The 72,089-nt window shown below is 48.0% G+C and overlaps 1 protein-coding gene across 3 annotated transcripts; it reads left to right on the forward strand.

Moving 5' to 3' along the window:
• Window positions 1–2,792: 2,792 nt before the first annotated feature.
• LOC136620939 (uncharacterized) lies at window positions 2,793–11,695 on the forward strand. 3 transcript variants are annotated; one of them, XM_066596039.1, is made up of 3 exons: window positions 2,793–3,270; window positions 8,381–8,504; window positions 9,730–11,695. In XM_066596039.1, the coding sequence occupies exons 2-3, from the start codon at window positions 8,436–8,438 to the stop codon at window positions 11,638–11,640; spliced, it is 1,980 nt and encodes a 659-aa protein (XP_066452136.1). In that variant the 5' UTR covers window positions 2,793–3,270; window positions 8,381–8,435; the 3' UTR covers window positions 11,641–11,695. The 3 variants fall into 3 exon arrangements, with proteins under 3 accessions (XP_066452136.1, XP_066452138.1, XP_066452137.1); XM_066596041.1 differs by lacking the exon at window positions 8,381–8,504; XM_066596040.1 differs by lacking the exon at window positions 2,793–3,270 and having other exon boundaries at window positions 7,936–8,504.
• Window positions 11,696–72,089: the final 60,394 nt, after the last annotated feature.

Consider the following 72,089-nt stretch of genomic DNA (forward strand, 5'->3'; position numbering starts at 1 on the left):
CACACAGGAGATCTCTAATAAATCTCTAAACCGCTATAAGCTACATACTGTCCCTGCTTTTCTTCACCACAACTTTAATAGATCCAGACATCTCATTTGGACAATTAGTATGTTTTTCCGAAGCTTTGTTAGCTGTGTGCTAATTTGGTACAGTATTGTGATGGCACCTATACGTTTGCAAGAAAATAAATAAAAGCTATTAGTGTATCCAAAAATGCCAAATAAAAAATAAAAATTCAAAAATTTTATGTAATCTGTTATCCGGCCTATAAGATGACATTTTAACACAGCAAATTATTGTCCAAATTCGACGTACGTGTACACACACGCGTACGTACATAAACGCATGTACGTACATACATAAACGCATGTACGTACATACATAAACGCATGTACATGCACGTACGTACATACATAAACGCATGTACGTACATACATGTACATACGTACATACATAAACGCATGTACGTACATACATGTACATACGTACATACATAAACGCATGTACGTACATACATGTACATACGTACATACATAAACGCATGTACGTACATACATGTACATACGTACATACATGTACATACGTACATACATACACGCACGTACATACACGCACGTACATACATACATACATACACGCACGCACGTACGTACATACATACATACACGCACGTACGTACATACATACACGCACGTACGTACATACATACACGCACGCACGTACGTACATACATACATGCACGCACGTACGTACATACATACATACACGCACGTACGTACATACATACATACACGCACGTACTTACATACATACACGCACGTACATACATACACGCACGCACATACATACACGCACGCACGTACATACATACATACATGCACGCACGCACGTACATACACGCACGCACGTACATACACACATGCACGTACATACACACACGCAGCTGATGACGAGTGCGCACCGCTGCCACTTCAGTCTATGCCAGACGCAGCACCGTACATTTCCGGCTGTACACGCCTACATAGGATTGCATTTCAATACGCAATCCTATGCAGAAGGCCGTGGTTTGTCTACGCGAAATCACGCGCAGAAAACAAACCGCGCCATGCTCTAATTCTGTGCGAGGTTCGCAGAGCCCAGGACATAAACGTCACTCGCTGGCTGCCGGCTCTGCGCATGCGCCGTCTGCTGGCACATGAGTCAGAGCTGCGGGAGCGGGCGAGTTCCGCACTGCTCTCTGCAGGCGCTCAGGTCGGGTCCCGTTGCGAGCAGCTGGATGCGACACGGCCGTCTGCAGGCGGCCTTAGGCCTCATGTCCACTAGAAAAATACAATCCGCGTAGAATCAGGCGTCACGCGCTCGATTGCCCATGCGCGCTGAGGCGTCATGCGGGACTCCGAAACCGGAAGTATTGGGGTCTCTTGGGGCCGCCGTGACGGGCTCCGCCCCGGAATTCCATGGCAGAGCCCGTCACAGCCATGTGCAGCCGGCTTTACAGCGTGGGTAATCAGGAGTCTGAAAACATAAATAAGGTAAAACAAAAAAACTAATTCAAATCACGTTTTATTATTTATTAAAAATGTGGATTTTACACCAAGTGTCATTCCCTGATAAACCAAAGGCCGCTGTGTTTGGGTATCTTTTCTGTTTACTCAATCGGTGTAAAATATTGCGCAGTTTTTCAGGATCCTCCGTCATAATTCTTTGAAAGAAAAAGCTTATGAAAAAAAAAAAAAGGTGAGTCACAGGCAAAAAGCAGTCCAATAGCCCTAAACAATATTGTTAAAGGGGTGTTCGAGGCTATCGCTCTTCATGACTGCGAAAGCTTCTTCCCAGGAGCGTGGGCGCAATACACTCGGCGGCACGAAGCGCAATTGTGCCTCGAGGAGAGCGATCCCTTGGCCGGCTTTACCGATACCACGCTACACAGCAGATGAAAGATATGTTTTTTTTTCAGACAGCATTCGCTAGTTGTTACCAAGTACGTCAGGCGCAAACAGAGCTGTAAGTCATGGATGAGAATAACGGAGGAAAAGATTCCTGAAAGTCGCCCAAAGAAAATATGGCGGAGCGAGAAAACCAAACTAAAACGACGCAGACAGTTCTCAGCGAGGCACAGGATTTACTGAATGTAAAACTATTCGTCTGCAATACACCCCCCCCCCCCCATATGAAATAGAGGAAAATGCACTGAAAAGTTGAATATCTATATATCTCTCTATAGGGGCCACAACAGCCATGATTATACAAGAGGCTTCTGTACCGCAATGCCTCATCAGTTACAGTGGTGATCATAGGTAATGGCAAGCAGGGACACCTGTTGTCATGGCAACCAATCGGCCCGCCACGATTACAAGGGCCAGACGACATAACATAGGGAGCACGCTTCCTCGGGGAATCCTCTACTTGCTTACATCTCAACAGAATGTAGGAGTTTAATAGTAGGGATCGCTATCCTTATGTACCCCGCTGTAGCAGTGGGAAGCCCGCTATCGGATGGTGTGAGCTCAGCTTCTGATCCCACGCCATCCACATGATGTACGGCCTATAATGGAGGGAACACCCGTTGGATTTCAGTGCACAACTAAATAAATTCCAGGCCCCATTGCCCACTTGTGCGGAAAAAAAAATTGACTTTCTAAAAATAATCCCCCTCTACAACCCCCCTCCCCCCTGCCATCCCCAATTTTTAGCATTCCCTAAATCTTAGCTAAAAGTAATAATGTAAACTGCGTTTTATGTCCGACGGCGGGGTAATTACAGAGGCTGGTTGAGATGGTGTGACACGTATGGGATACGATTGAACTGGATGATTGTGTCAGAAGCAGGGACATTAAGGTAATCAAATAACTAGTTGCCGTATGAGTTAACCAGAACTTCAATGAACTAATGACCCGTCTGAATATTCTGCTAACATTTGTTCAAAAGCAGAATATTTTCGACATATATGGTAAGAACAGCAAGAATGACTCATAATATAACACAGATGTCGATAACTTCATGGACAAAATATTCAATATATTTTGTTGCCAATCATCTACTACGCATGTCTAGAACCTGAATAGCCATATTAGAATGACGTATATACCCATAACTGCGCAGAAGCAGATATGCCACGTAATGTAAGAACAGCATAAATAAGGGTGATCTTCAGGGAAGGGTTGGGACTCGTTTTGTTGTGGTCGATAGACGTATCGGCGTACTAACCGGATCCTCTTGACAATCGTACCTGGAGATCCCCCGATTGCGGAGTGATGCTACAATATCCGGTGACGTATTGATGCTTATCTTTGTTACCCATGTGATCTCAATGCCTATATGTTAATTAACTATTTTACTTACATATACTAAAGAGTAAATAAACCTGTGTTTTATATTTGTCTTACTTTGAAAACTGTCTCAGACGGTATGCTTGGTAGGTATGCCAATGAGGTTAAAGAATAGCCAAAACTTGAGCGGGTAAGACATAAATTGGCGTAGTCTGGCAGGATATATATATATATATATATATATATATATATATATATATATATATTGTTGTCTTTGGTAAGGTTATATTACTGTATAATTTGGTATTGTGACAGTGCTTCTCAGTGCACGGGGGGCTGCTGTCACCATATTAGATTTTTGGCCCATTGCCAAGGGGTTCAAATGGTTATAACTTTACTTTGATAAGTGATAGAGTAATAATAGTAAATACACATTGATAGTTGCAGTAAGTGGTCCCTGTTGAACCCATTGGCATACTGCCAAAATTTTATAAGTTCTGTAACTTTGAGACAGGACTTGGGAGATTGGTGCCAGTTTGCACGGTTGTGTCTAGCAATAAGCGGGACCTTTGTGCAAAATTTCACCAATTGGCACGTTGCCAAAATTTTCGGAGTTCTGTAACTTTGAGACAGGACTCGGGAAATCGGTGCCAGTTTGCAGGGTGGTGCCTCGCCGTAAGGGGGACCTCTGTGCAAAGTTTCACCAGATTGGCACGTTGCCAAAATTTTGTAAAGGGGAACTCTGTGCAGAGTTTCACCAAATTGGCACGTTGCCAAAACTTTCGGAGTTCTGTAACTTTGAGACAGGACTCGGGAAATCGGTGCCAGTTTGCAGGGTGGTGCCTCGCCGTAAGGGGGACCTCTGTGCAAAGTTTCACCAGATTGGCACGTTGCCAAAATTTTGTAAAGGGGAACTCTGTGCAGAGTTTCTCCAAATTGGCACGTTGCCAAAACTTTCGGAGTTCTGTAACTTTGAGACAGGACTTGGGAAATTGGTGCCAGTTTGCCGGGTGGTGCCTCGCCGTAAGGGGGACCTCTGTGCAAAGTTTCACCAATTGGCAAGTTGCCAAAATTTTGTGAGTTCTGTAAGGGGGAACTCTGCGCAAAAAGTTTCACCAATTGGCATTTTGCCAATAAGACAACAATATGTTTAGAAAAAGAACCAAGAAAGATAAAACTAAAATCGTTCAGAAAATAGACATCCCCGGCTGGTCCGAGGGTCCCTATGATATATTAGCTCAGGAGTTGATGCATAGTGGGCTTGCAGAATCATGGGATAGTAAGCTAAAAGATTCAGAGCCCCTCGATGTCGTTAAGGTACTCGAGGAGACCCCTGCCAAGGCAGGTGACGCAGTTCAGTTGGGTAGGAGAAATTGGGTATTGGCCTCAGCCTATAGGAATATCCATAAGAAGAAGTCCCAACTAATAAGAAAACTTAATCAGACGGAACAAAAGTTAGCAGAATCTGAAGGAAAGAGAGTGGTGTTGGAATGTAACCAAAGGCTGATAAAGGAAAAAATAGAACATTACCAGAATATTGCAGAAAAGGCTGTTGTAAAAGTTGCTCAGAATAAATATAAGGGGCGTAAAGGTAAAGTTGATAAGCGAAAGGTATCGAAAGCTATAGCTTCTGCTTCTGTGAACTGGGACCCAGATAAGTGGGATGGAGACTTATGGGATTCCTCATCTTCTTCGGGGGAGGAGGACTGGCATAAGGGGGATTGGGAAGACCCACCCAATCCAATAATTGATCCACCTGCTTTAAAACGTGCCCAGCCCATTAGCAGAAGGAAGGAAACTACTGAATATGGACCCGATACCCAGCCTATCGTAGGTCATGATGGGCAAAGGTTGCCCAGGTATGACGATCAGGGAAACTATATGTACGATGCCGATGGGAGACTGTTGGTGCAAGAAGAATTGGTGCCACATAGGCGCACCAGGCTTACCCTAGAGGATTTTTCTCAGTCAGAAGTTGATGATATACTGAGTAGATTTAGGCAAAGGCCTGGGGAATCTGACATACCATGGTTGGTCCGTCTATTTGAGCACGGGGCGACTGGGGTAATGTTGGATCCAAAAGATGCAATGAGATTTGTTACTCTAACTAGAGATCCAGTAATCAGTAGAAATTTTAGAGAATATTTTCCTAATCATCAAGGAGAAAGTGCTATTTCCCTGTTTAATATAGTAACCAATGGGTTTCTTAATAAATTCCCAACAGAGGCAGACATTCCAATCAATGACAAACCTTGGTACACTATCAGGGATGGCATTGAAAGGTTGAAGGAGGAAGCTATGAGGGTCTCATTAATTATCATCGAGCATATGGAAGATTATTTGGAGACTCGGCTGACAGCAGGAGTTAGAAATCGTTTAATTAAGACTGCACCTCCGGCTTATAAAGCCGTGATGATGACCCTACTTCTATCCATGACTAATGAGCCAATGTCTGCGGTCGTGGCTAGAATGCGGGAATTGCAAGATATGGGAAACTGGGATAGAGAGGAAAAGCGAACAGATCGTGATAGGTCTAGGAATCCTAGTTCCCAGGGGACTGGTGATTCAGGAGTGCCAAGGGTATCTCGTAGAGATATGTTTCAGGCTCTCCTGAAAGCTGGAGTCTCCAAGGACGCCATTGATGGAAAAGATACAGGTGATTTGTGGCGTCTTTATAAACAGAAGGTATTATCCAACAAAAAGGTGGATAAAAGGGAAGATTCAGTGGCCCCAAAAGCTTCTAAAAAGAGAGAGAAGCAGGTCACTAATTTAGAACCTAAGAAATTAGAATGGGAGGACTTTCAAAAGATCTATCCATGGAAGGAGATGGCTGCAATGGTAGCTACCCAAGTGCAGGACCATATGAAGCCATCTGCTCCGCTCCTGGAGGAATCAGATTCTGATTCCGCATAGGTAGCAAGCCAAGCCCCTGTTTGGGTTAGGCGGGATGACAGACCCTATGTCCCGCTAGCCATACATTGGAAAGGGGGTAATGTCCAAAGGGTCCCAGCTTTAGTAGATACAGGGGCGGAGGCTACTCTGATTTATGGAAATCCCAAAAAGTTTAAAGGTCCAAAAGTTAATATTTCAGGATTGGGAGGAAAAGTTACTGAGGGAGTACAGACACAGGTAACTTTGAAACTGGGCAATTTGCCCTTACGTAAATACACGGTGTTAGTAGTACCTATTCCGGAATATATCATTGGCATAGATATTCTGAAAGGATTGACACTACACCTTGAAGATGGTAAGTTTGCCTTTGGCGTAAGGAAAATAGGGATAAAAGCTTGTCCAGTTACGGTGGGAAAGGTCAAAATGCCACCCGTACACATCCCTCCTGCAGGAAAACTGGTTGCTATGAAGCAATACAGAATTCCTGGAGGTCACAAGGAAATAGGAGAAACCATTAAGGATTTGGTCGATGCTGGGGTTGTGAGGCCTGCAACCACAGCATGGAACAATCCGGTATGGCCTGTGAAGAAGAGTGATGGGTCTTGGAGGATGACTGTCGATTACAGGGAATTGAATAAACAAACACCTCCCTTGACGGCAGCTGTCCCAGACACCATTACAATTGTGGAGCAGATCCAAAGTCACAGTGGACAATGGTACGCTGTGATTGATATCGCACAAGCGTTCTTCACAATTCCAATAGAAGAAAAGGCACAAGATCAGTTTGCCTTTACGTGGCAAGGACGTCAATATACGTTCACTCGATTGCCACAAGGTTGGATACATAGTCCAACCATCTGTCACCGGACGGTGGCAGAACATTTGGATGAGTTTGATTTACCATCAGAAATGCAGTTTTCACATTATATCGATGATATAATGATTCAGGGACCGGATGAACAATCTGTAAAGAAACAATTGGACAGACTGTTACATCATTTGCGGGAAAAAGGATGGGAAATAAATGATAGCAAGGTGCAGGGCCCCTCTCAGACGGTGAAATTCTTAGGAATTCAATGGAATAAGGGCCATAGGGAGATTCTCCCTAAGGCAAGGCAGAAAATCTTAAATTTTCCCACTCCGAAAGACAAGAAGGAAACACAATCCTACATAGGATTGTTTGGATTCTGGAGACAACACATTCCGCATCTGGGGCAGCTTCTTGCTCCTCTTTACAAGGTGACTCGCAAGAAGTACGAGTTCACGTGGGGAGAAGAGCAACAGGTTGCATTTGAGGCAGTAAAAGAAGCCATACAACAGGCTGTAGATTTATGGCCTTTACAAGATGGTGAGATAGAACTTCATGTATCAGTTCAGCATATGTATGCAAACTGGTCATTGTGGCAGAAGCAAGGGGGCAAAAGAGTGCCACTAGGCTTCTGGAATCGGAAATTACCAGATGCAGGAGAAAAATACACTCCACTGGAGCAACAGCTGTTGGCATGTTATTGGGCCCTGGTGGATACTGAACAATTGACGACAGGACACATAGTCCTTCTAAGGCCACAAATACCCATCATGAGTTGGGTATTATCTAATTCAAAGTCCAATCGGATAGGACATGCCCAGGAGCAGAGTATCATTAAGTGGAAATGGTACATCTCGGAAAGAGCGAAAAAAGGTGAAGGGGGGATAGCTGCCCTGCATGAAAAGATAGCTGATATCCCTCCAGATGGTCAGGTTACACCAGTAGCGCAAATGGAGGAATCCCCAGTAAAGTGGGGAATACCTTACTCTGAGTTGACAGACTCCCAAAAAGAGCATGCTTGGTTCACGGATGGTTCGGCCAAGTATATCAGTGGAAGACGTAGATGGAAAAGTGTAGCCTTTAATCCAAAATTAGACAAGACGTTGGTCATGGAAGGAGAAGGTAAGAGTAGTCAATATGCAGAACTTTGTGCAGTATTCTTAGCTCTGAAGCAGGAACAAGGGCAAGAATGTCATTTGTATACGGACTCATGGTCAGTTGCCAATGGTTTGGCCACTTGGATCATGGGATGGAAGAAGAACGACTGGAACATTCATGGTAAGGAATTGTGGGGGAAGGAGCTTTGGCAAGATATAGAGGAATTCATTAGGAGTACCAAAAGTACTGTGTTTCATGTTGATGCTCATGTCCCTCTTGACTCATTGGAACGTTTATTTAATTCTCAAGCAGATGCGGCAGCATCGATTTCTGTTGCCGTACAAGAACCTGACAAGGAAAAGGAAGCATGGCTTCAAGGTACAGCTGTTTGGGCTCACCAAAAAAGTGGACACTTGGGAGAGAAGGCCACTTACAGGTGGGCACAAGAAAGAGGTATCCCATTGACAGTGGACATGATCAAACAAGTAATCGCGCAATGTCCAGTATGTCAACATGTGCAAAAACGAGAAGTGCCTCATACAGTAATGGGACACATAGGGAGAGGCCAGTTGCCAGCGCAGATTTGGCAGATGGATTTTGTAGGGCCCCTCCCTGAGAGCAGAGGATGTAAGTATATTTGTACAGCAGTAGATACATTCTCAGGTCTGATGGTGGGATTCCCGTGTAAAACAGCAACACAATGGAGTACTTTACGTACTCTGGAAGTTATTACCCAGTATTATGGGACTCCCCTGCAGATCCAGACAGACAATGGTTCACATTTTACCGGAAATCAGGTAAAAGAGTATGCCAGTAAAAACAACATAGAATGGGTATATCATATGCCCTACTATCCACAGGCCGCGGGCTTGGTGGAACGAATGAATGGGTTATTAAAATCTACCCTGAAGAAGCTCACTGAGACCGACAAATATGGTCAATGGAGAGATAATCTGACTGCTGCTTTACTGATTATCAACAACAGGCCCATCACTGATTCTATGACACCCTTAATGCGCATGCTAACACCCAATCTCAGTATAGATGTAGCTAAGGTAGAGACAATCTTATACTGGAAAATTAATCCAGATGCGCAGGCACCTTATAGAGCCACTCCTGCCGCTGCAGGGTTGGATCTATACGCTCTTGATACGGTGGTGATAGCCCCGGGAAAGGTGAGTACTATTCCCACAGGGATAGGATGCAAGATCCCGGAGAATCACTTCGGGCAGATAGCCACTAGATCAAGTTTTGCTCTGAGAAGTGCAGTAGTCCTAGGGGGAGTCATAGATGCAGATTATCAGGGGGAAATTAAAGTAATCATGATAAATTTAGGAACAGATCCTCTGATAATAGGGAAAAAGGAGCGCATGGCACAGCTGCTATTAATACCAGTGTATCTGACACAAGTGGAAGAAGGGACGGCTCCCACTGAACTTACAGTAAGAGGAGATAAAGGCTTTGGCTCAACTAATGTTACTAATGTAGGGGCCAAAATATGGGTTCAGAATCACCAAGGACCGCCCTCCCCGGCAGAGGTTATTGCTGTGGGGAAAGATCGAACTTTGCTTATTATGCGACCCGGAGTAGAGAAATGGGAATATGTCCCACAAGAAAAGTGCTATTTGCGGGAATAATGCTTGTTTCCTTGCCTTCTCTAGAATCACATAATCATTTTTGGAATCCTTGGCGTCATGTGTTCGGTGTTCGCAGTAGGTGATGCGTGGACGCCAGGGATCCGCGTCAATGACACCGGAAGGAATGATTATTCGTGGGGCTGGAGGAATTCAACCCGAACCAGGAAGCAAGACAACTTCACTTGTGAAGCCAACCAGAAATGTTATATCGTGAATATTACCTTTGATGGGACTATCTGGAGTGGAAATCCATTATCGCATATAAGTTCGACCTACCGTCCTTCATATGCACTGCATAAGGCAACGGGACAAATAAACATTACGTCACTTGTGAAAGTGTCCTGCTGTCAGAGACCAAAAGAGTTGCCATATCTCAATTACTCCCTGGTGATACAATATGTTCAGAATTGTACAAATACGGGAGTGCAGTTTTCATTTCCCTTAAATGAGACAGAAGTAATTACGTGTGGGAATGCAACGGAGATCGAGAATCGGGCCATGTGGGGCCAGTTCCTGGTATTCGTGAACATTAATGCTTCTAAAATAGATCCTGGACATATAAAAAGGGTTCCATCCACCTGTCGCCTGGTGGGACGAGATGCTCAAAAGACTGTTATACAAGCCTCCGTGCAGTTTCCACCCTCAAGGACTTGTCCTACCAAGCGTTCCCGTCGAGCTTGGTATGATACCTTACTCGGAGGCTACGGAGCGCTTTCTGGGACTATTAATGGTTTTGATATAGAGACTTTAGCTAATCGAATGCATAACGCGGGAAGTGGTATTAAAGATGTGCTCACATTGCAGGCTAACTGGATGCCCACTATATGGCAGCCCTTTAGTATGCAAACGGATGTGGACACAATAATGCTTGATTTGCAAGATGCATCTAATAGGTTTTCATATGAAATAAATTCTAACATATCTAACTATGTTAATTGGTCAATATGTACCTTGCAGACCATTTATCAGCAACAACAAAAGAACACACTTCAAACTATGCTCATGACTGGCAATGAGCAAGTGTGGAGGACCGTGCTCAATCAGACTATAACTGAGACTGATTGGATACAGTTGGAGGCGCAGAAAATGGTTTGCAATGATATATTATGTAAAGGGACCATATTCATATACAATGTTACTAAAAAGAATGTGATGTGTAAGTTTGTAGTTCTCCCCTTACTTATAGGTGTTCCAGAAGATATGCATTTCTGGGTACCTAGATTTAACGGGATTTACATTGATGACCAAAATAGAACTCATGATTTATCATTGTGTGATGATACATTAGAAGGGACCATATGCAAGGTCCAATCGGCTGTTTATGAACCATGCTTATTACAAAATACGATCAATGTATGTGAATGGACTGTGCTGCCACTCACTTTTAAGATGATGGTTGAAATAGCCCCACAGGAGGTATGTTTGGCAAGTAATCATCCTGTTGTACCTGGGATGGTTGTCCCATTTTCAGGATGCTTGCGAAACGTATCTGCACTTGTTTGGGAAAATGAGACCTTTGTGTTATTACCTGAACAAGACAAGACAGTGGCTGTCAATTGGCAACCACTGCCTTTAAATGTGTCAAATTGGGATCTAAATTTGACCAAATTCAAAAAGTTGTTAGAAGACACAGAAGAAGTACAGCAACATATTAAATTGCTTAATAGATCTTTGGCAACGCATATTGTAAGTACTACTGTAATAGCTGGCAAAATTGTAAAGATGGGATCGGCTATTGCTGACGCCACGTCACACCATTGGTATGACATCTTTATGGGTTATTCATCATCTGCACAAACCACTCTTAATTGGCTAATACATCCTGTTTTGGTATTGGCCATAGTTGTAATACTTTTATCGCTATGGAATTGTTTCATGGCATATAAGGTATTCTGTAGAAAACCAAAAGTTTTAATGGTATCATACGGCAAATAGTGAATGATTAAGGACCGATTGTGACACGTATGGGATACGATTGAACTGGATGATTGTGTCAGAAGCAGGGACATTAAGGTAATCAAATAACTAGTTGCCGTATGAGTTAACCAGAACTTCAATGAACTAATGACCCGTCTGAATATTCTGCTAACATTTGTTCAAAAGCAGAATATTTTCGACATATATGGTAAGAACAGCAAGAATGACTCATAATATAACACAGATGTCGATAACTTCATGGACAAAATATTCAATATATTTTGTTGCCAATCATCTACTACGCATGTCTAGAACCTGAATAGCCATATTAGAATGACGTATATACCCATAACTGCGCAGAAGCAGATATGCCACGTAATGTAAGAACAGCATAAATAAGGGTGATCTTCAGGGAGGGGTTGGGACTCGTTTTGTTGTGGTCGATAGACGTATCGGCGTACTAACCGGATCCTCTTGACAATCGTACCTGGAGATCCCCCGATTGCGGAGTGATGCTACAATATCCGGTGACGTATTGATGCTTATCTTTGTTACCCATGTGATCTCAATGCCTATATGTTAATTAACTATTTTACTTACATATACTAAAGAGTAAATAAACCTGTGTTTTATATTTGTCTTACTTTGAAAACTGTCTCAGACGGTATGCTTGGTAGGTATGCCAATGAGGTTAAAGAATAGCCAAAACTTGAGCGGGTAAGACAGATGGGCACATGGGGCAAGAAAATCAGGTATCCGCCCACCTCTCATGCTTTTTTGGGGGTATTTCTTGACCTCAGCGGCGGGTATGGGGTGTAAAAAGTGGCGCTCTGTGAGGCTTCGTATGCTTGCCATGGTGCGGAAGTCTCACACAGAAGACTCTCAACAAGCTGCTCTTGGAACTGCAGGAAGGCAAGCGTTCCCGGGGCTTCTTGTAAATTATGTATTCTAGGTAGTGGTCTGAATAACGCTGGGATCACACTGCCGTATGTAGAATCCACTTGTGGAGGCCGGCGGGCGCACATGCACAGAAGCCGGAAGGGTCCATGGAGGATAACCGGATCTGGATTCAAATGCGGAAGCCTCCGAGAAGATGTTTCATCTCCTCTCGCTGATGGCCGGGGTAAGGTCCGCGGATCAACATCCCATCAGGGGACAAATCCGGGGACCTTAGGTACGTAATTTCATCTCCCCTTATGGATACGAAGTGGGGTGACTATCTTCACCTTCCCTCATGGATCCAATCCATGAGGGGAGGTGAAACTTATGAATGTGTGTGTGTGTGTGTATGAATGTGTGTGTGTATGAATGTGTGTGTGTGTGTATGAGTGTGTGTGTGTGTATATGAGTGTGTGTGTGAAAATGAATGTGTGTGTGTGAAAATGAATGTGTGTGTGTGTGTGTGAAAATGAATGTGTGTGTGTGAAAATGAATGTGTGTGTGTATATATGTGTGTGTGTATGTATGAATGTGTGTGTGTATGTATGTGTGTGTTACACTAGGAAAGTGGTCTTACATGAGGGGAGCGTGGAGGCGGTGCGGCTACACAAGGGGAGTGTGATGGAACCCCTAACAATAATCTGTGCCGTGTCATTTCCATAAATGTCATAGAAGGTAATGAAAATGAAGTGAACAGTTTAGCATACAGTAATTCCCCTTTCACATGGGCCAAAACTCTCACTATTCTCACTTACCCAAAGGAAGCAGCTGGTGACAAAACATGAAACATGTGGGCAAGGAGGCTCTGGTATCCTGTTGTACCACTTCTAGCTTGGATACAAGAGGTTATACAGATGGGAATGGAGGCTCTAGTACCCTGTTGTACGCCTTGTAGCTTGGATAAAAGATAAGATAAGGACAGGCAAGGGGACTCTAGTACCCCGTTGTACCACTTCTAGCTTCTAGAATAGAAGATGGGGAACAGGCGGCTATGGAGGCTCTATTCTAGAGAATCAATACAGTAAGCAGTGGAGTAGGTCAGTAAATCCATGGCTGAAATAACAGTTGAATTGTGTTACCACGTTACTACTGACAGTCCTCACCTCTTTAGTAACCGGTGGCATGGCTGAAGCCTCATCACAGTATTTCAGTGCCAGAGCTTTCTGTCCTCGGTCTTTGTAGCACTGGGATGAAAGATAAAAAACACCAAAAAAAGCAAAAACCAGTAAAGCAATAGAATCTTACAGTAACTTTGGGGCATTACGTATACCATATATCTAACAATGCTCTTATTATTTATCTGTAATCTGTATTTTGAAATGCACATGTTAATAAAAAAAACGAATTTAAAAAACTTTGGGGCATTACAGCAGCACACAATGTCCCTGCAGGTTGGATTACAGATGAGTGCTGCTGTATGGTGCCTCCATACCTCTAGGGCAGGATACCTACCTGATATGTATTGTCATGGCCCTTTGTGGCCCTAATCTACTTAAAGGACACATGGCTAGGCCTATAATGGAAGGAGCACCCATTGAATTTCAGGGTACAACGGAATAAATTCCAGTCCCCATTGCCCACTTGTAGAGACATTGGGCGGCCAAATTGAAAAAGAACCCTCACAAATGACCCTATTTTGTAAACTAGACCCCTTAACAAATTCATCTAGGGGTGTACTGCGTATTTTGACCCCACAGTATTTGACTGAATCTAAGCAAAGCAGAAGGAAAAAATTACGATTTTCATTTGTTTGGCAATTTTGTCAATTTAAAAACTGGGTTTTTTTTTACAGCACACATAGGAATGAAGACTTTCACCCCAAAATGGATCCCCCCGTTTGTCCCGTGTTCAGAAACATACCCATTGTGGCCCTAATCTACTTACAGGACACATGGCTAGGCCTATAATGGAGGGAATGCCCGCTGGATTTCTGGGCAGAACTGAATAATTTCCAGGCCCCATTGCCCACTTATACAGAAAAAAAAATTGACATCCTAAAAATAATCCTCCCCCCCCCCCCCCCCCGCCATCCCCATGTCAGCATGCTGTTATCCTGACCCCCAAGTGTCAATGCATAATGCATCCCAAGTGGCAGCTTGCCCACCCATATCACGTCTTGTATCCAAGCTAGAGGCGATACAACAGGGTCTGTTTCACATTTTGTATCCAAGCTAGAGGTAGTACAACTTTAACTTTTTTCCTTCTGCTTTGCTCAGATTTTTTTGTCCAAAAAAAAAGCAGTCCCCTTTATTTTCTCGTGCATTTCTGCAGTGGAAGAACATGTATTATTCTAATTACACTAATTGCCCATTTCAATAAATGGTGGCATGGTTGCGTGTTTTTTTGCGCTTGCAAATGTGCTTGATTCATGCTAACAAAAGTACAGTAAGGGCCGCTTCACACAAACATATTTGTTTCAATGGGTGCCTTCAGAATTCTCTTTACAACGTAGTTGCGTATGGGCTGCGGGTATATCCGCGACCACGGAGCACAATAGGCTCTATGCTGCGGATATCCGCGGTAAAATAGAACCTGCTGCGTTCTCTTTTCTGCGAGTGGATTACATAATTCCAACCCACTAATGTGAGCGGAATTGTGTAATCCAATGCGATAGATCTGCGTATTACCGCGGATCAGATGCATGCGGAATCCGTAATTCCTATCCGGTCATGTGAGACCGGCCTAAGGTAGATCTCTACCTTTTTATCACGTGACCGGGGACCGCTCAACAAGGTCACTGCTTCAGGCTCTCCAGGGAGCAAGGAGATTTTACGTTTCCTGGACTCCCCGACTCCTGCGCATGTGTCCGGTGTTTTGCCAGCGGTCGCATGTGCAGAATCCGGGTAAGTTCACGGATGAGGATCGTGTTGGGGTGCAAATACGGAGGCCTCCGGTAAAAAGTTTCATCTCTCACCGATCACATCGGTGAGGGGAGATGAAACGTACGCTTTTTAAACTTTTTTAACTTTTTTTTTTTTTTAACTTTTTCATACTTTTTTTTTTAACTTTACATGATCACTGTCATCCACCCAGACACATGTTTTTGCGTCCTCAGGGATTAAGGCCCACTTGGGCAGGACGTAAAAACACTATGGGCTGGTCACTAAGGGGTTAAGAATTAAATTATGCAAACCGAATAATACGAAATGTAACGATTGGCCAATTTTGCATCTTTCAAATAATGTGGAATATGATTTAGACCCGTTACCACTGAGAAACAAGGCGAGGTTCATCCATAGACTCATCACAACAGTTCTTTTGTTTAATTATATACTTTATTATTGTGATTTGCATTTTATATACTTTGTCAAATCAATAATTTAGAAAATCAATTAAATATTTGTTGATGAAAATGGACAAATGTTTCCGCTTACCTGTACAGAGCTGACGGAAAATGCGTTTTTCCCATGGAATCGGCTCTTTAACCCCTTAACGACGGCCCCACCAGGATTCTACGTCCTGGCCGGCTGGGCTTTATTCCTAGAGGACGTAGTTTTATGCATCCTCTAGGAATGACAGCCCTGCAGGCTCAGGACGTGATAGCTCCATGCTGCCGGTTACCGGAGGTAGCCGACAGCATGGAGCTGTCATCCCGGGCCGCGGGACCCCACCCCCGGTCACGCGATCGCGTTAAACTCAATGGAAAGTTAAAAACAATTAAAATTTCAGCTCCCCTTACGGATCCGATCTGTAAGGGGAGCTGAGAGTACTCACCTCCGGTCCTCCGCAGCGTCCGGATCCTTCTGTCTTCTCCCCGGCACTGCCGCCGGCGTCTGCGCCTGCGCGCCAGACGCATTACGTCACGCACATGCGCAGAGAGCCGGGAGGCCCGGGAAATTTAAAAATTCCCTGCTCTCGACTAGAATGAGTAGCCGAGAGCAGGGAGCTGTCACCGGGAGCTGCTGTATGCGGTTCCCGCTCACATGATCCACCATTTTGCTTTTGTTGGTATCGGGTTGCATGCATTGATCGTGTCCTGTATGTGATAGTATAATATAGATATTTTCCCCACTGTGGTGGTGGCGTTACCTATTATGTCCGCCACTATGTTCGTTGTCACTGTTATTTCCGCCAAATTCTTTTACATCTGTGACTGAAGGCTTAGAAGGGTATTTCAATCTCAGCAAATAAAAGTAATACCTTGTATAATCAAAAATTAAAATTTTCCAATATAATTTATAAGCGACTATATGCATAAAACAATGCGGGTGTCCCGTAGTGTACTAACGGTCTATGTGATGCCGACTCTGTCGGCAGAGACTGCGTATGGCAGCGAGTGTACTGCGCATGACTACGTATCTCACGTACACGATCATGCGACGTGTGACTGTCTTTTTTCTTCTAATTTCCTGCTCTGTTTCATCATGGGGGTTGCATATGTATTGCGTATGGACAGTGCTGTATATACGCTGCCCATACAAAAGTATAGGGCTCACACTGCGTGGTATGTGGAGAAATAGAGCAAGCTGCCATCTTTTCCTCGCTCGGATCTACACACAGTGTTTACATGCGAATGTGAATGGATCAATAAAAGTCAGACAACAAAAAAAAAAAATCACAGAGAGCGGCCATATACTCACTGATATACTGATTCACCACGTGTCACACGGCAGTGCATCGCATGAGCCCTAAAGTAGAACATGCTGCGTACCTATTTATGTAGTCTAATAGAGCCTCATGAGTGTGAATAAGCTGGTGATGTCACCAGCTGCTTCCTTTGGGTAAGTGAGATTTTTGGCCCGTGTGAAAGGGGCATTACTGTATGCTAAACTGTTCACTTCATTTTCATTGCCTTCTATGACATTTATGGAAATGGCACGGCACAAATTATTGTTAGGGGTTCCATCACAGGTGCGAAAATCAGCTTCCCCACCACACTCCCCTTGTGCAGCTGAACCGCCTCCACACTCCCCGCATGTAACCGCGCCGCCTTCACACTCCCCGCATGTAACCGCGCCGCCTCCACACTCCCCGCATGTAAACGCACCGTCACTACACTCCCCAGCATGTAACCACACCGTCACCACACTCCCCGCATGTAACCCCACCATCACCACACCGCCCTTATGTAACCGTACCGCCACCACACTCCCAGCATGTAACCGTACCATCACCACACCTTCCTCATGTAACCATTGCGCCTCCACACTCTCCGCACATAACCGCACCGTCACCACACTCCCCGCACGTAACCGCACCGCCACCACAATTCCCTCATGTTACCGTGCCGCCACTACACTCCCTGCACGTAACCGCGCCGCCTCCACACTCCCTGCACGTAACCGCGCCGCCACCACACTCCCTGCACGTAACCAAGCCGTCACCACTCTCCCCGCACGTAACCCCTCCGTCACCACACTCTCTGCATGTAACCCCACCGTCACCACACTCTCTGCATGTAACCCCACCGTCTCCACACTCCCTGCATGTAACCGTACCGTCACCACACTCCCTGCATGTAACCCCACCGTCGCCACATTTCCCTCATGAAAACCCACTTCTCTCGCGTAACCCTAACACCACCACACTCCCCTTATATAACTGTACCATCACCACACACCTCGTGTAACCCCACATAGGAATGTATATAAGAAAGATGGAGAGACCACACCATTCCCTGACTCACTTACACCCTAGGTGTCTCCACACACTTTTTGGGTGCTCACCTTAAGGAGATAGGACACCGCTTATAATCCACATCATAGGCCCCTCACAGACTAAGCCAGAAGCCTGCTGCACACCTCCCCACCCATCACAATTGTGGGGTGCATTAAAACCGCTTTACCATGCGTTCAAAAGTGCTGCTCAAAATTGAGGTAAAAAACCCACGATTTTAAGCTGTGTTTTCTGAACGCACGTCTTAGAGCAGCCTTAGGCCCCGTGCACACGGGCGGAAATTCCGCTGCCGGATTTCCCGCAGAATTTCCACCCATGGAAGCTGCCATAGGATTGCGTTAGAAAACGCAATCCTAGGCAGACGGCCGCGGTTTGTCCGCGCGAAATCACACGTGGAAAACAAACTGCGGCATGCTCTGGCACCGGTCTGCGCATTTAGGACGGCAACTCCCACAGCCTAGAAGTTTGTATGATCTAGAGGCTCAGTCACAGCAAATGTGGACACATAATACCATATGGAACCTGTATGCCTCAATTGCCCCCCATATCACATCTTGTATCCAAGCTAGAGGCGGTACAACAAAGTACTAGAGCCTCCATGCTCGCCTGTATCACATCTTGTATCCAAGCTAGAGGTGGGATAACAGGGTACTAGAGCCTCCATACTCGCCTGTATCACATCTTTTTTTATGATCGCAGGGAGAGAAAACGCATCAATTCTGCCATAGAATTTTGAGGTTTATTTATAGCGTTAATCATGCAGCACATGGTTAACTACCTGAGCCTAATATATGTCATTTTAATTTTAATTATGGGATTTTTTTCTATAGTGCACATGAAGATGAGGATTGACACCCCAAAATGAAGACCCCCCGTATGTCCCATGTTCAGAGATATACCCATTGTGGCTCTAATCTTGTGTCCGTATGCACAATGGGGCCCAAACCGAAAGAAGCAGCCGGTGGCTTTGTGAACATTTATTTTGCATGAAAGTGTTTTAGGCCCCATTGCCCACTTGTGGAGCCCTTGAGCGGCTTTGGAGAACCCCCACAAATGACCCTGTTTAAAAAACTAGACCCCTTAACGAATTCCTCTAGGGCTGTGCTGCGTATTTTGACCCACAGTATTTTAATGAATCTGAGCAAAGCAGAAGGAAAAAATTACAATTTTAATTTTTTTGGCAATTGTGTTATTTTAAAAGCATTTTTTGTACAGTGTACATAGGAATGAAGACTTTCACCCCAAAATGGATCCCCGTTTGTCCCATGTTAAGAAACCTACCCATTGTTGCCCTAATATTATGACCGTATGCACAACAGGGCCAAACCGAAAGGCGTACCAAACTTCAACTGTGTCTTAACTTTTACATAATCGCCATTATCCATCGGATAACGGCGATCACATGACCGGGGACCGCTCACTGCGGCCCTCAGTCACTGCTCCAGGCTCTCGGCTACCTTTAGTAGCCAGGAGCAAGGAGACTTTTAAATTTACCAGGCCCGCTGCAGCTTCTGCGCTTGCGTACACCAGCTTGCTGATGGGCACATGCGCCAAAATTGAGGAAAGGTCCGCGGGTAAACATCCTGTCGTGGGACATCACCAGAGGCCTTAGGTAAGTAATTTCCCCTCCCCTCATGGATCGGATCTGTGATTGGAGATGAAACTAACTTTTTTTACTTTTCCGTGATCTCCGGTTTCAAGTGGAAAACGGCGATCACGTGACCAGAGGCCGCGTACTGCGGCACCCAGTGAAATCTCCAGGCTCTTGGCTATGTTTAGTAGCCAGGAGATTTTACAATCCCCTAGCAATCTGCGGCTTTTGCACATGCGTCCGCCATCTTGGCGGACTATCCTCTGGGATATCTATGCAAATAAGAATGAGAAAATACCTCTATAGCGCCATCCATTGGATGCAGCATTCCTTCAAATCCAAGTGATTTATCACAAGCCTTAACAATGATTGGGAATATTAAACCAAGCCAGGAAGCCATGCACAGACAGACTGTTTCATGGTGATTGCCCCTCCTCAGTGTGCAGCAGGCTTCTGGCTTAGTCTGTGAGGGGCCTGTGATGTGGATTATAAGCGGTGTCGTATCTCCTTAAGGTGAGCACCCGAAAAGTGTGTGGAGACACCTAGGGGGTGAGTGAGTCAGGGGATATGGAGATACGACACCGCTTATAATCCACATCACAGGCCCCTCACAGACTGAGGGTGCATGCACACGAATGTATATCGGCTTGGTTTTCACGCCTAGCCGATATACGTTGTCCTCATCTGCAGGGGAAGGGGGGGGGGAGGCTGGAAGAGCCAGGAACAGGAACTGAGCTCCCACCTCCATGTAATCGCATGTAATCCAAGGAAGATATGGCAGTAAGGATAATGTCACACAGTGAGTGCGATACCAGGCCGTGAATCGCGGCCTGTTTTCGCGCTCGCTAACGTACAAATTTTCTGTGGATGTGAGTCATTTTTGTAATAAAACTGCCTCCCCTCCCTCCCGCTGTGGCTGTCTGCACCTAGCACGCGGTGCGATGCTGCCGCCAGCCCCATTAAAACAATGCTGAGGATTACAGCACTGTGTCTCCGAAAAATCAGAACACGCGCAGCGTGACCCTTTTTAGAAGATAATGCGCATGTGCTCTCTCATTAAACTCTATACGAGAGCGCATGCTTACAGAGCCGTCTGCAGAGTCGTGCTGTCTGCTTCTCCGATTTCTCAGGGTTACAGCGCTGGAATGAGGGACCTGGAGAGTATAAAAAGCACCCCCCCCCCCCTCTACAAGTTCCTCCCTCAGCTTTGAGCCCCATAATGTGGGTGCTGATATGTTCCCTTTAACTGGACCTTATCTTTCCCTTTTAGTTTCTGCCTGTTTATGTTCCCTCTGAGGAGGAGGAGAAGGATTATTTTTTATATGCAAACAATGTTCGGGATTACATGGCACAGTATGTAACCAAATCTAAATAGGATTGTATTTCATTTTTTTAATTGATCAAAAATATGTATACAATAAAGCGTGTCTCCAAATTTTAAACATTTTGTAGGATATTTACTTAAACCAGCATTTTATACACCAGTCTAAGGCTTCCCTCACACAGCTGAAAAAGCAGCCAAGGATGCTGGAAAAAAAAAAAGCATGTGCCGTCCGGGTCTTGGCCAGCGATCTCTGCCACTACTCCGGGCTTCCCCTGCACTGACAAATAATCTATTGCTGTAAACAAGGTTTGAGAACTCGCCTCCAGCAATGGACTATTCATTTCAATGGGTGACACAGGGCTGAAAACGTCCCAAAATAGAACATGCAACGCTGTTAAAGCGCAGCGTTGAAGACAGTGTTTTCAGCCTTGTGTGAGCAGCCCCATTGAAATGTATGGGTGCGTTGTACAGCGTTTAGCGCAGCACTAAAAACTGTACAAAAACACCTGTGTGAGGGAGGTCCAAGGGTCCTTTTACACAAAACGAGTGTCAGGCAAACAATGCCCGACATTCATCCCTGTGGTGCTCGCTCTGCACAGGAGCGAGCATTGCTGGATCGCTGACAGCGCAGCCAGCAGGGAGGCGGGGCAGCTGGAGGAGAATTCTGCCCCCTGCTCACCTCCATTCACTGTAAGCAGCAGACGTTCAGTACTGGACGGCTGCTGCTTACACCGAGAAATGTGTTTGGATTTTAAGCTGCTTAAAAGTGAACAACTGGACGATTCTGATCCAGTCGTTCAGTTTCTGCATGTTTTTACATGGGACAATTATCGTTCAAAACCCCGCGGGAGAACACAAGCTACTTACTAGTATTAAGAGGCACAAGCTACTTACTATTGACATCGTGTGACATTAGGCCGGTCTGTTGGTCGAACACAGATCTTAGGAACAAAAATGTCCAAGTCACCTAAAAATATGTATGGAATTAGTCTAACGAGTTCTCGATGTGTTCCTTTCCTGCGCAATTACGCAGCGTATCACGCACCTCCTGGCATATCACATGTATATTTGTGCATCCCCATTGACTTCTATGGGGACTTTTGGTGTGCAAAAGTGCCGCAAAATAGAGTATGCTGCATATTTTTTTTTTGCGTGAAATGTAAAGATGCGCACTTGTGAACGAACCCGTTCGTTAGGGCTCTATTCGCTGCATAAATGCGCACACAAACACACCCATGTGAAGCCAGGCTTAAGAGTTCCTTCACATGGACATTTACACGCGTGTGTTAGCATGCGCAAACTTTCTGAGCACAATATGCAGAGAATAAAACCCATTGATTTCAACGGATTGGTTTTCGTTTCCTTTTTTTGCCCATTTAAAGTCTGTTAAAAAGAAAGCATAGGTTAGTTTTTAAAAAGCACATTGCACTTACCTGCATCAGCGTTCTGCAGCTTCTTCTATTCTTCTTTTAAAGATGGCGCCGCTGGTCTTCTCCCACGGTGGACCGCGGGTCTTCTCCCATGGTGCACCGTGGATTTTCTTCTCCTTCCTTGCGTTCCATTGCCGATTCCAGCCTCCTGATTGGCTGGAATCGGCACACGTGATGGGGCGGAGCTACGATGACGGCGCGGTGAGCAGCTCTCCGGCACGAGCGGCCCCATTCACCAGGCAGAAGACCGCACAGCGCAAGCGCGTCTAAAAAAGCAAGAAGCCAGCGAAATTAGACGGAGCCATGGAGACGGGGACGCCAGCAACGGAGCAGGTAAGTGAATAACTTCTGTATGGCTCATATTTAATGCACGATGTATATTACAAAGTGCATTAATATGGCCATACAGAAGTGTATAACCCCACTTGCTTTCGCGAGACAACCCCTTTAAGGCGCAAACAGGCTTGGTCACTAAGAGGTTAATGGGGTCGGCTGCAGCATCGCTGGCTTCATTGAAAGCAATGGCTAAACCTCTGCGGCAGTAATAGTGACCCCCCAGCGGTAATTGTGACCCTGAAGGGATGCAAGGCTGTTTTCCAATGAAAACTCTCGCAACCCTGGGGAAATCACATGGTAAGCAGCGCGATATGGAGGCGGGATTCACAGCCCCACATCACGCTCGCCCGTGTCAATTGGCCTCAGGGCTCATGTCCACGACCGTGTTTTTACGGAGTATCAAGTGTGCGTTGCATGACACGCAGTGAATGGAGGCAATGAAAGTCAGTGGACATGCTCTATTTCTCTGTACATGATATGCAGCCCTTTTATGGGTTGCGTATGATACGCTGTCCATACGCACACATTGCGAGTGGGTAGTGTTTCGATACACATTCCTGCTCTGCACAGAGCGGAAATTAAAAAAAAAAAAATCACACTGCGCATGTCCGTGATGTGAGATTAGTGGGCATGTGCAGTGCTATACTTGCCACATACACGACCTCTGCCGGCAGAGAGTATTGGTTGTAATTTGTAAAACACCGCGGGAGACCCACAGTGTATTACGTATACGCCCGTGGACATGAGCCCTAAGGTTGCTTTCACACAGGCGTCTGTTAAAAAATTTCGAACGCCATTTTTAAATGTGTTCAACAGCGTTGTGTAATGCACTCCATCATTACAATGGGTGATATGGGGCATTAAAAAGGGCTGAAACAAACTAAACTAGAGCAGATAGCGTTAGAAAATTGTAGTGTTCGAACGCAGCTCCATTGTGATCAATCAGTGGGTTTTTTTGCGGCTTTTCACAAACCACGCTAAATGCTGTAAAAAACATTCTGTGTGAAAGAGGCCTTAGTGACAAAGTCTGTTTGCTCCTTAACCCCTTATTGACCGCCCTATAGTGTTTTTAATCCCCACAGCCATAAAAACATGCTCATGCTGAGGATTACAGCCCTGGGGGCTGTGGACATGACAGCTCCTTGTTGTCAGCTGCCGGAGTGACCCCCAGTCACGCTATTGCCGTTATCCAAGTAAACTGTTAAAAACTTTAAAATTTCATCTTTCCTCATATCCGTGAGTGGAGATGAAATTACATACCTAAAGCCCCCTGATTTATCCGCGGACCTTACCCCAGATTGCCGGGGTAATTTAAAATCTCCCTGTTGCTGGCTAGCAAACATAGCTGAAAGCCTGGAGATTTCACGATGGGCACCGGTCCCGGCGCTCTCCCCGACGCCCGGTTTGAATTTGGCGCCAAAAACCTCATGGCGCGTCCTGCTCCTTGCGGCCTCTCGCCGCCGCGACTGCTCTTACAGCCGCCTCTCTTTGCAGCGGGACTCGGGCTGAGTCACACCGGGGGGGGGGGGGGTGTTCTTCGCTTCGGGCGGCCTCGCCCGGCATCCCCCTCGTGTGCTGCTCCCTCTCCGGATACCGGCTCCCTTGCTGCTGGCTCAAGTGGCCTCCCCGACTCCGATCCCGACCTGCAGCTGGCGATTAACTCCTCCAACCACTCGGCGCCATCCCGCTGGATTGCTTCTTGAATCTGTAGCCGCAAATCTTCCATCCTCAGTCTTGGGTCTTCTTGCTTCCACGGACCACTCTGGCACACTCTCCCTCTTCTTGCTTGCTTTTGCCGCTTGAAGCGAATTTCGCCTTCTTTTCGCAGTCCTGATCTTTTGCTGAATTTCGCCTTCTTTTCGCTGTCCTGATCTTTTGCTGATCTTGCTCAATTTTCTGTCTTCTGTTGCTTTCTTTCTTTCTGCTGCTCGTCTTCTTGGCTCCTATCTTCCTTCTTCTCCTCGTGTCTCTCGTCTCTGGTCTTCTTCCGCTCCCCTCCCTCTTCCTGTCAAACCCCTTGCTTCCGGTGGCGTCAAGGTACACTAATACCTAGCATTGGTTTGATATACAGTAGGCCTCATTTATTAGAACTAGCTACAAGAAAAACTCTGTTGTCCGCAGCAACCAATCACAGGGCAACTTTGCTTTTACTAGAGCAGTTTGCAACAATGAAAGCCCCCCTGGTTGCTAGGGGCAACAAAGAAAGTTTTTTAAAGTATTTAATCAGTAATCTACTTCTAGAACATTGCTAGTGAGTTATTGGAGCTTCTGCACAAATGGGCAGCAAGTGTAACAGTCGTTTGGCCGCGTCTCTCCCGTTATTTTGGAGTCTTGGCTCTGGAGAGCTGATACACAGTCTGTAACCTTCCAAAGCCCCCGATTGACCCATGTGCTGAATTTGATGCAGATCGGTCTAGTTCACCGCATCTCACCAGTGCTTTAGTAAAAAAAATTTTTAGCAAATATCCTGTGATCAGAAGGCTGGGTTCACACAGGGCGGATTTGTCGCGGAAATTCCGTCCAGTGTTAGGCCACGGCAAATCCACCTGCGGCCCTTCAGCCCTGCCGCCGGGAAATGTGCTTCACGGCCCTGTGGGTTCCCTGAAGGCCACCCCGCTCAGCGCTGTCACACACAGCGGGGTGCGTTGCTCTTGCCTGCCGCCGGAGAGCCCCGTTCAGCTACACCAATGCGCGCCTCCTGCGCGGGGCCAACAAGAAAGATATGTGCAGCCCTCCATGAATGTAAGCGGGGATTCTGTTTTTGGGCCGACGACGAGGGTGTTTCAGCTGGCTTGCATAGCAGCGGGGTCCGTTCTTGTTGCCGGGCAAGGGGAGTGGGTTTTAGGTGTCCCAATGCACGGATCAGCAATAAACGGAGCTAAAGGAATCCCAAGATTTCGGCTGCCTCAGCTTACTGGACTAACAGGACCTGCTGCAGAGCAAGCTGTTCCAGCCAATCAGATACAGGGGGCGTCAACCACTGTCAAACTTGACTCCTCCAGTAAATCCTGGTGGCGTCAAGATACACTAGTACCCTAAGGAAAGGACCTGTGCATAACACTACCACACTCCCCTTATATAACCGTACCATCACCACACACCTCGTGTAACCCCACATAGGAATGTATATAAGAAAGATGGAGAGACCCCACTATTCCCTGACTCACTTTAAGGAGATAGGACACCGCTTATAATCCACATGATAGGCCACTCACAGACTAAGCCAGAAGCCTGCTGCACACTGAGGAGGGGCAATCACCATGAAACAATCTGTCTGAGCATGGCTTCCTGGCTTGGTTTAATATTCCCAGTCATTTGTTAAGGCTTGTTATAAATCACTTGGATTTGAAGGAATGCTGTCATCCAATAGATGGCGCTATAGAGGTATTTTCCCATCCTTATTTGCATAGATATCCCAGAGGAGCTAGCATCACCTTATAAGTCTCCTTACTCATTTTTTGGGTGACATCAGAGGTCCTTGACAGACAGCACCCACCCGCACCCGGCTCAGGTAGTTAACCATGTGCTGCATGATTAACGCTATAAATAAACCTTAAAATTCTATGGCAGAATTGATGCGTTTTCTCTCCCTGCGATCATAAAAAAAGATGATGTGATACAGGCGAACATGGAGGCTCTAATACCCTGTTGTCCCACCTCTAGCTTGGATACAAGATGTGATACAGGCAAGCATGGAGGCTCTAGTACTTTGTTGTACCGCCTCTAGCTTGGATACAAGATGTGATATGGGGGGCAATTGAGGCATACATGTTCCATATGGTATTATGTGTCCACATTTGCTGTGACTGAGCCTCTAGATCATACAAACTTCTAGGCTGTGGGAGTTGCTGTCCTAAATGCGCAGACCGGTGCCAGCGGCCGGCGAGTGACGTTTCTGTGCGGGGCTCTGCGAACCCCGCACAGAAATAGAGCATGCCGCGGTTTGTTTTCCACGTGTGATTTCGCGCGGACAAACCGCAGCTTAAAATCGTGCAGGGAGTGTGGTGGCGGCGCGGTTACGTGCAGGGAGTGTGGTGGCGGCGCGGTTACGTGCAGGGAGTGTGGTGGCGGCACGGTAACCTGAGGGAATTGTGGTGGCGGTGCGGTTACGTGCGGGGAGTGTGGTGGCGGCGCGGTTACGTGCAGGGAGTGTGGTGGCGGCGCGGTTACGTGCAGGGAGTGTGGTGGCGGCGCGGTAACATGAGGGAATTGTGGTGGCGGCGCGGTTACGTGCAGGGAGTGTGGTGGCGGTGCGGTTACGTGCGGGGAGTGTGATGACGGTGCGGTTATGTGCGGAGAGTGTGGAGGCGCAATGGTTACATGAGGAAGGTGTGGTGATGGTACGGTTACATGCTGGGAGTCTGGTGGCGGTACGGTTACATAAGGGCGGTGTGGTGATGGTGGGGTTACATGCGGGGAGTGTGCCATACGCAGTCTCTGGCGACAGAGTCGGCATCACATAGACCGAGTCCCCCTCACTGCACTCCAAAGTAGCCCCCCTCCACATGCTCCCCACAGTCCCCCCATCCACAGCGTCCCTATACAGTGCCCCCCCTGTGACCTCCCCCACAGAGTCCCCCTTTACAGTGCCCACACACAAGTACACTAACAGCACCCCCTGCCCCTCCCTCCTACCAGTACAGTGATACCTATATATAGATAACACGGGATCCACCATTCACAACAGACACAGCTCGCCTCCTCCCCTCCCTGCACAGGCAGGATTATACATTGTGTGAAAAATTACTGTCACAGCCCCCTCCAACCCCACGTGACAAATTACTGTGACAGACCACCCCCCCCACAGCTACAAATCTATGTGACGGGACACTCCACCGCGACAAGTCTATGTGACCGCGCACCCCACCGCGACAAGTCTATGGGACCGCGCACCCCACCGCGACAAGTCTATGGGACCGCGCACCCCACCGCGACAAGTCTATGGGACCGCGCACCCCACCGCGACAAGTCTATGGGACCGCGCACCCCACCGCGACAAGTCTATGGGACCGCGCACCCCACCGCGACAAGTCTATGGGACCGCGCACCCCACCGCGACAAGACTATGGGACCGCGCACCCCACCGCGACAAGACTATGTGACCGCGCACCCCACCGCGACAAGACTATGTGACCGCGCACCCCACCGCGACAAGACTATGTGACCGCGCACCCCACCGCGACAAGACTATGTGACCGCGCACCCCACCGCGACAAGACTATGTGACCGCGCACCCCACCGCGACAAGACTATGTGACCGCGCACCCCACCGCGACAAGACTATGTGACCGCGCACTCCACCGCGACAAGACTATGTGACCGCGCACTCCACCGCGACAAGACTATGTGACCGCGCACTCCACCGCGACAAGACTATGTGACCGCGCACTCCACCGCGACAAGACTATGTGACCGCGCACTCCACCGCGACAAGACTATGTGACCGCGCACTCCACCGCGACAAGACTATGTGACCGCGCACTCCACCGCGACAAGTCTATGTGACCGCGCACTCCACCGCGACAAGTCTATGTGACCGCGCACTCCACCGCGACAAGTCTATGTGACCGCGCACTCCACCGCGACAAGTCTATGAGACCGCGCACTCCACCGCGACAAGTCTATGTGACCGCGCACTCCACCGCGACAAGTCTATGTGACCGCGCACTCCACCGCGACAAGTCTATGTGACCGCGCACTCCACCGCGACAAGTCTATGTGACCGCGCACTCCACCGCGACAAGTCTATGTGACCGCGCACTCCACCGCGACAAGTCTATGTGACCGCGCACTCCACCGCGACAAGTCTATGTGACCGCGCACTCCACCGCGACAAGTCTATGTGACCGCGCACTCCACCGCGACAAGTCTATGTGACCGCGCACTCCACCGCGACAAGTCTATGTGACCGCACACTCCACCGCGACAAGTCTATGTGACCGCACACTCCACCGCGACAAGTCTATGTGACCGCACACTCCACCGCGACAAGTCTATGTGACCGCACACTCCACCGCGACAAGTCTATGTGACCGCACACTCCACCGCGACAAGTCTATGTGACCGCACACTCCACCGCGACAAGTCTATGTGACCGCACACCCCACCTCGACAAGTCTATGTGACCGCACACCCCACCTCGACAAGTCTATGTGACCGCACACCCCACCGCGACAAGTCTATGTGACCGCACACCCGACCTCGTCAAGTCTATGTGACCACACACTCCACCTCGACAAGTCTATGTGACCGCACACTCCACCGCGACAAGTCTATGTGACCGCACCCCCCCCTCCCGACTTGTGACAGCCGGGTCATCTGACACCCCTAGCACACACACACAAACATACACACATCACTGCACCCCCCCCCCCCGGGACTTCTGATAGCCGGGTCTCCTGACACCCCTAGCACACACACAAACACACACATCACTGCACACACACCCCCGACTTCTGCACACATCCATCCATCCTCCCTCCCCCCCCCCCCCCCCACGAGAGCCCGCCCCTCCACTCATTCTTACCTTGGAGATGAAGAGCCAGCAGCCACGCCTCCCCTGCAGGCAGAACTGAGCTTCCCAGCGGCTGAAGTTCTTCTGCACATGCGCAGAGCTGTGCTGGAGAAGCGCGTCCCCGTCGTCCCGACAAGAAGAGGACAAGAGACTTGTCGGACCATGGCAACCGAGGAGCAACACAGGGGGGGGCACCCCAAAAGGTAAGTGAATAACTTCTGTTTGCCTAATTTACAATGCACAATGTATATTACAAAGTGCATTGTATTGGGCAAACAAAAGTAATGAGACCTAATGTTTATGGCCGGACAACCCCTTTAAGTATTTTGCTTCTATTTTTTTAAATGGTGAGCTGAAACACCAGACAAACCCTGTATGCAGCGTATATTATGTATACTGTTTCCCTCTGGCGCTATGACGGCGGTGATGTAACGGGCACAGCAGAGCCAGGAAACAATTATGCGCAAGCCTGCTGTAACGCTTAGCTGCGTATTAATTATGACTACTACCCCCAGCAGACACGCGGTCACAGGCAGCCCAAATATAGTATTTGTCCCCAATTTTTTTGAAAAAGCCCACTGCTTATATAGACAGTATATCTCTTTCACCTTTCCCACTGTCCCTGCCTCACCAGTACTGCCCCTATACTCTGCAAAATGACTGCAGACTGGTCTGCATGCCCGATATACAAAAAAAAAAAAAATTGTGCAACACTGCTAAAAGCAGCCTCAACAGTACTGCACACGGTCAGATGTGGCCCTAAGAAGGACCGTTGGGGTTCTTGAAGACTAAAATAACACCTAACACTCTGTAGCAGCATCAGCAGCACTTTCCCTGATCTCTGTCAGCATGCATCTGTGGTGAGCCGCGGGAGGGGCAGATTTTACTACTCGGGTGTCACCTGATCTCCCCAGCCACTCACTGCAGGGGGGTGGGATAGGGCTGGAACGTCACAGGAGGAAGTTGTAATGCCTTCCCTGTCCTTCTATTGGCCAGAAAAGCGCGCAAATGTCTCAGAGAAGAAAGTGACTCGAACATCGTGTGGTGCTCGTCTCGAGTAACGAGCATCTCGAACACCCTAATACTCGAACGAGCATCAAGCTCAGACGAGTACGCTCGCTCATTTCTAGTTATAAATCTTAGGTTAATTATTAATCCGGGTATACAGGCAGGTAGGAACTATTAGGGGTTGATCCAGGGAACAGTCTGATTGCCATTAGGGAGTCGGGAAGGAATTTTTTCCCCAAAAGGGCTAATTGGCTTCTGCTCTTGGGGTTTTTTGCCTTCCTCTGGATCAACAAAACAGGAGGCTAACAGGCTGGACTAGATGGACATTGTCTTCATTCAGCCTTACGAACTATGTTACTATGTAAAGTAGGCATTCCTGAAAGAAACCACTATATTTTCTCCTACTGCTCCTTCACATTTTTGCTGCTGATTTTGCCCCAAATCCTAATGAAATTCACGCCATTTTAGCATTCTATGAAATACTATATAAGGCCGCCTGCAGATGGGCGGGTCGGATCCGGCGGCGAGAATTCTCGCCACGGGACCCGACCCCAGCGCCTGCAGGGAGTAGCGCGTACTCACCCACGCCTGGCGGCCCCGGGCAGGCGGCGCATGCGCAGACCGGAGTCGGCGGCCGGGTGAGTGACGTTTCTGTGCGAGGCTCTGCGAGCCCCGCACAGAAATAGGACATGCCGCGGCCGTCTGCATTGGAGTGCGTTTTGTAATGCACTCCTATGCAGGCTTTCAGTGGCGGAAATCCCGCGGATAATCCCGCTGCGGGATTTCCGCCCGTGTGCAAGCGGCCTAAGTCTGCAGTTCATACGGGGCAGATTTGTACGTGCGTGAGTTCTGAGATACACATTGCTGGGGAAAAAAACCTGCGTCAGTCGGCCGCACACACGCTGTCCCCATTGACTGGAGCCAAATCTCCATGTGGGTCTGCATGAACATCTGTGGCAGAACGCTGCGGCTCAGCCTTGTATTTCAGACCTCTTTTGATGCACCCTATGATCCTATTTGCCTTGGCAGCAGCTGCCTGACACTGGTTGCTTCATTTTACCTTAGAGATCACTAAAATCCACAAGTCCTTTTCCACATCAGTGTTACCCAGTGGTTTCCCATGTAGTGTGTAATTGTGACACGTATTTCCCCGGCCATGTGCAAAACCTTACATTTATTAATGTTAAACCTCATTTCCCACTTTTCTGCCTCCAATTTATCCAGATCCTCTTGTCACTACATTCTGTCTTCTCTTGTGTTCATTTCTTTACATAGTTTTGTCATCTGCAAATATTGGTATTTTATTGCACAATCCTTCTACCAGGCCATTAACCCCTTAACGACCGGGCCATAGTCTTTTTACGTCCTCCCGAAGTGGGCTTTATTCTCCGAGGACGTAAAAACATGCGTCCTACAGAGAATAAAGCCCCTTGGGCTGTGGACGTGACAGCTCCATCAGGGCAGCTGAAAATACTCACCGAGGTCCGCCGCACTGCTCCCCCTGTCCCGCCGCTCCGGGCCCCGAAGCCAGTCTTCTGCGCATGCGCGCCAGGCGGCATTACATCAGCCGCATGCGCAGAAGGCTCGGCGGCGCGGGAGATTTAAAATCTCCTGGCTCCTGTAGGTAGCCGGGAGGCAGGAGATATCAGCGGGGACCGCGGTGAGCGGTCCCCAGCACCGCGATCGCCGTTATCTAATGGATAACGGCGATCGCGGAAAAGTGAAAAAAAGTGTGAAAAAAAGAAGTTTCACCTCCCCTAATGGATCGGATCCATGAGGGGAGGTGAAAATACTCACCTCAGGTCCGCCGATGTCCCCGGTGTTCCAGGACCCGAAGTCCCCCTCTGCGCCCGATGATTGACATCGGGCGCGTGCACAGAGGGGCTCGAGCCCCGGGAAATTCAAAATCCCTCTGCTCCTGGCTGCCATGTGTAGCCTGGAGCAGAGGGATGTCACCCAGCATGTGATCACTGTTATCCAATGGATAACAGTGATCATATAAAGTAAAAAAATGTGTAAAAAAGTTAAAAAAAAAAAAAGTAAAAGAAAGTTTTAAAAAGGTAAAAAAAAGTTAAAAAAGCGTACGTTTCATCTCCCCTTACGGATCACATCCGTGAGGGAGGATGAAAGTACGTACATAAGGCCCCCGGATTTATCCGCGGACCTTACCCCAGCTTCTGTGCACGCGCCCGTCGCCAAAATGGCAGACGAATGCGCAAAAGCTGTGGATTGCCAGGATAATTTAAATTCTCCCTGCTCCTGGCTACAAAACGTAGCCAAGAGCATGGAGATTTCACGGGGGGCCGCGGTGAACGGTTCCTGGTCACGTGTTCGCCGTTATCCAATAATGGCGATCACGTAAAAGTAAAAAAAAAATTTGAAGTTTCATCTTCCCTCACCGATGCGATCGGTGAGATGAGATGAAACTTTTTACCGGAGGCCTCCGTATTTGCACCCCGACGCGATCCTCATCTGTGAACTTACCCGGATTCTGCACATTTGACCGCCGGCAAAATACCGGACACATGCGCAGGAGTCGGGGAGCCGAGGAAATTTAAAATCTCCGTGCTCTAAGCGACCAATGGTCGCCGAGAGCCTGGAGCAGTGACGGGTGGCCTCGTTGAGCGGTCGCCGGTCACATAATAAAAAAGTAGCGCTCTAACATAGGTCGGTCTCACATGACCAGATAGGAATTACGGATTCCGCATGCGTCTGATCCGCAGTAATACGCAGATCAATCGCATTGGATTACATAATTTCGCTCACATTAGCGGGTCGGAATTGTGTAATCCACTCGCAGAAAAGAGAACGCAGCAGGTTCTATTTTACCGCGGCTATCCGCAACATAGAGCCCATTGTGCTCCGTGGTCGCGGATATACCCGCTGCCCATACGCAACTACCTTGTATACGGGCTGCGGGTACCCGTGTCATCGCTAAGCAACGGTGTGGGAAATGCAAACAAAAAAAAAGTACTGCGCATAACTGCGTACTTACACGGGCGGTCATGCGCAGTACTTTTTTTTACATTACGCGGCCGTACGCAGGGTCACAGCCGGGCTCACAGATGGGATCCGCTGCGGGCCTCGGCAAGCGGATTCCGCTTATGGCTGCGTGAACCTGGCGTTATTCAGACAGCTACCTGTGATACGTATTTTACAAGAAGCCCCGGGAACGCTTGCCTTCCTGCAGTTCCAGGAGCACCTTGTTAAGCGTCTTCTGTGCGAGACCGCCACACCTCACCAAGCTTACGGAGACTCACAGAGCGCCACTTTTTACACCCCATACCCGCTACTGAGGTCACTAAATACCCCTAAAAAGCATGATAGGAGGGGGGATACATGGTTTTATTACCCCATGGGCCCATTTCAACCAGCCTTCGTAATTACCCCTGTCTTCGGAAATACCACACAGTTCATATTATTACTTTTATCTAAGATTTGCGAACGCCGAAAAGGGAACGGAGTGTGTGTGTGTGTGTGTGTGTGTGGGGGGGGGGGTTCAAAATACGCAGTACACCCCTAGATAAATTCGTTAAGGAGTCTAGTTTTCAAAATGGGGTCATTTGTGGGGGTTCTCTATGGTTTTGGGCGCTCAAGATTTGTACGTCTCCTAAATGGTTAAAGAAACACGAAAGTTTTTCCAATGTGCGCCCAAAATAAAGTAAACGGGTGGAAATCTAAATCTTAGCAAAAATTTCTATATTATGTTTGCACATACTTAAGATATTGCAGTTGGAAATGTGAAAAATGACGATTTTTTTCAAAATTTTTGAATTTTTGAATTTTGGCGCTTTTAATAAATAAATACAAATTTTATCGGTCTATTTTATCCGACTAAATGAAGTACAACATGTGGCGAAAAAACTGTCAGAATCGCTTGGATATGCAAAACCTTTCTGGTGTTTTTCCATGTTAAACTGACACATGTCAGATTTGCAAAATTTGGCCTGGTCATTAAGGCTCAAACAGGCTTAGTCACTAAGGGGTTAATAAATATACTAAAAAGAAGAGGGCCCAATACTGCCCCCTGTGGTACCCCACTAGTAACAATGACCCCTCTATTTCTGGCCCCTGTGGTACCTCACTAGTAACCCCTCCAATACTCCTATGAGGTGACGGGAGACAGCAGGAGAGACAGTGAGGTGACGGGAGACAGCAGGAGAGACAGTGAGGTGACGGGAGACAGCAGGAGAGACAGTGAGGTGACGGGAGACAGCAGGAGAGACAGTGAGGTGACGGGAGACAGCAGGAGAGACAGTGAGGTGACGGGAGACAGCAGGAGAGACAGTGAGGTGACGGGAGACAGCAGGAGAGACAGTGAGGTGACGGGAGACAGCAGGAGAGACAGTGAGGTGACGGGAGACAGCAGGAGAGACAGTGAGGTGACGGGAGACAGCAGGAGAGACAGTGAGGTGACTGGAGACAGCAGGAGAGACAGTGAGGTGACTGGAGACAGCAGGAGAGACAGTGAGGTGACTGGAGACAGCAGGAGAGACAGTGAGGTGATAGGACACAGCAGGAGAGACAGTGAGGTGGTAGGACACTTTAGCAGGAGGGACAGTGAAGTGATAGGACACAGCAGGAGAGACAGTGAGGTGACCGGACACAGCAGGAGGGACAGTGAAGTGGTAGGACCCATTAGCAGGAGGGATACTTAAGTGACAGAACAGAGCAGGAGGGACAGTGAGGTGACAGGACACAGCAGGAGAGACAGTGAGGTGACAGGGTACAGCAGGAGGGACAGTGAGGTGGCAGGACACAGCAGGAGAGACAGTGAGGTGGCTGGACACAGCAGGAGGGACAGTGAGGTAACAGGACACAGCATAAAATATTGACAGAAATACTGGCTACTAGACTTAACATGAAGACCAGATAGGGTTTATGCCCGGAAAATCAACCACAATAAATATACGCAGAGTCCAAACAATTGTATAAATAGGGAGACTGCATGATATGCCTTGGGCAGTAGTGTCACTAGATACAAAAAAAGCATTTGACTCATTGGAGTGGAGTTTCCTGGAGGCATGTTTGATACGTTTTGGTTTCGGGTCCCGATTCCTAGGGTGGATCAGGTTACTGTATGAATCCCCCACAGCCAACGTTATAGTAAACGGTATATCTTCAGCGAACTTTCCACTGTCACGGGGGACGCGTCAGGGATGTCCTTTGTCTCCCTCCCTTTTTGCAATAGCAATTGAGGCACTGGCCATCCGTTTGCGCAATACTTCTGCGGTTACGGGAGTGAGTTGGAGGGGTAGAGAGAGTAAAGTTGGTCTATATGCAGATGATATGGTTCTTTTCCTCCGTAACCCAGAGCATTCCTTCTCACAAGCCCTTGAGATAATAGACTCTCTCTCAACATTCTGGACTTTATATAAACTGGTCCAAAGCTGCAATAATGTATACAGCCCAAAATGCGACCACAATTTCTGATGTGTCAGCCTGTGGTCTATTGGAAATAACCAAATTCAAGTATGTAGGAATTAATATAGTGCAAGACCATAAAACCTAATACAAACGAAAATAAAGGCCTGGTGGAAATTACCTATATCCGTGGCAGGTTGTATAAACCTTATTAGGATGGTAATCCGACCCAAATGTTTATATTCGTTACAACATATGTCGGTTAAAGTTCCAGAAAGTTTCTTCCAAACCTTAAACTCTCGTTATTAGATTTGTTTGGGGCCCGTCTCGCTCCAAGCTTAAACTCACTACACTACAACGACCTAAAAATCAAGCCGGAATGGCGTTATCCGACTTTAAATTGTATTACATAGCGAGACAGTTACGTAATCTCAGGGATTGGTTCATTTTGGGAAGAGATGCCAATCACAGATCATTACCTAGCCGATGAGTTAGAGGGTCGGAATCTAATTGGGTTTTTGGAACATCCAGATTTTAGAAAATCATCAAGACTTCTAACCATGCATAAAGTGGCCCTGTCTGTGTGGCGCGCAGCAAAGCGTATCCAACAATACCCAGATACAATGACTGACATTCCTTTATGGAATAACCCTACTCTGCCCTCACTAAAGATGATGCAGGATGTTGGATACTGGGTTAAACTAGGGATACATACTCTAGGAGATATATACGAGGATAATACACTGCTGTCCTATATACAATTACGAGAGAATCTAAAAGTACCTAGACTTCAACTTTTCAGGTACTTTCAGTTGAGACATGCTTTGAATGCAGAGTTTCCACCGAATTCTACCAAAATCTCCAAATACCCAACAGTAGGTATTCTTAAATTACAGGGACCTAGAGGACTAATATCAGCACTTTACACACACTTGCTGTCGGCCAAGATAAGCCGTGACCCACTCTCTATTTATGATAGGTGGAAAACATTAACCCCTTGAGTGGCGGGTTTCCTACCCCCCTGTCGTGCCCATCAGGGCAGGTTTTTTAAATTGGACAATCATTTAATTTCAACTAATTTTGCACTCGCGTTCCAAGAGCCATAACTTTTTCATTTTTCCATTGACACGGCCATGTGAGGGCTTGTTTTTTGCTGGAGAAGTTGTACTTTTTGATGGCATCATTTTTGGGTATATATAATGTATTGCATAACTTTTGTGAAAAAATTTGTAGGGAGATTAGGGAAAAAAAGTAATACAAGATAAATCACTCTCCTTTTGCCATATCTATAATAAAAAAATCTAAATCATAAAAGAAAAATACATATTTGGTATTGCCGCGTCCGTAAATGTCTGATCTATCAAAATAGTGCATTATTTATCCCCCATGGTAAACATAGTCCGAAAAAAAATAAATAAACGCCAGAAATGTCCTTTTTCTGTCACCCTGTCTCCCAGAAAAAAATCCAATAAAAAGCGATCAAAAAGTCGTATGTATTCCAAAATGGTACCAACGTTAACTACAGGACGTCCCGCAAAAGACGAGCCCTTGCTCAAGTACGTTGATGGAAAAATAAAAAAAAGTTATTGCGCGCAGAAGATACAGCAGCAAATAATTTTAAAAAATTAAATGTCTTTGAAAAAAATACAAGTGCTATAGTAAAAAAAGTTTACACATTTGGTATCATAGTAATCGTACTGACCCATGGAATAAAGTTATCAGGTCATTTTTGTTGCAGTTTGTGTGCCGTAGAAACAAAACGCACTGAAGGATGGTGGAATGTCATTTTTCTTTCATTTTACTCCACTTAGATTTTTGTAAAAGTTTTTCAGCAAATTATATGGTACTTTAAATAGCACCATTGAAAAATATAACTCATTTCGCAAGAAACAAGCCCTCATACAGTGACGTTGATGGATAAATAAAGGAGTTATGATTTTTTAAACGGGGGGGGAGGAAAAAACAATTGGGGAAAGAAGAAAAAAAATGGATTATACTTACCTGATAATCAGGTTTCCAGGAGTCTCCACCACAGCACCAATTGAGATTGCCTCCTCCTGATAGGACAGGAACACACAGAGGTCAAAAGCTCCCCCCCTTCCCCACTTTCCTAAGTGGATTCTAACGAATTGCCGGGGTAGGAGCTCAACTTAAATTTCTTCCCTTAACCGGGGTTTTTTTGTTGATTATAAAATTATAAAAAACAAATAAGTATATAATATAATATATCATATTCTATAGTTTCTTTCTATCCATTTAGGGGGGGAAAGGTACGGGTGCTGTCGTGGAGACTCCTGGAAACCTGATTATCAGGTAGGTATAATCCATTTTTTCCCCCAGTCGTCTCCACGACAGCACCAATTGAGACGTACCAACTAAAGTTTATTAGGGTGGGATTGCTGCCGAGAGGACTTTGCGGCCGAAGGCCATGTCCTCGTCCTGCTGCACTTTTACCCTATAATGTTTAGTGAACGCGTGGGGTTTTTTCCAGACTGCGGCCTTGCAAATTTGCTCGACCGAGGCTGAGCTATGTTCGGCCCATGAGGATGCTACTGCCCTTGTAGAATGGGTTTTAAGAGCTAAGAGGATCTCCTTCCCGAGGGCCTTATAGGACTCTATGATGGCCAGGCGGATCCACCTGGCTATGGAGTTTTTTGCTGCTTTGTTCCCTTTATTTGGGCCACTGAACTGGATGAACAGGTTGTCGTCCCGCCTCCAGTGGCTTGTCGCATCTAAGTAGCCTAGGACTGCTCTCCTGACATCCAGGCAGCTTAGGATTTTTTTCTTCCTCGTTTTTTGGTTTGCTAAAAAAATGACGGAATTATTACGTCCTGGGACCTATGAAAATGTGATACCACCTTTGGCATGAAGGCAGGGTCCGTTTAAATATTAATTTGGAATCCGAGATTTTTAGAAATGGGTGGCGAATAGACAGAGCCTGAAGCTCGCTAACCCTCCTTGCAGACGTGATGGCTACTAGAAAAACGGTCTTGATTGTAAGCATTTTTATTGGTAGTGCTTCGATCGGCTCGAATGGTTCCGCTGACATGGCCCTTAGAACCCAATTAAGGTTCCAGTCTGGAACAAGTTTTATGGGTCTAGGTCGTAATCTAGCTGCTGCTGTCAAGAACCTGTTGACCCATCTATTGTCCGCGAACTTTGTGTCGCATATGGCGCTAAGGGCTGTGACCTGGACCTTCAGGGTACTTGGAGAGAGGCCTATCTGTAGGCCCTCCTGCAAGAATTCTAAGATCAAAGGGATGCTCGGGATAGAATCCCCAGAATCCCTTCCCGGTCTCCATGAGGAGAACCTTCTCCAAACCTTCTGGTAGATAAGGTGGGTCATCTTTTTTCTGCTGGACATTAACGTTTCTACCACTCTTTGTGAGAATCCCTTCCCCCTTAGTGAGGATTCCTCAAGAGCCATGCTGTTAAGTGGAGTCTGTCTAAGCCCGAGTGGTTCAGTGGCCCCTGTGATAGCAGATCTGTCCAGGTTGGAAAGGTGACTGGGTCCTGGACACTCAATGTTGTCAGAAGACCGAACCAACTTCTCTTGGGCCAGAAGGGGGTCACCAGGATTAGCGTGCATACCTGGGTTCTGAAATGTTGTAAGATCCTGGGGATCAGCGGTATTGGAGGAAATGCGTACGCTAGCCCCTTTCCCCAGTCCTGGCCTAGGGCGTCTATTGCTGTAAGACGATCTCCTGGCCGGAGGGAGAAGAATTTGCCTACTTTGGCGTTCTCCCTGGTTGCAAATAGGTCCAATTGTGGGGACCCCCACCGGTTGGTCAGGATTTTTTGGTTTAGCATCCCTTTTAAGTGGGTTGCCGTGATCAAAAGGATCCGGCCCTCTGCCCAGTGGAAGATTTTCTGCTAAATGTTTTGCAGGGCAGGAGACCTTGTGCCCCCCTGGTGCCGAATATGGGCGACCGTGGTGGTATTGTCCGACAGTATCTTTATATGCTGGTTCCGTAGGGAGTTTCCTAACTGCTGTAGGACCCGCCATACGGCCTGTAGCTCTCTGTAATTGGAGGATTGTTCCTTTATCCTTTGGGACCACGGGCCCTGAAAGAACTGGTTTCATCACATGCGCTCCCCATCCCCAGGCGCTTGCATCCGTTGTGATGTGCGTGGCTGGGTTTTGTAGCCAATGAACCCCTTCCTGCAGGTTCGCTGGGAATGTCCACCAACGCAGGGATGTTTTCACTGTGTTTGGGATATACATTTTTGTCCGTAGCGAGGACTGCTTTTTGTCCCATGCGGATAGGACGGAGGCCTGTAGAGCTCTGGTGTGAGCCTGGGCTCATGCTACTCTGGGAATGCATGATGTTAGGCTTCCCAGGAGAGACATGGCTTCCCGAATTGTGCATGATAGTTTCTGTAGGAAGGATCTGACCAGCCTTTGGATTTTTTGTATTTTTTCCTCAGGCAGGCAGGAGCATTGTGATTCTGAGTTGAGCGTTATGCCCAGAAACGTCTTCTTCCTGTCGGGGTCTAAGCTGGATTTTTCCCAGTTTATGATCCATCCTAGAGACTGGAGGAGTTCTAGCACTATCTCTAGGTGCTTTGTTAGTAGTTTCCTGGACTCTGCTATTATTAAAATATCGTCCAGGTAGGGTATTATTAGGATCGACTTTTTTCTCAGGTAGGCAGCTACTTCTGCCATAATTTTGGTAAAAATTCTGGGTGCTGAGGAGATCCCGAAAGGCAGGCATCTGAATTGGTGGTGCTCTATTCCTTTGCCCATATCCACTGCGAACCTTAGGTATCTTTGGTACCCCTCGTGGATCGGTACATGGAAATAAGCGTCCTTCAGATCGATGGACGCCATGTAGGCCCCTCTGGGAATCAACTTTATTGTTGAAGAGATGGACTTCATTTTGAATTTCCTGTACTTGACACAGGTGTTCAAAGGCTTCAGATTCACTATCATGCGGTGTTTCCCGCAGGGTTTTCTTACTAGGAAGAGCCTGGAATAATGGCCCTGAGTTTCCTCGTTTTGCGGTACGGGGGATATTGCGTTTAGATGTTGCAGGTCCCGAACGCTTTGCCTTAGGAAGTGTAACTGTCGCCCTGAGCCTCCTGTGATGATGAATTTCCTTCTGGGGAGGGACACCAGTTCTATCCGGTATCCCTGCTGTAGGATCTTTGGGATCCATGGGCCTTCGCAAATTGCGGCCCATTGGTCCACAAAGTTCCCCAGCCTTGCCCCTACGGAGCTGGCATCAGGGTCTCTGCTTGGGCTCCCCCTGGTGGGGATTAAAGAGGATATTTCTCCCTCTGCCCCCCTTGGGGTAACTCCAGCGGCCTGTCTTGCCCTTGCCTCGGTAGGCCTCGGGCTGTTGCCCTGGGGTTCGGAAGAAGGTCTTCCCTCTCTGCGGCTTTTCTTCCGGGAATCCCTTCTTTTTGTCGGCCGCCTTCTCCAGGATTTTGTCCGTAGAACGGGAGGGCGCATAGTTTATTTTTTGAGGCCAAATCGCCTGACCATGATTTCAGCCATAGTACTCTTCTGGCTGAGTTAGATCGGGCTGCAGCTTTTGCCGAGAGTTTAACCGTTTCGGCCGCGGTATCCACTAGCAAATTTGTTGCCATGCGCAGGATAGGTAGGGAATTTAGGATCTGTTCCCTTGGCGTTTTATTGTTTAAGTGTAGCTCCAGCTGTTCGAGCCATACCCCCAGGGTGCGCGCCACGCAGGTGGCTGCGATCCCTGGCCTAAGTATGCTTGCTGCTGCCTCCCATGATTTTTTTAGAAGGCCTTCGACTTTGCGATCCATGGGATCTTTTAATTGTGCAGCGTTCTCAAAGGGCAGGCTCGTCCTCCTAGCTGCTTTGGCCACTGGGACGTCCACCTTGGGTATCTCTTCCCAGCTTGCGCAAACTTCCTCCTCAAATGGGTACCTTCTTTTTACCCCTCTAGCGGAGAAGGAACCTGCGTCTGGTTTCTTCCACTCCTTTTGGATAATTTTAATGATGTTTTTCTGGACAGGGAAGGTATGTTTATGCCTCTCCCCTAGTCCCCCAAATATCTCATCCTGCAGGGTGCGTGGTTCTCTGGGCTCTTCCATTTTTAATGTAGCCCTGACTGACTTAAAGGGGTTGTCCCGCGCCGAAACGGGTTTTTTTTTTTCAACCCCCACCCCGTTCGCCGCGAGACAACCCCGATGCAGTGGTTAAAAAAGAACACCGGAGAGCGCTTACCTGAATCCCCGCGCTCCGGTGACTTCTTACTTACCTGATGAAGATGGCCGCGGGGATCTTCTCACTCGGTGGACCGCAGGGCTTGTGTGCGGTCCATTGCCGATTCCAGCCTCCTGATTGGCTGGAATCGGCACATGACGGGGCGGAGCTACACGGAGCCGGCATCCAGCACGAGCAGCCCCATTGAAAAAAGAAGAAGACCGGGACTGCGCAAGCGCGGCTAATTTGGCCATTAGACGGCGAAAATTAGTCGGCTCCATGGAAACGAGGACGCTAGCAACGGAGCAGGTAAGTGAAAAACTTTTTATAACTTCTGTATGGCTCATAATTAATGCACAATGTACATTACAAAGTGCATTAATATGGCCATACAGAAGTGTATAGAACCACTTGCTGCCGCGGGACAACCCCTTTAATTAATTCTGTTAAGTCGTCCTGATGGAAAAAGGTATCTTTTGTAGTCCTCATCATCTGAAGACTCCTCGGCCGCCTGTTCCTCTTGCTCCGATCCGATAGAACTCTCGGAGTCGGAAGGCTCGACAGGAACATATGCCTTTTTCTGGCGTTTCGCTGGCGGCGCCAGCTGTGACGTTAGGGCTGATCGAACCTCCTCCTTCACCAGTTTCCTAACGTCATCCAAGAATCCTCCCGATTCCTCTTTGACTAGCCTAGCTACGCATGCTTTGCATAGAGGCCTCTGGTACGTGGCTGGCAGTCTCGTCCCGCACTCCACACATTTTTTGGGTTTTGTTCTGGGGGGGGGGAATGTCTTTTTTATCCCCCTAACAAACAAAGAGGGGAAAGTATTTTTTGCGGGTAAATATGCAATTTTTCCATATACAATACATTGGATTTTGCATTTTGTATTTTTTGCCGCACTGGCTACTTACGGCCACTGAGGCTGAGGTTTCAGCTATCTCTGGGGCTGGAGCACTCATTACTATACCGGTGGCTGCAGACACCCTGCGACCTGTAGTGCTGGTCCACCTTCTGGCTTCTCTCAGGTTCCTTTTTTTGAATTTTTGCGCGCCTGCGCAAAGCTCCGACCCCTCCATGCGGCTCCTGATGCGAGCGTGATGACGTCACCACGCTGGGCACGTGACACGACGCCCCGCCCCCCGCCGTCAAAGGGCTTCCTGGAGCGCCGCGCTGCCACTATACGAGGAGGAGGAGGGGGACTGAGTCTCCCGCTTTGTAGCCCCCATGGGCCGCCGCGGGAGGAACCTGGCCCGGGGGTTACCACCCCATGTGGCGTCCCGGGAGTCGTCTGGCTGGGAAGGGAGGACAGGCTGACCCACTGCCCTCCGATCCGCCCGTGAGTAGGCTTCCGGCTGGCTTCTCCACCAGCCCCTCTCAGAGATCCTGCCTCCTGGCAGGACAGGAAGACACTGGGGAAAGTGGGGAAGGGGGGGGGGGGGAGCTTTTAACCTCTCAGTGTGTTCCTGTCCTATCAGGAGGAGGCAATCTCAATTGGTGCTGTCGTGGAGACGACTGGGGGAAAAAGGGACCGTGTCATTAAGGGGTTAAATAATGTACTAACTTCCTTCTCTGGGTCATTACGACCAGGGATACCACATGTGTAATTTTATTTTTTATTTTTCATAAAGTAAAGGGAGAAAGGTGTTTTTAATTTTATTTATTTTTTAAATAATTTTTAACATTTTTTTTTTTTACTTTTTTTTTTTTTGTCTCTTTAGGGGACTTCCACAGAGACCCATCAGGACTCCCTGATTACATTCTGGGGGGGGGGGGGGGGGGCATGGTGACAGCCCTTTACATGCTGCAGTCACATGCTGCAATTACAGAGCCCCAAGGTTCCCCACCCTTCCCCCATAATAGCATATACAACAAGAAGGTTTCCACTAAATATAACTACAGAGCCCCAAGGTCCCCCCGCCCCCCCAAACTACAGAGCCCCGAGGTCTCTCCCTATACAACAAATACAGAGCTACAAGGTCCACCCCTACTAAACAGCAACTACAGAGCCACAAGGTTTCCACTAAATGGTATTGATGTATTATGTCGTCACCGGTAGTAAGGGGTGGTGACATAATACACCTGTCAACTTCTGATTGGCTGGGGACAGAGGACTGCGGTGTGACTGGGAGCAGCGGCGGCAGAGGACAGCGCCGAGCCTGGGAAGCGACAGAGAGGACTGCGTCAAGCTGCACAGCTGCCAGAGGCGCCAGAGGACAGTGCAGAAGCTGTGACTGCCGGCCTCTGAAATACCCCAAGTGCCGTTACACACAGCACGAGGAGACAGTGGCCAAAGCGGGAGTGGCGCTGGTTGAGGGACAGCAGACCACAACTGTGAATTAGCGGGGCGCCACAGAGCACACCGCCGGCGGCAGACCGGCCCACAACGAGCACTGACTGATAGCTGCAGCATGGGGAAGTACTTTTGCCTGCCCTGCCTGGTTAGGGGTTAGTTTTTCTGTTTGGCTTCGCTTATTCGCTGTAAATGCTGTAACATGGCAGCATTTACAGCAAATAAGCTAAGCCTAAGGGGAAAACTAACCCCTTACCATAACCGGGCAGGGCAGGCAAAAATACTTCCACGCGCTCCTAGCACCTTAAAGCATTGAGCCAATCGGGAGCTAGGGGTGTGACAGGGGTGTTCCTACTGTCAAATCCCTGGCTTCCGGTGGCGACATAATACACCAGTACCATGAAATTGCAAATAAAGATCCACAAAGCCTGTCAAAATGTGGCATAATGCAATACTATGGTATTGCATTATACTGTAAGAGTGATCAAACAATCACAAGTTCAAATCCCCTTAAAAGGACTAAAAGAAAAAAAAACTTATTACTGCAAAAAGTAAAGGCTCTGTAGTGGCGGTTTGGGGTGGGAGTGTGTGGCTCTGTAGTTGCTATATTTAGTGGAAGCCTGGCTCTACTTGCTATTAAGCAACCTTTCACATGGGACATAATTAGTGCACATGGACTTTTTATACCTCTATAGGGCTTGAATAGTGCCATTAAAAAATACAACTCCCACAAAACAAAACAAGCCCTCATACAACGGCAGCAGAAAATTAGTTATGATTTATTGAAATCAAAAATCTGGGGGAGAAATGAGGTCTGTATCCTTGGCTTAATAATTCAGTTCTGGAAAACCCCACAGTATTGCAGATGTCTAATCACTGAGGATCCAACGGCTAAGACCCCCAGCGGTCTAGAGAGCAGCATCCCCCCTGAATGCCTCGTGGAATGGAGCAGTGGTGTACATGCGTGACTATCGCTTTTTTGCGCTCAGCAACCTCCATTCATCTTATAGAAGGGAGTGAAATGGTGCTTAAGCATGTGCACCGCTACTCCAGTCACAGTGCGTTCAGAGTGCGCTGTTCACTGGGGGTCCTGTGGAGAAGGGATATACTGTCTAGTGAGAAAACCCCTATAGCAGACCTGGAGACATAAAGATGGCCGCCCAGCTTCTCGGACCGCCTGCTGCACACTGCATTAGTCTAAGACATCACACCTGCAGAGTAACCAGTGCTGCCAAGTCCGATCAGAGCGTAGTGTAAGCGTATTTGCGAAGTGGGATTTGCCCATGCAAAATGCACTGTAAAGTACGCAAGATGTGCGCATTTGCATGCGCAAAAAAAAATAAAAAAACACACACCAATGCCCTCAGCCATTTAAATGGCTGATAGCTTCATGAGTTCCAAATGTTCTCTCTATGCACAAATGCACGGGGAGATAGAAAAGGCTGCACATTTTTATTGCACAACCGCATTGTGCACGAGCGCCAAATACGTGCGTGTGAACGAACCCACTGGGGAGAGGATGGAGGGGGGGGGGGAAAAACAAAAAAAAACGATGGGTTCTATTTTCAGCATGTTGTGTGCACAAATATGGTTGTGCAACTCTGGCTTTAGGATGAGTACTGTGAACAGTATGCATCAGGCGGGCAGTGAAGTGGTTCAGCCGTTTTTGTTCCTTCAGGCCCCGAAGGGTGACAGCAGACTGTAGCCGGGCCAGCAGAAATCTTGTGTCGTCATCCAACCATATCATTGGGGTCAATGGGGGTGAAGGGTGAGCAGCAAGGAGCAGCGACCACAAGCCGCACAGAGCAAAACCCCAACCCCCGAGGCCACGCGCCGCACAACCCCCGGGGACGCAGCCGCCGGGGCCACGCGCCGCACAACCCCCGGGGACGCAGCCGCCGGGGCCACGCGCCGCACAACCCCCGGGGATGCAGCTGTAGAGCTATGCACCGCACAACCTCCGTATTTCTGTTTCGGTGGTTTAGTTGAATAATATCACATAGCCCTTATCAGCTGACCATAAACTGTAGTTGTCTGGGCCATACCACACATCTGCTTGTATTGGTCAGTAATGTGATGGGCTCACCGTTTACCTCCAAAATGGCCGTTTCCCCCCCAACTTCCTAGACACATAATGCCCCACAAGCAGTTGTACTGACACCAGGCCGTCTCCTCATACACTGCTGCACATGATAAAGCAGTCTATGGCAAACACATCCATTTCCTATAGGTTTCACTCTAATAAGCCGAGCACGGAGCCCACTCATAGTCCGTGAAGCCTCTTGTCCGGCACCTCAGCTCGCAGCCGCCTTTCACGCTTCCCCCCTCAGTGCAGAGAGCTTACTGCGCGGGAAAGGAGCCGATCACGTGGGGCTCATGGAGCGGGAAACCCACCGTCCTCCTTCCAGAACATTCCTGGACTTCATCGGGGTTCCAACCGGAAGTGGTGGGCGGGACATAGGTTTTATAGATTCAGAGGTCGGCCCGCGCGCATCCAGTCAGCAGAGGCCGACCGCGCGGCGGGAGGATGCGGCTCGTGAGGTAACTTCATCCGTGGAGGCCCGTCAGGCTGGCAGCGTCCTGTAGCGGCAGCTCAGCGCTGACAGGGGGGACGCGGCCGGCTCCTGTGAGGGGCGCTAGTACTCCCTCATGGTTAGCGCTGTGATGCAGTTGTGGCTTTTCCCCCAGGGGGCGCCCTCCTGTGTAGTGTGTATGATATGGCGTTAGATGTAATCCCCTTCTGTGTTGTGCTGCTAGCAGTTCTCACGGCCTCTACAGGACCCGGCATGTTGTGGTGTATTATCTGCACTGCAGCCCTGTTTCCCATGGTGGCATCTAAACCTCTGGGCACAATTATTGTGGCATTTATACACCATGCCGCCGGGTGACAGCGGGAAACTAGGAAGACCGCGCAGGACGGCATGTGTGAGATATGCTGTATCTGGCGGTATGGCGGTCACACTGGTAATCCTGTGTGAGGAGGTAACTGGCTGGATCACGCTGTGCGCTGACACACCTGTCACTTTACATGGGGCTGCCAAGGTAGCCGCACCGCCCGTCCATCAGCCACACTGAAGCTGATTCGTGGCCAGCCACAATGGTGTCCCTGCGGGGGAGGGGCGACCCCTGAAGTGCCGGGCAGAGGGGGACATCGGAGTCCTGTTCTCTAGATCGGTGGGCTCTGAGCAGTGAGACCACCAATCAGCAGGACGCCCCCTTATACACCCAGCGATTTCCCGGACGCTCGTGTGAGTGAGCCTTAAAAGGCATCACAATGCTGAGACTATTATGCAGACATTCTGGTATTTTGGGGCTGTAAAACAAGTGTACCTTAACGACCAGCCCATAGTGTTTTTACGTCCTCCCGAAGTGGGCTTTATTCTCTGAGGACGTAAAAACATGCTTCCTGCAGAGAATAATGCCCCTCGGGCTGTGGACGTGACAGCTCCATGCTGTCGGTGTCCGCAGGTAGCTGACAGCATGGAGCTGTCATCCCGGGCTGTTCGTAGCCCCCCCGGCATTGCGATCGGCGCTATGCAATGGATAGCGCCGATCGCAAAAAAGTAAACAAAAGTGCAATAAAAGTTAAAGATTCAGCTGCTCTGATGGATCGGATCCATGAGGGGAGGTGAAAATACTCACCTCAGGTCTGCCGATGTCCTCCGGCCGGTGTCGGGACCCCCCGCTGGCTTCTGCGATGTGCCGATGCGGCGCGCATGCGCAGAAGCCGGCGAGCCCGGCAAATTCAAAATCTCCCTGCACCCGGCTGTCACAGATAGCCGAGTGCAGGAAGATATGACTGGGGACCGCTGTATGCGGCTTCCAGTCATATGATCACCGTTATGCATCGGATAACGAGGATCATATAAAGTTAAAAAGTAAAAAAAAGTTTAAAAAGTTAAAGTTTCATCTCCCCTTATGGATCGTATTCGTAAGGGGGGATGAAATTACGTACCCAAGGTCCCGGATTTGTTCCCTGGTGGAATGTTGATCCGCAGATCTTACCCCAGCTTCTGCGCATGCGCCCGTCAGCATGATGGCGGACGCATGCGCAAAAGTGAAAGATTGCCCAAGAAATATAAAATCTCCCTGCTGCTGGTAGCCAAGAGCCTGGAGATGTCACGGGGAGCCGCGGTATGCGGTTACTGGTCACGTGATCGCCGTTATCCAATGCATAATGGCGATCACGTAAAAGTTCTTTAAAAAGTGGCAGTTTCATTTCCCCTCACCGATGCAATCGGTGGGGGGAGATGAAACATCTTCTCGGAGGCTTCCGCATTTGAATCCAGATTCGATTATCCTCCATGGACCCTTCCGGCTGCTGCGCATGCGCCCGCCGGCAAAATGCCGGACACGTTCGCAGGAGCCGGGGAGCCCAGGAAATTTTAAATCTCCTTGCTCCCAGTGACCAATGGTTGCTGAGTGCTTGGAGCAGTGACCGGCGGCCTCGCTGAGCGGTCCCCGGTCACATGATAAAGTAGCGAACTAACATTAGGCCGGTCACACATGACCGGAGAGGAATTACAGGTTCTGCATGCGCTTGATCAGCGGTAATCCACGGATCAATCGCATGCATTGGATTACACAATTCCCCCCAATTAGCGGGTCGGAATTACGTAATCCACTCGCAGAAACAGAACACAGCATGCTATATTTTACCACGAATATCTGCGACCTAGAGCCCTTTGTGCTCTATGACCACGGATATACTCGCACCCCATATGCAAACACATTGTGTACGGGCTGCGGGTACCCGGGTCATCTCTAAGCGACGGCGCGGGAAATGCAAACAAAAAAACGCCTGTGTGAGTAGGCAGTTATGCGCAGAACATTACGCAACCGTACGCAGGGTCACAGCCGGGCTCACAGCTGGGATCCGCTGCAGGCCTCGGCAAGTGGATTCCGCCTACGGCTACGTGAGCACGGCGTTATGCAGACCGCTACCAGTAATCCGTAATTTACAAGAAGCCCCAGGAACGCTCGCCTTCCTGCAGTTCCAGGAGCAGCTTGTTGAGCGCCTTCTCTGTGAGACGAAATACCCCCCAAAATACATGAGGGGGGAGGGGGGGGGATACCCGGTTTTCTTGCCCCATGTGCCCAGCCCAACCAGCCTCCGTAATTACCCCTGTCTTCGGACATAAAACGCAGTTTATATTATTACCTTTATCTAATATTTAGGGAATGCCAAAAAATGGGGATGGCAGGGGGGGGGGGGGGGGGGTGAGGGGGGGGGTTATTTTTAGGAAGTCAAATTTTTTTCCGTATAAGTGGGCAATGGGGCCTGGAATTTATTCAGTTCTGCCCTGAAATCCAGCGGGCATTCCCTCCATTATAGGCCTAGCCATGTGTCCTGTAAGTAGATTAGGGCCACAATGGGTATGTTTCTGAACACAGGACAAATGGGGGTATCCATTTTGGGGCAAAAGTCTTCATTCCTATGTACACTTTCCAAAAAAACCTGTTTTTTAATTGACACAATTGCCAAAAAATGAAAATCGTAATTTTTTCCTTCGGCTTGGCTTAGATTCATTCAAAAACTGTGAAGTCAAAAAAGTCATCATACCCCTAGATAAATTCGTTAGGGGGTCTACTTTTCAAAATGGGGTCACTTGTGGGGGTTCTCCATCGTTTTGGTCACTCAATGGCTCTACAAGTGGGCAATGGGGATTAAATCTCCTTCAAACAAAATTTCTGTTCTGAAAGCCACCGATTGCTCCTTTCATTTTGGGCCCATTGTGCATCCAAACGTAAGATTAGGGCCACAATGGGTATGTTTCTGAGCACGGGACAAACAGGGGTATCCATTCTGGGGTGCAAATCCTAATTTTCATGTGTACTATAGAAAAAAGTCCTGTCTTTAAAATGACATATTTGCAAAAATATGAAATTTTTGTTTTTCTCTTCTAAATTGCATTGACTCCTGAAAAAAAACTGTGGGGTTAAAATACTCATGACACCCCTCAGTGAATACGTTAAGGGGTGTAGTTTTTAAAATGGGGTCACTTGTGGGGGTATCTATTATTTTGACTCCTATGAGCCTTTCCAATTTTGGATTGGTGTAGGAAAACAAAGTGTTCCTCAAAATGCTGAAAAGTAATGTTACATTTGTACGTCTCCTAAATGGTTAAAAAAAAACCGAAAGTTTTTCCAATGTGCGCCCAAAATAAAGTAAACGGATGGAAATATAAATCTTAGCAAAAATTTCTATATTATGTTTGCACATATTTGAGATATTGCAGTTGGAAATGTGAAAAAATGACGATTTTTTTCAAAATTTTCCCAATTTTGGCGCTTTTAATAAACACAAATTCTATCGGTCTTTTTTTTCCACCTAAATCTAGCTCTATTTGTGCCTCCCGGGGACAGCGTACAGAATGTGAGCGCAAAACAGACAGCGGCATGCACCGTCTTGGTGCGTATTACACACATACTCTCCGTGTGAGGTGCTCCCAGCTTGTGGGGATCCGGGGTCCACTGCAATGCCCTGCCGTCACACCTGCAGTAATTTTAGGGGAAGGGCTTTAAATCTAAGCCCTTCCCTGAAAATCATCCCTAGCTGTAGTAAAAAGTAAAATATATACTGGCCTGTCTTCTCCCCGCACTGCTGGGAAGCTTTTCAGCTTAAAATCCCCGCTGCTGAAAGGGCTGCGTCTGATCGGCTGAGTGCTCAGCCAATCACAGGCAGTGCTCAGCCATTAATTGATTGACAGCCGAGCGCTGCCTGTGATTGGTCACAGAGCGGAGCCAATCACAGGCAGCGCTCAGCCGTTCATTGAACAACAGCTGAGCGATTCCTATGATTGGTCACAGTGCTCAGTGAATCACAGGCAGCGCTCAGCCCCAGTAACCCCCCCCCCCCCCCCGAGCCTTAGCTTGTGAGTTTTTTGACTTGCAAGCAGGCTCGTATCCCGAATTTTTGCTCGGAAACTCTCCAGCCAAGGCACTTGTAACTCGGGGTACCACTGTATAGGTAAATATGGCCGCTGGCAGGGATTTATGGTGGAAACAATGTACAAAACCACAGCGGGAAAACTGCTTATGTTGTTGCTGCGGTTTTGATGCGGTTTCAGTTTTCACCACAATTGCATCAAAGCCGTAGCAGAAACGTGGGCAGTTTGGTCAATGTTGTTTTTTACTGAACCCCAACCGCCCCGTGTGAATACAGCCTAAAGTATCTTGGGAAGTAACTTGAGATATAAAGGTAGGAGGGAAAGCGCCATCTAAAGGTAGCGGACGCACCATATGTGTGAAGGTCTTGTTCTCGGAGGACTGAGGATGCTCAGAGGAGATTGTAATATTTCAACACTGAATGTTCTGAAATAAGGATGCTATTGGGGAACCCCTGTATGGGGGAAACATTGTGAATGGGACGCAATGCTAGATTGGTGCCACTGCCTCTGTAATCTCAGCATTGAAGAGATCCAAGTCCGGTATTTATACTTCTAAATTGATGACATCACAATGCAGTGACATCAGCCTGCCAGACACCTGGCTCATTTGCATACAGTGTGTATGTATGTATGTATGAATGAATGAGTATGAATGAATGAATCTATTTATGTATTAATTATGTAGATTATAGATATAGATTATATCTGAATTATAGATTTTGTGCATATAGATTAAAGATAGATTTTAGATGAGATATATATATATATATATATTTATATATCTACATACATACACAAACACATATAGCTGTATTATGTATATATGTAGATTCTATAATGTATGTTGATTATATAATAGATCTATTGATTGATTGATAGATAATCCATAGATCTATTATATAATTAATATAGATGATAGAATTTACACAGATATAAATAATCTGTAGCACAGCGGAAGATAGAGTAAAAACCACTTCCCCGCCCACCGCCAGCCACGTCATATGACCCAGTAGATTTTGGTAGGCCGCTGTCTCCCCCTTGTGTGCTGCATTAAAAATGCACTCTGCTAAAAATAAAAAGGGTCCAGTTCTGTGGCTTCTCGGAGGAGATAGGGGATCCCCCACCTCCCGTCTCCGAGCTGCAGCGGAGACTGACTATATATATTTATATATCTACATACATACACAAACACATATAGCTGTATTATATATATATGTAGATTCTATAATGTATGTTGATTATATAATAGATCTATTGATTGATAGATAATCCATAGATCTATTATATAATTAATATAGATGATAGATTTGAGATAATTTATATCTGTGTAGATTCTATCATCTGGATATAATGTATGTCTATAATCTACTCTATCTATCTATCGCTATACAAATAGCTAGATTTATTTCTCTATATAATCTATAGTTATGGATGGATGGATGGATGGATTTATTTATGTATGGCGGGGAAAAAAAAAAGGCCTGCTGTACATTTTAACTTCTTCAGATGACCATGCTGATCTATTCTTATTCTTACTAGAGTCTACTAATGCCAGCCCAGGGGAAGCCAATAAAGCCCTATGGGGTCGAAGCCAATTTTCCTTTTTTTGGGAAAAAGTTTCCGTCCGTCCCCACTCGAAATGCGTCCACCAAAAGAGATCTCTCAAAACGACCGACGGACGCACCTTCAGAGGCAAACTAGTGCTTGCTTCTAGTGTCATCGTCTGCTTAACCATCCTGCGTAGGGAGGTGACGAGTCCTGCAGGCTCTGCAAGCCTAGGATGCGTGAGCACGGTGCAAGAGGAAGGACTGAGGGGGATGTGAGGGGGAGGGCGCGGTTGAGAAAGCGTTGGGTGGGGCTATGCAAAGGTCTTCCAGCTCCCTCAGTGCATTGTGGGTGCGCCCGGAGTGCTGCCTGAGCGTGTTGCATCTGATACGTCCCCTATTTGGGGATCATTTATTAAAGGGAGCATAGGTGCAGCACGTTTCTGTAAAACCAATAGAGGGTGTTGCAATGTTACTGTAGAAACCAATGGACAGCATGGAAGGTAGCTATACATAGATTTTAAAGACGACGACTGCCAAGGCTAAAGCCCGTGTATATTCCATAGACTATAGCTATCTCCAGGATAGCTGCATGCGCAGTCGTGTGCCGGGTTCGCCCGTGCGCAGTCGCGCCATTGTCTCGCACGGCTGCTTTCATTCCGCGCTTCCTGAGAAGGCAATGTATGCATACGTCACTAGTGAAGGAAGCGGAAGGTAGCGCAATGTACGCTTTTTGACCGGATGGAGGAAAATCGGGTTGCTGGAGGTCACGTGACCGAAGTGACAAGCGGCTCCAGGAGAAGATTTGGGATAAGAAGAAGAGGTAAGCAGGCTGCCAGGGGAGCAAGAGGTAAGTATATATTTTTTTGTTTTTAATGACAGAACCCCTTTAAGGCTCTATTATGACACTTTTCGAACCGTGGTATGGTTATATGCGGGAAGTGTAAAGACGGTATGGTTACATAAGGGGGGGTGTGGTGACAATACGGTTACACTAGGAAAGTGGGCTTACATGAGGGGAACGTGGAGGTGGTGCGGCTACACAAGGGGAGTGTGATGGAACCCCTAACAATCTGTGCCGTGTCATTTCCATAAATGTCATAGAAGGTAATGAAAATGAAGTGAACAGTTTAGCATACAGTAATTCCCCTTTCACATGGGCCCAAACTCTCACTATTCTCACTTACCCAAAGGAAGCAGCTGGTGACATCACCAGCTTGTCCACACTCATGAAGCTCTGTTAGACTACACATGTGATACTGGACAATGCACCCATCCTCAGCCCTTGTTGGCCTGTGGTTCACATTCCTATGTGGGTCAGAAGCGGTGTTGTGTCTCCTTAAGGAGAGCACCCAAAAAGTATGTGGAGACACCTATGGGGTAAATGGGTCAGGGGATGGTATAGTCTCTACCCAAGCACTGCACACAGAAGAGGCGTTTGAAAACCTAAAAAATGAGTAAGAACACTTATAAGGTGATGCTAGCTCCTCTGGGATATCTATGCAAATAAGAATGAGAAAATACCTCTATAGCACCATCCATTGGATGCAGCATTCCTTCAAATCCAAGTGATTTATCACAAGCCTTAACAATGATTGGGAATATTAAACCAAGCCAGGAAGCCATGCACAGACAGACTGTTTCATGGTGATTGCCCCTCCTCAGTGTGCAGCAGGCTTCTGGCTTAGTCTGTGAGGGGCCTGTGATGTGGATTATAAGCGGTGTCGTATCTCCTTAAGGTGAGCACCCGAAAAGTGTGTGGAGACACCTAGGGGGTGAGTGAGTCAGGGGATATGGAGATACGACACCGCTTATAATCCACATCACAGGCCCCTCACAGACTGAGGGTGCATTCACACGAATGTATATCGGCTCGGTTTTCACGCCTAGCCGATATACGTTGTCCTCATCTGCAGGGGAAGGGGGGGGGAGGCTGGAAGAGCCAGGAGCAGGAACTGAGCTCCCACCTCCATGTAATCGCATGTAATCCAAGGAAGATATGGCAGTAAGGATAATGTCACACAGTGAGTGCGATACCAGGCCGTGAATCGCGGCCTGTTTTCGCGCTCGCTAACGTACAATTTTTCTGTGGATGAGAGTCATTTTTGTAATAAAACTGCCTCCCCTCCCTCCCGCTGCGGCTGTCCGCACCTAGCACGCGGTGCGATGCTGCCGCCAGCCCCATTAAAAGAATGGGTGATGCAAGGCCCCGCCCAAAGATAGAACGAGCCGCGGTTCATATACGTGCAATATTTGCTCTGCCGTGTGAAAAAGACCGAAGTGTTCAATTCCCCTGCAACGCCTCCGCAGGAGAAATGAAGTATTATGCCATCCTTCTGCCATATGATGAACAGACATGTTGGCTGCACCATATGGTAAACTGGAGTCGGGTAATAGTGAAACGCTCAAACGTGGGAATACAACAGTTCACGTTCCATCTGAATATTGGCGCATTTACGGTCGGCGTTCGGAGGCAGAACACGTCTTAAGCAGGATTTTCACACAATGAACACAGAAACAGCAAACCTGCTGTGAAGTCGAGGAGCGTCCGACACGTTCGCAGCAGTACGTACAAATCTGCCGCAGGACACCAACAGCGGAGATTATTAGCGCCACGCGGTCCAGCAATGTACGAACATGGCCTAAATGTTAGGAGGCTCATATATATGAGTCCCCTAATACTCAGGCCGCGTTTACATGAGCGACAAAGTCACGCTGCGACAAATCACGTGTTTGTTCGGCCCATGCTTTCCAATGGGGTAATTCACATGTTTTGGAGGGTGCGACATCCCGATATGCCCGCGACTCGTGAGGTTTCGTGGCCCATGTTACCCTATGAAGCCTTCCTCTCTGTTGCATCGCATGAAAACGTGATTTTCCCCCAGTCGTCTCCACGACAGCACCAACTGAGATTGCCTCCTCCTGGTAGGACAGGAACATACTGAGAGGTTAAAAGCTCCCCCCCTTCCCCACTTTCCTCAGTGTCTTCCTGTCCTGCCAGGAGGCAGGATCGTGAGAGGAGCTGGTGGAGAAGCCAGCGAAAGCATACAGGCGGATCGGAAGGCAGTGGCTCACCCTGTCATCCCTTCACAGCCAGACGACTCCCGGGACGCCACATGGGGTGGTAACCCCCGGGCCAGGTTCCTCCCGCGGCGGCCCATGGGGGGTTCAAAGCGGGAGCCTCAGTCCCCCTCGTCCTCCGGCAGAAATTACAGCGCGGCGCTCCAGGAAGCCCTTTGACGGCAGGGGGCGGGGCGCCGCATCTCGCGTCCAGCGCGATGACGTCATCGCGTCTGCATTAGGAGCGGAGGGGGTGGGGCTTAGCGCAGGAGCGCGAAAATTCAAATAGGAACCTGAGAGAAGCCAGAACACCAGCACTACAGGTCGCAGGGTGTCTGCAGCACTGGTATAAAGATGAGTGCTCCAGCCCCAGAGACAGCTGAAACTTCAGCCTCAGCGGCCGTAAGTAGCCAGTGCGGCAAAAATACAATGCAAATATCCAGTATGTTGTATATGGAAAAATTGCATGTTTACCCGCAAAAATGCTTTGTTTGTCAGGGGGATAAAAAAGACATCCCCCCCAGAACAAAACTGCGAAAATGCGTGGAATGCGGGACGAGACTGCCAGCCACGTACCAGAGGCCTCTATGCAAGGCATGCGTGGCTAGGCTAGTCAGAGAGGAATCGGGGGGATTCCTAGATGACGTTAGGAAGCTGGTGAAGGAGGAGGTCCGATCAGCTCTAACGTCACAGCCGGCACCGCCAGCAAAACGCCAGAAAAAGGCGTATGTTCCGGAGGAGCCTTCTGATTCCGAGAATTCCATCGGATCAGAGCAAGAGGAACAGGCGGCCGAGGAGTCCTCAGAGGAGGAGGACTACAGGAAATATTTGTTCCATCAAGACGAGTTGACGGAATTAATTAAATCAGTCAGGGCTACATTAAAAATGGAACAGCCCAGAGAGCTGCGGACTCTACAGGATGAAATATTCAGTGGACTTGGGGAGAGGCGTAAGCATACCTTCCCGGTCCACAAAAACATCTCTAAAATAATTCAGAAAGAGTGGAGTAAACCAGACGCAGGTTCCTTCTCCGCTCGAGGCGTAAAAAGGAGATACCCCTTGGAAGAGGAAGCTTGCACAAGCTGGGACGAAATACCTAAAGTAGACGTCCCGGTGGCCAAGGTAGCCAAGAGGACGACTCTTCCCTTTGAGGATGCCGCACAGCTAAAAGACCCCATGGATCGCAAGGCAGAGGGACTCCTAAAGAAATCATGGGAGGCAGCGGCAAACATCCTTAGGCCAGGGATCGCAGCCACTTGCGTGGCGCGGACCCTGGGGGTATGGTTAGAGCAGTTGGAACTACACCTGACCAACAAAACACCAAGAGATCAGATCCTTAACTCCCTTCCCATCTTGAGCATGGCAACTAACTTCCTAGCGGACGCCGCGGCCGAGACCGTCAAGCTCTCAGCAAAGGCCACAGCCCGCTCTAACTCAGCCAGAAGGGTGTTATGGCTGAGATCATGGTCAGGCGACCTGGCCTCGAAAAACAAATTGTGTGCCCTCCCATTCTACGGCCAATTTCTATTCGGACCGGACCTAGACAAAATTCTAGAAAAGGCGGCCGACAGGAAAAAAGGGTTCCCTGAGGACAAGCCACAGAGAGCGAAGACCTTTTCCCGGGCCCCAATGCAGCAACCCGAGGCCTACCGAGGCAAGGGCAAGACAGGCCGCTGGAGTTACCCCAAGGGGGGCAGAGGAAGGAATATCCTCTTCAACCCCCACCAGGGGGAGCCGAAGCAGAGACCCTGACGCCATCCCCGTAGGGGCAAGGCTGGGGAGCTTTGCGGATCAATGGGCCGCAATCTGCGGGGGACCATGGATCCCAAAAATCCTACAGTACGGATACCGGATAGAGCTAGTGTCCATCCCCAGAAGGAAATTTATTACCACGCGAGCCCCAAAAAAACAGCTACATTTACTAAGGCAAAGCGTGCGCGACTTGCAACGGTTAAACGCAATATCTCCCGTACCACGAAACGAGGAAACCCAGGGCTATTATTCCAGGCTCTTTCTAGTAAAAAAACCCGGAGGGAAACACCGGACGATAATAAATCTGAAAGACCTGAACACCTGCGTCCGATACAGGAGATTCAAAATGGAAACCATCTCCTCGACAATAAAGTTGATCCCCAGAGGAGCCTACATGGCGTCCATCGACCTAAAGGACGCTTATTTTCACATCCCGATCCACAAAGATTCTCAGAAATACCTGCGGTTCGCAGTGGACATGGGCAGAAGAATAGAGCACCACCAATTCGGATGCTTGCCCTTCGGGATATCCTCAGCCCCCAGAATCTTTACCAAGATTATGGCGGAGGTAGCCGCCCACTTGAGAGAAAAATCGATCCTAGTAGTACCCTACCTGGACGATGTTCTATTAATAGCAGAGTCCAAAAAACTCCTAACAAAACACCTGGAGACAGTACTAGAACTTCTCCAATCGTTGGGATGGATTATAAACTGGGAAAAATCCAGCCTAGATCCCGACAAGCAGAAGACGTTTCTGGGAATAACCCTCGACTCAGAATCGCAATGCTCCTACCTACCCGAGGAGAGAATACAAAAAATCCGTAGAATAGTCAAAACTTTCCTACGAAGACGATTCTGCACAATTCGGGAGGCAATGTCTCTCCTAGGGAGCTTGACATCATGCATCCCAGGAGTAGCATGGGCCCAGGCCACACCAGAGCCCTGCAGGCCGTAGTCCTATCCTCGTGGGACAAAAGGCAGTCCTCGTTAGGGGCAAGGATGTACATCCCAAACAGGGCAAAAACATCCCTGCGTTGGTGGACATCCCCAGAGAACCTGCGGAGAGGGGTTCACTGGCTACAAAACCCAGCCATCCACATCACAACAGACGCAAGTACTTGTGGATGGGGAGCGCATGTGGGGAACCAATTCTTTCAGGGTCCCTGGCCTCAGAGGATAAAAGAACAGTCCTCAAATTTCAGAGAACTACAGGCAGTTTGGCAGGTTCTACAGCAGTTGGGCAACTCGCTACAGAACCAACACATAAAAATACTGTCAGACAATGTCACCGCGGTCGCTCACATACGACACCAAGGGGGCACAAGATCTCCCCCACTGCAAAGCATCGCACAGAAAATCTTTCACTGGGCGGAGGGCCGGATCCTCTCGATCACGGCAACCCACTTGAAGGGGACACTAAACGAAAAAGCAGACTTCCTCAGCAGGAAGCAAATAGACCCAGGAGAGTGGTCCCTCTCCCCAGAGGCATTCAGAATCCTAACCAACCGGTGGGGGACCCCACAGTTGGACCTCTTCGCAACCAGGGAGAACACAAAAGTAGGCAACTTTTTCTCCCTTCGGCCAGGAGATCGCCCGATAGCGGTAGACGCCCTAGGCCAGGACTGGGGACAAGGACTGGCTTACGCCGTTCCTCCCATACCACTAATTCCCAGGGTCTTACAGCACTTCAGAACCCAGGGATGCACGCTAATCCTGGTGACCCCCTTCTGGCCGAAAAGAAGCTGGTTCGGTCTTCTGACAACACTGAGCGTCCAGGACCCAGTCACCTTCCCTACCTGGACAGATCTTCTATCGCAGGGGCCACTGAACCACCCCGGCCTAGACAAACTCCATTTAACGGCATGGCTCTTGAAGAATCCTCGCTAAGAAAGAAAGGATTCTCAGAGAAAGTAGTAGAAACCCTAATGTCCAGTAGGAAAAAGACGACCCACCTGATCTACCAGAAGGTCTGGAGAAGGTTTTCCTCATGGAGACAGGGAAGGGATCGCGGGGATTCTATCCCCGACACTCTGCTAATCTTAGAATTCCTGCAGGAGGGCTTAGAGATGGGCCTCTCCCCGAGCACCCTAAAAGTCCAAGTTTCAGCCCATCTGCGACACAAAATTCGCAGACGACAGATGGGTCCACAGGTTCCTAACAGCAGCAGCTAGACTACGCCCTAGGCCCATAAACCTGTTCCCAGACTGGAACCTTAATTGGGTTCTAAGGGCCATGACAGCGGTACCATTCGAACCGATCGAGGCGCTACCTATAAGAATGCTTACAATCAAGACCATCTTCCTAGTAGCCATCACCTCCGCAAGACGGGTTAGCGAACTACAGGCCTTGTCCATCCGCCACCCGTTCATGAAAATCGCAGACACCAAACTAATATTTAAAACAGACCCGGCCTTTCTGCCAAAAGTAGTGTCAGATTTTCATAGGTCCCAGGATATAATAATCCCCTCATTCTTCAGTAACCCAAAAAACGAGGAGGAAAGAACCCTAAGCTGCCTGGACGTTAGGAGAGCAGTCCTAACCTACATAGATACAACGAGCCACTGGAGGCGGGACGACAACTTGTTCGTCCAGTTCAGTGGCCCAAATAAGGGTAACAAAGCAGCAAAAAGGTCCATAGCCAGGTGGATCCGTCTGGCCATCATAGAATCCTATAAGGCCCTCGGGAAGGAGATCCCGTTAGCTCTTAAAGCCCATTCCACAAGGGCAGTAGCGTCCTCATGGGCCGAACACAGTTCAGCCTCGGTCGAGCAAATTTGCAAGGCCGCAGTCTGGAAAAAACCCCACACGTTCACTAAACACTATAGGGTAAAAGTGCAGCAGGACGAGGACATGGCCTTCGGCCGTAAAGTCCTCTCGGCAGCGATCCCACCCTAATAAACTTTAGTTGGTACGTCTCAGTTGGTGCTGTCGTGGAGACGACTGGGGGAAAAAGTGGATTATACCCACCTGATAATCAGGTTTCCAGTAGTCTCCACGACAGCACCCGTACCTTTCCCGCCCTATAAAAGTAAAATAATAAATTTAAAAATAAAAAAACCCCGGTTAGGGGAAGAGATTTAAGTTTAGCTCCTGCCCCGGCAATTCGTTAGAATCCACTGAGGAAAGTGGGGAAGGGGGGGGAGCTTTTAACCTCTCAGTATGTTCCTGTCCTACCAGGAGGAGGCAATCTCAGTTGGTGCTGTCGTGGAGACTACTGGAAACCTGATTATCAGGTGGGTATAATCCACTTTTTTGTGCGGTGCGATGCAACTTTGACAGGAGGAAATCCAGCAGAAAAGCGAGCAGCCGGGCCGCTTCAAAGCCGCCGCGGGTTTTTCCGCGGCGGTTCTCCCAGCGGGAATCAAGCAGGTTTTGCTGCGGCCAAATCGCGGGATTTCCACCAGGAATACGCTCAGTGTGAACCCAGCCTTAAGGGGTTAATGGTTGTCGTCCCGTATGACACAGGTTCTCTCTCCCCCCATCTATTCCCAGCAGTGAGGACAACTCCCCCCATCAGGACGCATGAAGCTCCCTGCTGGGTGGTGTAGTACACAGACACATCCTAATTACTGTAGAGGAGCAGTGACTGAATATCACACATGTACTACATATAACTGTACAACAAGCGCCATACATTATCAAAACATGCCCGACATGGCACAGCCGCCGCCCCGCGTACTCACCACTGCCCGTCTCCACCAGCCGCATGGCTTATTTGACATTTGTGAGTGCCCCAGCAGCGCGGCTCGGCTCCACACAGGATCGTGGAAACATTCCTTCTGGAAGAGTGAGGTGCCCACCTATAACCCCAGGGCTGATAATGGTGGCTGTGTGACAGGACAGCAGGGAGACATGTAGCTGGGGGGGGGAGCTGCTCAGTGACAGACTATACAGGGACCAGCAGTGCGGTGCCCACCTATTACCACCAGGGCTGATAATGGTGGCTGTGTGACTGGACAGCAGGGAGACATGTAGCTGGGGGTGTGCTGCTCAATGACAGACTATACAGGGACCAGCAGTGAAGTGCCCACCTATTACCCCCAGGGCTGATAATGGCGGCTGTGTGACAGGACAGCTGGGAGACATGTAGCTGGGGGTGTGCTGGTCAGTGATGGACTATACAGGGGCCAGCAGTGCAGTGCCCACCTATTACCCCCAGGGCTGATAATGGCGGCTATGTGACAAGAAAGCGGGGAGACATGTAGCTGGGGGTGTGCTGATCAGTGACAGACTATACAGGGACCAGCAGTGCAGTGCCCACCTATTACCCCCAGGGCTGATAATGGCAGCTGTGTGACAGGACAGCGGGGAGACATGTAGCTGGGGGTGTGCTGCTCAGTGACAGACTATACAGGGACCAGCAGTACGATGCCCACCTATTACCCCAGGGCTGATAATTGCGGCTGTGTGACAGGACAGCGGGGAGACATGTAGCTGGGAGTGAAAGACTATACAGGAACCATGATGATGTCATCATCCAACTCCGCCGTACACCGCGTCCGCCGTACACCGCGTCGGCCGACCCTCCACCCCTCCCACAACAGGCGTCTGGTAGTGTGAGGAGACCACACGGGTGCCAGGAGCAGAAGAATGATGATGTCTTCATCCAGCTCCGCGCTGTACACTGCGTTGGCCAACCCTCCACCCCCTCCCACAACAGGCAGTGCGGCAGGCTAGTAATGCACTCCATGCACATTCTTTATATGGTGGGGGCCTCTGAGTTCCCTCACCGCAGGGGCCGGTTTGCAATTGTGACACCTGACGGTACACCTACCGTATGCTTTTCCTAAAGGCACACAATCTGCTGGTCAGTACGATTAAGGGTTAATACATTTGTGGCATTTATGCGCATCGTTTACTTAGACTAGTAACGTCCCCGTGCTCTCGTGGAAGGTTGTACATACACTGGAACTATAAGATTTGGGCTCTCCCATTCCCCGACCATAGATGCAAAAACTTCAGACGAGACACCCAATGAGTATTCCGGAAATTTCTCCCCCCACTCCTGAAACAAATACCAATCATCATCTTCCGCCAGGAGCTGTCATGTCCACAGCCCCCAGGGCTTTACTCCTCAGAGTGAGTAAAAACCGCTTCCCCGCCCACCGCCAGCCACGTCATATGACCCAGTAGATTTTGGTAGGCCGCTGTCTCCCCCTTGTGTGCTGCATTAAAAATGCACTCTGCTAAAAATAAAAAGGGTCCAGTTCTGTGGCTTCTCGGAGGAGATATGGGTTCCCCCACCTCCCGTCTCCGAGCTGTAGCGGAGACTGACTAACATGGCTGCCAAGTCCGGTATTTATACTTCTAAATTGATGACATCACAATGCAGTGACATCAGCCTGCCAGACACCTGGCTCATTTGCATACAGTGTGTATGTATGTATGAATGAATGAGTATGAATGAATGAATCTATCTATCTATTTATTTATTAATTATGTAGATTATAGATATAGATTATATCTGAATGATATTTTGTGCATATAGATTAAAGATAGATTTTAGAGAATATATATATATATATTTATATATCTACATACATACACAAACACATATAGCTGTATTATGTATATATGTAGATTCTATAATGTATGTTGATTATATAATAGATCTATTGATTGATAGATAATCCATAAATCTATTATATAATTAATATAGATGATAGAATCTACACAGATATAAATAATCTAAAATCTATCATCTGGATATAATGTATGTCTATAATCTAATCTACTCTATCTAGCTAGCTAGCTAGCACTATACAAATAGCAAGATTTATTTCTCTATATAATCTATAGTTATGGATGGATGGATTTATTTATGTATGGCGGGGAGAAAAAAAAAGGCCTGCTGTACATTTTAACTTCTTCAGATGACCATGCTGATCTATTCTTATTCTTCCTAGAGTCTACTAATGCCAGCCCAGGGGAAGCCAATAAAGCCCTATGGGGTCGAAGCCAATTTTCCTTTTTTTGGGAAAAAGTTTCCGTCCGTCCCCACTCGAAATGCGTCCACCAAAAGAGATCTCTCAAAACGACCGACGGACGCACCTTCAGAGGCAAACTAGTGCTTGCTTCTAGTGTCATCGTCTGCTTAACCATCCTGCGTAGGGAGGTGACGAGTCCTGCAGGCTCTGCAAGCCTAGGATGCGTGAGCACGGTGCAAGAGGAAGGACTGAGGAGGATGTGAGGGGGAGGGGGGAGGGCGCGGTTGAGAAAGCGTTGGGTGGGGCTATGCAAAGGTCTTCCAGCTCCCTCAGTGCATTGTGGGTGCGCCCGGAGTGCTGCCTGAGCGTGTTGCATCTGATACGTCCCCTATCTGGGGATCATTTATTAAAGGCAGCATAGGTCCAGCACGTTTCTGTAAAACCAATAGAGGGCGCTGCAATGTTACTGTAGAAACTAATGGACAGCATGGGAGGTAGCTATACATAGATTTTAAAGACGACGACTGCCAAGGCTAAAGCCCGTGTATATTCCATAGACTATAGCTATCTCCAGGATAGCTGCATGCGCAGTCGTGTGCCGGGTTTGCACGTGCGCAGTCGCGCCATAGTCTCGCACGGCTGCTTTCATTCCGCGCTTCCTGACAAGGCAATGTACGCATACGTCACTAGTGAAGGAAGCGGAAGGTAGCGCAATGTACGCTTTTTGACCGGATGGAGGAAAATCGGGTTGCTGGAGGTCACATGACCGAAGTGACAAGCGGCTCCAGGAGAAGATTTGGGATAAGAAGAAGAGGTAAGCAGGCTGCCTGGGGAGCAATAGGTAAGTATATATTGTTTTGTTTTTAATGACAGAACCCCTTTAAGGCTCTATTATGACACTTTTCGAACCGTGGTATGGTTACATGCGGGGAGTGTGAAGACGGTATGGTTACATAAGGGGGGTGTGGTGACAATATGGTTACACTAGGAAAGTGGGCTTACATGAGGGGAGCGTGGAGGCAGTGCGGCTACACAAGGGGAGTGTGATGGAACCCCTAACAATAATCTGTGCCGTGTCATTTCCATAAATGTCATAGAAGGTAATGAAAATGAAGTGAACAGTTTAGCATACAGTAATTCCCCTTTCACATGGGCCAAAACTCTCACTATTCTCACTTACCCAAAGGAAGCAGCTGGTGACATCACCAGCTTGTCCACACTCATGAAGCTCTGTTAGACTACACATGTGATACTGAACAATGCACCCATCCTCAGCCCTGTGGTTGACATTCCTATGTGGGTCAGAAGCGGTGTTGTGTCTCCTTAAGGAGAGCACCCAAAAAGTATGTGGAGACACCTATGGGGTAAATGGGTCAGGAGATGGTATAGTCACTACCCAAGCACTGCCTACTGGGGTCAGAAACGCTCTTTTCTCCTTAGGGAGAGCAACTATATACTATAAACTAAGTGAGGAGACTCAAATGGCCACGCACGCTCCTCTGGGTAATATGCAAATAAGGGAGATGGAATAAATCCTCCACAGTGCCACCTATTGAAAGGCAGCATTCCTTCGAGTCAAAGTGGGACTTTTTATACAAGTCTTCTTACAATGACTGGGAATCAAAAGCAAAGACAGACTCCATGTACATACAGCTGTTCCCGCGTTATTGCCCATCATCAGTGTACAGTAGGAGTCTGGCTTTTGCTAGTGAGAGGCCTGGGACAGGGGTCAGAAACGCTCTTTTCTCCTTAGGGAGAGCAACTATATACTATAAACTAAGTGAGGAGACTCAAATGGCCACGCACGCTCCTCTGGGTAATATGCAAATAAGGGAGATGGAATAAATCCTCCACAGTGCCACCTATTGAAAGGCAGCATTCCTTCGAGTCAAAGTGGGACTTTTTATACAAGTCTTCTTACAATGACTGGGAATCAAAAGCAAAGCCAGACTCCATGTACATACAGCTGTTTCCGGGTTATTTCCCATCATCAGTGTACAGTAGGAGTCTGGCTTTTGCTAGTGAGAGGCCTAGGACAGGGGTCAGAAACGCTCTTTTCTCCTTAGGGAGAGCAACTATATACTATAAACTAAGTGAGGAGACTCAAATGGCCACGCACGCTCCTCTGGGCATAACTGCCTACTCACACAGGCAGTTTTTTGTTCATATTTTCCGTGCCGTCGCTTAGAGATGACCCGGGTACCCGCAGCCCGTACACAATGTGTTTGCATATGGGCTGCGGGTATATCCGTGGTCATAGAGCACAATGGGCTCTAGGTCGCGGATATCCGCGGTAAAATATAGCATGCCGTGTTCTGTTTCTGCGAGTGGATTACGTAATTCCGACCCGCTAATTGAGGGGAATTGTGTAATCCAATGCATGCGATTGATCCGTGGATTACCGTTGATCAAGCGCATGCAGAACCCGTAATTCCTCTCCGGTCATGTGTGACCGGCCTAATGTTAGTTCGCTACTTTATCATGTGACCGGGGACCGCTCAACGAGGCCCCCGGTCACTGCTCCAAGCACTCAGCAACCATTGGTCACTGGGAGCAAGGAGATTTAAAATTTCCTGGGCTCCCCGGCTCCTGCGAATGTGTCCGCATTTTGCCGGCGGGCGCATACCCAGGAGCTGGCAGGATCCATGGAGGATAATCGCATCTGGATTCAAATGCGGAAGCCTCCGAGAAGATGTTTCATCTCCTCTCACCGATCGCATCGGTAAGGGGAGATGAAACTGCCACTTTTTAAAGAACTTTTACGTGATCGCCATTATGCATTGGATAACGGCGATCACGTGACCAGTAACCGCATACCGCGGCTCCCCGTGACATCTCCAGGCTCTTGGCTACCTTTGGTAGCCAGCAGCAGGGAGATGTTACATTTCTTGGGCAATCTTTCACTTTTGCGCATGCGTCCACCATCATGCTGACGGGCGCATGCGCAGAAGCTGGGGTAAGGTCCACGGATCAACATCCCACCAGGGAACAAATCCGGGACCTTGGGTACGTAATTTCATCCCCCTTTCGGATACGATCCGTAAGGGGAGATGAAACTTTAACTTTTTAAACTCGCACGTACATACATACATACATACACACACGCACGCACGTACACACACGCACGTACATACACACACGCAGCTGATGACGAGTGCGAACCGCTGCCACTTCAGTCTATGCCAGACGCAGCACCGTACATTTCCGGCTGTACACGCCTGCATAGGATTGCATTTTAATACGCAATCCTATGCAGAAGGCCGTGGTTTATCTACGCGAAATCACGCGCAGAAAACAAACCGCGCCATGCTCTAATTCTTTGCGGGGTTCGCAGAGCCCTGGACATAAACGTCACTCGCTGGCTGCCGGCTCTGCGCATGCGCCGTCTGCTGGCACATGAGTCAGAGCTGCGGGAGCGGGCGAGTTCCGCACTGCTCTCTGCAGGCGCTCAGGTCGGGTCCCGTTGCGAGCATCTGGGTGCGACACGGCCGTCTGCAGGCGGCCTTAGGCCTCATGTCCACTAGAAAAATACAATCCGCGTAGAATCAGGCGTCACGCGCTCGATTGCCCATGCGCGCTGAGGCGTCATGCGGGACTCCGAAACCGGAAGTATTGGGGTCTCTTGGGGCCGCCGTGACGGGCTCCGCCCGGAATTCCATGGCAGAGCCTGTCACAGCCATGTGCAGCCGGCTTTACAGCGTGGGTAATCAGGAGTCTGAAAACATAAATAAGGTAAAACAAAAAAACAAATTCAAATCACGTTTTATTATTTATTAAAAATGTGGATTTTACACCAAGTGTCATTCATTGATAAACCAAAGGCCGCTGTGTTTGAGTATCTTTTCTGTTTACTCAATCGGTGTAAAATATTGCGCAGTTTTTCAGGATCCTCCGTCATAATTCTTTGAAAGAAAAAGCTTATAAAAAAAAAAAAAGGTGAGTCACAGGCAAAAAGCAGTCCAATAGCCCTAAACAATATTGTTAAAGGGGCGTTCGAGGCTATCGCTCTTCATGACTGCGAAAGCTTCTTCCCAGGAGCGTGGGCGCAATACACTCGGCTGCACGAAGCACAATTGTGCCTCGAGGAGAGCGATCCCTTGGCCGGCTTTACCGATACCACGCTACACAGCAGATGAAAGATATGTTTTTTTTCAGACAGCATTCGCTAGTTGTTACCATGTACGTCAGGCGCAAACAGAGCTGTAAGTCATGGATGAGAATAACGGAGGAAAAGAAAATATGGCGGAGCGAGAAAACCAAACTAAAACGACGCAGACAGTTCTCAGCGAGGCACAGGATTTACTGAATGTAAAACTATTCGTATGCAATACAACCCCCCCCCCCCCCATATGAAATAGAGGAAAATGCACAGAAAAGTTGAATATCTATATATCTCTCTATAGGGGCCACAACAGCCATGATTATACAAGAGGCTTCTGTACTGCAATGCCTCATCAGTTACAGTAGTGATCATAGGTAATGGCAAGCAGGGACACCTGTTGTCATGGCAACTAATCGGCCCGCCACGATTACAAGGGCCAGACGACATAAAATAGGGAGCACGCTCCCTCGGGGAATCCTCTACTTGCTTACATCTCAACAGAATGTAGGAGTTTAATAGTAGGGATCGCTATCCTTATGTACCCCGCTGTAGCAGTGGGAAGCCCGCTATCGGATGGTGTGAGCTCAGCTTCTGATCCCACGCCATCCACATGATGTACGGCCTATAATGGGGGGAACACCCGTTGGATTTCAGTGCACAACTGAATAAATTCCAGGCCCCATTGCCCACTTGTGCGGAAAAAAAAATTGACTTTCTAAAAATAATCCCCCTCTACAACCCCCCTCCCCCCTGCCATCCCCAATTTTTAGCATTCCCTAAATCTTAGATAAAAGTAATAATATAAACTGCGTTTTATGTCCGACGGCGGGGTAATTACAGAGGCTGGTTGAGATGGGCACATGGGGCAAGAAAATCAGGTATCCGCCCTCCTCTCATGCTTTTTTGGGGGTATTTCTTGACCTCAGCGGCGGGTATGGGGTGTAAAAAGTGGCGCTCTGTGAGGCTTCGTATGCTTGCCATGGTGCGGAAGTCTCACACAGAAGACTCTCAACAAGCTGCTCTTGGAACTGCAGGAAGGCAAGCGTTCCCGGGGCTTCTTGTAAATTATGTATTCTAGGTAGTGGTCTGAATAACGCTGGGATCACACTGCCGTATGTAGAATCCACTGGTGGAGGCCGGCGGGCGCATGCACAGAAGCCGGAAGGGTCCATGGAGGATAACCGGATCTGGATTCAAATGCGGAAGCCTCCGAGAAGATGTTTCATCTCCTCTCGCTGATGGCCGGGGTAAGGTCCGCGGATCAACATCCCATCAGGGGACAAATCCGGGGACCTTAGGTACGTAATTTCATCTCCCCTTATGGATACGAAGTGGGGTGAGTATCTTCACCTTCCCTCATGGATCCGATCCATGAGGGGAGGTGAAACTTATGAATGTGTGTGCGTGTGTATATGAATGTGTGTGAGAATGAGTGTGTGTGTGTGAAAATGAATGTGTGTGTGTTTGTGTGTGTGTGTGTGTGTGTGTGTGTATGTATGAATGTGTGTGTGTGTGTGTGTATGTATGAATGTGTGTGTGTGTATGTATGAATGTGTGTGTGTGTGTGTGTGTGTGTGTATGTATGAATGTGTGTGTGTGTGTATGAATGTGTGTGTGTGTGTGTATGAATGTGTGTGTGTGTGTGTGTGTGTGTGTGTGTGTATGTATGTGTGTGTGTGTGTGTGTATGTATGTGTGTGTGTGTGTGTGTGTGTATGTATGAGTGTGTGTGTGTGTGTGTGTGTATGTATGATAAAGAGCTGGTATGTGAGGTTGAAACGTCGCACTCCTTTTCATGCTTACATACTGGGAAAATAAAAGCTGATTTTTCTACGAAAAAGTTATCCAATGTGCTGGTCCTCCTTCTGAAACTTTTCTAAACACTCTGCTCCTCACACAGCCGCCCGCCTGCTCACCCACTTACTCAGCCACCCCCTCTCTCTCACACACACACTTGCTGTGTTCAATTTGTCTTATTGGTCGAAAAAGACATTACATTAGATTAGATTTATATCTTTATCTATTAAAGTAGGAGTGAAAAAAAGCAGGAACAGTGTGTTGCCTATAGATGTTTAGAGATGTATTAGGCAATAACTATGCAAACCCACGGAACTAAGCCAATTGCAGGGAATAGAGCCTCCTGAGTGTGAACAAGCTGGTGATGCCACCAGCTGCTTCCTTTGGGTAAGTGAGTGGAGCTACTGAAGAGAGGAGCCGCTCCAATCTAGTCTTGTGGAGCTAGTGAGCGCTATATTACCTTCAGAGGGGAAGGATGGGTGGGGCGCTGTTGGATCCTGACAGTCATCAAAGGGATGACAAACAGCTAGAACTAGAAGTAATAGATGTAATATAGACCATCCACCATAACACTGATACATATGGTTGGTGAGGAGACAAACTGCTATAGGCGTGCCGCGCGCCGGGCACATCCGCCGGGCCGAAGAAAGAAGATCCGGCCTCAAAGAAGAGGAGATCTGCCCGGTCCGCTACGGGTAAGTTATTCTTATTTTAGGTCTCCCGCGGATCCGGACGGCTTCCATAGGCTTCAATAGAAGCCTGCGGGAGCCGTCCCCGTGGGAGACCCGCACCTAAATGGAGCATGTCCATTTTTTTTCATGCTCCACATTTTTTTAAATTCACTTTTATTGACCATCCGTGGGTATTTATCTACCCGCGGGTGGTCAATGCATCCCTACGGGGTGCGGATCCGCGTGCAGGTGAGGCCTAAAGGCTCTGCATATCCAAGTGATTCTGATATTGTTTTTTTGCCACATGTTGTACTTCATTTAGGAGGTGAAAATAGTCTGATAAAATTAGTGTATATTTATTAAAAGCGTCAAAATTAAGAAAAATTTTAAAAAAACTTTATTTATTTTCAGCCGCAATATCTCAAACATGTGCAAACATACTGTACAAATCTTTGATAAGATATATATTTCCATCTGTTTACTTTATTCTGGACGCACATTAGAAAAACTTCATTTTTTTTTTAACCATTTAGGAGACGTACAAATTTTACATTGATTTTTAACATTTTGAGGAACACTTTCTTTTCCTGCACCAAGCCAAGATTGCAAAGTCTCATGGGTGTCCAAATGATAGATCCCCCCACAAATGACCCCATTTTATAAACTACACCCCTTAATGTATTCACTGAGGGGGTCAAAAATGCAAATATGTCATTTTAATTTTAATGATGGGATTTTTTTCTATATTGCACATGAAGATGAGGATTGGCACCCCAAAATGGAGACCCCCTGTATGTCCCGTGTTCAGAGATATACCCATTGTGGCCCTAATCTTGTGTCCGCATGCACAATGGGGGCCAAACCGAAAGGAGCAGCCGGTGGCTTTGTGAAGTTATTTTGCATGAAAGTGTTTTAGGCCCTATTGCCCACTTGTGGAGCCCTTGAGCGGCTTTGGAGAACCCCCACAAATGACCCTGTTTAATTGTCTCTTTATTAACAATTTTCCATTACAATCAAAAGAGAAAAAGAGAGAAAAAAAAAGGGACTTTTCATATTGTTAACATATTGAAGTGTAGTAGTACTGTGGCAATATCCAAATTATACCAGAACTACAGAGCAGAATAGAGCATATATATATATATAACATATTGAAAGAGGAACAAAATAAAATAAAATAATATGGAATAAAATAACATGAGATAGAGGAGGTACACTTATGATGGGGACTGATGAGTTATTTGAGTCCAAAATCTATCGAATTTACCATACTACCGTATGTTTTCCGGGGTGTGGGTAGGGGGGGGGGGCTTCGGTCGACGGAGGGGGAGTTAGAACATGTGGGGGGTCAGCAGGTCCGCCTCATTTGGGTTTAGCAGTTAAGGGAGGTGGCATTGCCTTTTCGTGTCTTTAGGGATTATTAGTCATATAGTCTATCCAGGTTGCCCAAAAGGTCATTCGTGGGCCCCCGGAAGCAAATCTTCGTGAGTAGGCCTCCTCTAAATGAAATGTGTGGTTTACTAAGTTCCTTACCTCCAGTATGGAGGGGGCTTCCTTTGCTTTCCAGTGTTTGGCAATTGCCATACGTGACGCTAGGAGAATGTGTGAGGTGAGAGCCGAGTAGAAGGGGGATAGCTTCTTTGTGTTCAGGAAACAAAGGGCCAGGGTCGGGTCAGGGGCTACATATTGGTGGGTGACTGAGTGGATGAAGTTGAACACTGTGTTCCAGAACGATCTTATGACTGGACAAAGCCACCACATGTGAAAATATGTGCCTTTCGCACCGCACTCTCTCCAGCAGGTCTCCGGGATTAGGTTGTTCATCTTAGATATTCTAGCTGGGGTAAGGTACCAGCGAAGAAATATCTTCTGGGATGTTTCCCAGTGTGCTATTCCATGCGATATCTTTTTCGTCCATGCAAGCGCCCTACTCCAATCTTCCAGACTGAATGTTTGTTTAAAGTCAAGCTCCCATAGCATCATATGGGCTGATTTGGTTTGGGAGATCTGAGAGAACGAGCTCTCGTAAAAAGTAGATATGCCTCCGGAGACCTCTATTGAGAGCGAGTAGAAAGTAAAGGCCGTTTTTGGGAATAGTGGTTTACTAATATCTAGGGATTGTAGTGCGTATCTCAATC

The sequence above is a fragment of the Eleutherodactylus coqui genome, chromosome 3 (assembly GCF_035609145.1).
Source record: "Eleutherodactylus coqui strain aEleCoq1 chromosome 3, aEleCoq1.hap1, whole genome shotgun sequence".
NCBI lineage: Eukaryota > Metazoa > Chordata > Amphibia > Anura > Eleutherodactylidae > Eleutherodactylus > Eleutherodactylus coqui.

Bases quoted from the DNA above. Each gene is read 5' to 3' on its own strand.
- LOC136620939 (XM_066596039.1), top strand. From the start codon at position 8,436: ATGGCTTCAAGGTACAGCTGTTTGGGCTCACCAAAAAAGTGGACACTT. The intron at 8,505-9,729 runs GTGGGCACAAGA...TGCCTTCTCTAG, and splicing joins GGAGAGAAGGCCACTTACAG to AATCACATAATCATTTTTGG.